This window comes from Bidens hawaiensis, unplaced genomic scaffold (assembly GCF_021521415.1).
Source record: "Bidens hawaiensis isolate Kalapana, Puna unplaced genomic scaffold, B.hawaiensis_p1.1 tig00045510_1, whole genome shotgun sequence".
Lineage (NCBI taxonomy): Eukaryota > Viridiplantae > Streptophyta > Magnoliopsida > Asterales > Asteraceae > Bidens > Bidens hawaiensis.
Window position 1 is genome coordinate 7,691 of NW_027498110.1, and position 72,089 is coordinate 79,779.

Sequence of the window (72,089 nt, forward strand, 5' to 3'; positions counted from 1 at the left end):
TTGTAAAGACGATTAACGACGAAAAAAGTCAATAATGATGTTCGAGTTTTAATAAGGTTTATATAAAACAATATATGCATATATATATATGATTAGTATCATTACAGAACTCTTAAATTATTTAAGAACTTGAAGAAACTCTTGAAATTAACGTTTTCGATAAATTTTTTTGTATTTTAGTGTTATTTAAGTGTAGTTATATCACTTTTTATATCAATAATTATGATTACAATTATGAAAATTAGTTTTTAAATATATCTAAACTTTTTTATGCATATATGTAAATTTGCTATTACATAAATTTTACACATATGTAAACTTGTAATTTATATATGTAATAACAAATTTATATATAAAATATAGTAAAACTAGTCTCAAACTATGTTAATATATGAAAAAAATTAAAAAAATGTTTGTTTCTTATGAGTTCCTAGAAGTTCTTAACTTTTTTGGGGTTCTCAAATGATACTAACCCTATATATATATATATGTATATATCAAAAAAATCTATAATGAGATTATTTGTCAAAAACGTAAAACTTAATGGTGTCGGTTAAATATAATATTGTTTATTTATTAATAATATTATTTATTATTATTTAAACTAATAAAAACAACTAGAAAATATATATTTTAAAAAAAGGAGCCGGCCGGGACTCGAACCTGCGTGGTCGGCCGGTTCATAAGATTTAAACACAAACACACATCCAACTGTGCTACCAAGCCAGTGGTTTTAAAATTAGAAACTATATATTAAATATTAAACCTATTTACCCTAACATTCAAGAACAAACCCTAGATATTGAAATTGACCCGATTTGTTCACAGTTTGGTTAAATTGAGTTGGGGTTTCTGCTAATCGCATAAAAACAAACATAAAGCAATGTTTAATTACCGTGATTGATGATGAATTGAGTGATAACGGCCGTTTAGGGCTACAGCTCAAAGTTGAATGCGAAATCAAACGTAACATCAACGAAAGGGTTAATTGGCTTAGGGGTTTAGGTTGCAACGTAGTGAGGATGTGTGTGCAGGTTTAATTGAAAAATGGTGACGTATTTATAGTGGTTTATGGACACTTTTGGTCGCGGTTCGTGTTCGTTAGGTTAGTTGTCAATAGTTTACCAAGTTTAGGGTGTCGGTAGGATCGGATTAAGGTAAGGAATTGACTGGGCATGATCAATTACGCGTAAATCAGTCCAAAATTGAAGGGGGGGGGGGTATGGCTGCCGACGGGAGAGGGAGAAGAGGAGGGAAAGAAAGTTGAAAACAGTTTTGCAATCTGGTCCTTGATGTTTGAGTGTGGAGACAGAAGAGGCAAAAACAAATGTTATGGGTAGTTTTCGTACTAATCAAACAGTTATAAAGACTTAATTAATAAACATAATCAAAACCGAGTGTCGGGTAATAATTAATTATCAAAATGATTAATAAATTAATTACGAACAACGATAGTCCGGATAATAATAATATTGCATAAATAAATAAATAATTTAAAGCGAGTCGGGTTTTTGGGTCTGAAAATTGACGAATGTTACACTGACCCTCTCGTCACTCGTGAGGAGAGGGCCGGCGCCGGTGTTTGCCAAGCCATCACGTGTGATGGCTGGCTATCTAGCTCCATTCCGTCCCCTCTAATAAAGTATTTGATTATTGGTGAAAACCAATATATATAGTTTAATGATGAATTCGGATCAACCAGGAAAGAAATTGAGAATTTGGTCAAACTCTATTATGGTGTCAAGGTAATCAGCAATTCACCATGAGCGGTACTCATCAACTTCGAGAAATGGCTAAAAGAATGGGACATGTTATGAGTTAATTTTATTTGATTATCTTTTTGTTATTACACGTGTTTTGTTTTCCTCTTATACTCAATACTCACGTTTACGTAGGTAGATCATTCGTTATGGGGAGCCTTTATGGGGGGGGGGGGGGGGGGGTTTGACGCGCGGTGGGCGGCAAACACCGTAGAGGGGCGTTGTCTGCCCGATTGTTGCAACGGCCGGCGCGGTGGGGGAAATTATGTGGGCCCTCTCTCTCTATCTCTCACACACACTTACATACATATGTATATATATAATGGGTGCTCTTGGGGCATTAAATCATAGCGGGGCATCTTTGAGGTGGGGTTTCGATGCCTTTAATGCTTACATGGCGCTGACGTGACACGATAGAGGGATTTCGAAGCCCCCCACCATAGAGGATGGTCTTATTACATAAAATAGATAGTGAATAATTACATATTTACATCTCTAATTTTGTTTATCATCAATAAATGTTTGTTCGTTTATTAGTTGTTGATGATTTAGACTACAAGTCTCCAATCTCTATGATAGGATGTTAATGTGTTTGTTCAATCCATATCTGGTTCTAGAGGAGTAATTAGACTTATCAGTTGATACATACTGACGTATTATATTGGTTTTTCCCAGTATAAAAAAATTCTTTAATCACCGACTCTGTTATTGTTAGTACGTGTGTTACATGTCTTTTTAATGTGTTTTGTGTGTCTTAGTGTGTCATGAGTTTGCCGTGTGCGCTTGTGTGTCTTAGTGTGTTATGTATATATATTGTGATGCGTGTATGTTTATATGTGTATGTGACAAGCTCGCATAAAGATGAATTACACTAAATCTGTCGACATCATGCTTGTGTAACAACTTTATATATCCAATACACCCCATTTCTAAATACTATAAATTAATCATTTTGCATTCCAAAACATCATGTCATATTTAGCTTGCTTGTTATGGATACTACTCCCTTAGCCAGTGATTGCATAGTAGGCAAACACTTGTACTTGGGAAATTTCATTGTCATACCAACAAGTTCGTAGTTCGTACCACTAGTTATGGATAAACTACATTATATCTACACAGGGGCGGAATCAGAGGGGTCAGGAGGGTCATTTGACCCTCCGACGAGACAAATTTCTTCTGTTACGGACCTATAACTTCGTCGCCTTTATTTACTTTGACCCTCTCAAGTTATTGTCAGCAGAGACGAAACACTTGAGATGAGAAAGAAAGAGTGGAAAACACAACCAATTTTTTTCGATCACCTGTTCCACCCGCATGCTGGTGGTAACTAGTTTACAGTAAAAGTGGAGAAGATGTCTGGATGGTTAAGATAAGGGGGCTGGGCCTTTTTTTTTAAATCAACACATGGCCCAAGATTTAGCCAATTCTTTTAGTGAGTCTAAACAAAAATGAAAATCTGCATTTTACCACATATGCGTAAATTTAATATATTTTACTATCAAACTTAAAGAAGTACTTTGAAACTAACCGGTTATTTCTTTCTTAATTTATTTAACTTAATAAAAAATTTTATATTTTCTTCTTGTTTTGTTTTATGTTTAATCAATAATTTTCTTTTATTTAATTCATTATTAGATTGTAATAAGATTTTTGGCTTGTTTTTTTTTATTAAACTGTGGTTTTCGTCCCTATGGTTTGTATAAATCTGTGGTTTTAGTCTAATAGTTTCAAATTTGTGACTTTCATCTTTGTAGTTTCATTTTACTTGCAATTAAACCCGGCTCACTAACCCCGTTAAGTTTGGTCATTAAGCCCATCATCGTGCCCTCACGTTATGGGCAGTTTTGTCATTTTTTTCATATACACCTCAACCCCTCATGTGAGGGGCATGCAAATTAGGAATGTGGATTATTTGGGGAGAAAAAAGACAAAATTGTCTCTCACGTGAGGGGCACGCTGATGGGTTTAACGACAATACTTAACTGGATTAGTGTAGTCGGGTTAATTGCAAGTGAAATGATACCACAGAGACGAAATCACAAATTTGAAACTATTACACTAAAACCGTATATTTAGACAAACCATAGGGACGAAAACCACCGTTTACTCCTTTTCTTTTAATCATACTAACATTTTTTTTACCGTATAGACATATCTTTATTTTTAAACATTATGAAACTCTATAATTTTATTTATCAAATTCTTTAACTTATATTAGCCAACAAGTTTTGATTTTTTAAAGATAGCCATTCATTATGTATTAAAAGGAAAAAAAGGATTCAAAGTACAATAAAAAGGCTTGTAAACAAACAAGTTGTGTTGTAACCTATTTTGATTGACAAAACCGCATAGTCGACACACAGTCGGTTACATATATAAAGCAAATTTAGTTTGGACCCTTCATTTAAATATTTCTGGTTCCGCGACTGTATCTACAGATATTACAAATTATGACGGGAAATTTTAGTAACTACAATACAAAAATGTGTGTGCCTGCGAGTGCACAAAGAAGGAACTATTATTGACAAAGAGGGCAGCCGCACTCCATAAAGAACTTTTTTAAGTATTGTATATCTGCTAAAATCTCGATCTCCCAATTAAATTTTATGTTCACCGCCCAAGAACTTTCGAAACCGAATCCATGAAACTTCAAAACTGACCCTTATAAAAACCAATTTACAAGTCTGTACATATTCAAATATAAATCTAATGTAAAGCTATTTTAATAAAATATTAATATAATCTTCCCAATCATTGGGGAAACGCCATAATCTTATAAAACATTAGTGAGGCTCAAAGTTTTTATTGTTTCACCAGTTAAGTCCATGTTTAAAAATTAGGCCTAATTCTCAAATGTTTAATTGTTTAACTCAGGGCCATTTTTTTAAAATTTAAACCTTCATAGCAAACAAAAAAACTAACAAGCGTCAGACCAAGGAATTGCAATCGGCACAACTCACAACTACACAAGCCTTGCTCGCTGACGTCACACACTTCTGACTACGCATGCAGCACATTTGTTGCCCTTCGCTTGAGGCAAATTCTGATTCCTGGTCACCTGATTCATGATTTGTGACTCCCCACTCTGATTTCCGAATCAGAAATTCCTATCGCCCCTTTCTGACTCATGAGTCATGACTCACCACTTTGCATTTGTAATTGAAGAGGTAGGTTCCCGCAAAGCCCAGTTGGACCCGCAAGACACACCTTGAAGAGGTACGTCTGCGCATAGACTAACTGGTCCCGCATGACCCACCATGCTCAGAGAGATGAAGACCTTACACGCAGTAAGCCAGCTGTTCCCGCAGGAAAGCCTCCCTTGGTACAGTACCCTGCATGTTCCCGCAGCTATGGGTACAAGCCAGGAAGGAAGGCTACCCGCACTAACAGTAAGGCTACACGCATAAGGCACTAGCTCTTACACTTCAGCAATGTCACCTGAGGAAGGAATGAGCAAGGCGGGAATATTCCCGCCCAAATGAGCCAGTCCGTACGCTTCTGGAAGATCTTTTGTACTATACCTGCCAAGGTATGGACAAAATAGACAAGATCTGACCAAAGCAGCCCATTAATCAATCACAGGGTGACAGCTCACCGACAATAGTACGAGGAGGAGCACGCTCCAGTACAAAATGTCACTATCAGCCGCTGCCTACCCACCAACCCCCATCGTGGCACGTACATAGCCTGTAGTTGGTGGAAAAGGAATATTATACAGTTGGCCGTACCTGCTTGGAAACCTACCTTCGGCTATAAATACTCCAACACCTTGGAACGGTATCATCATCTCATATAATCTTATCTTTAGCTATTTCTCTCTATATACACTTTTATTCAGAGCAATCTAGTCTGATTCTCACGCCGGAGGGTGGTCACAAGGAGGAACCCCCCCTTCTCAGTGACGAGCTCACGGTGTCTGTTTTGCAGGTCAAGAAGAATAACCATCTTTGCCGGACCTAACCCTCGTGGGAAACATCTACTTAACCCTAAGATTATCCATAATCTGCCGGGGTCACTTAGTGTTTCTTCATTGGCGCCATCCGTGCATAAAGCTAGAACTAATTCAGTTTTTTCAAAACCTCTGGAAAGATGGTTAAGGTTACTCCAATGCCAAGGCCAACGAGTGACCAAGAAACTCCGGTAACCACAACCCCAGCTACTGGGGGGAACACCGGCGAGTACACGATTTTTACGAACACTACCCCGGTTACTCAAGCCGGGGCAAGTGCAGTAAACAATCCTCCCCTGGGATTCATTGATACCCAGTTGGAGAAACAACAGACGAGGCTCCCCCGCCAAACACTTGATCAAGTTAAAGCTTGGGCGGAAGCACGTTAAAAAGAATTCCAAGCTGAGTTGGATGAACGTTTACGTTCACTCCAACAGGCTAATGACGAACTCGGAAGCACTCAACAGCTCAACATGAGCAATGATTGCGAGTATTCGGATGATGAGTGGGAAGAATCTGACAGTGACGCAAACCCTCGTCATAAGACGAAAGGGAAGCGTAAAGAAACGGACCTCCAGCCGAGAAGAAATTTTGGAGAAACCTTCAAACCAAGGAACGCGGGGGGAAACCCACGTGACTTCTCCAAAACTTTCAGACCAACTATTGCAAATGCAGGAACGTCCAAGTTTGCAAAGGACATTGCGGAAGCAATCGCCCCCAAGAGTGCCAAACAGATGTCCAACATCGGCACTTATGATGGCATATCCGACCCAGACGATCACTTGAACAGATTCATAGCGGGGGCAACCGTCAGCAACTGGACGAACCCACGTGGTGTTATATGTTCCAGATGACGCTGGTCGGAGCGGCCAGGGCGTGGTTTGATCGTCTACCGGTCCACCACATCTATGATTGGGCGGACTTCCAGCACAAGTTCAGCCAGCACTTCAGTCAACAGAGAAAATATACTGAAGAGCAGTGGACGATCCTCAAATGCGTTAGAGAGGAGGATGAATCTTTGCTAGACTTCATCACTCGCTTCAACTCAAAGAAGCTGAGTCTGGGCACCATAAGTGAAGATCTCGTTCGCGCCGCTTTCATCCAGGGCGCCGAATACCCAGAGCTTATCCGCACATTGACGTGTAAAGATGGCATGCCATCCACATGGGATGCCATCATGACGGCAGCTAAACGCTTTGCCGAAACGGAGAAGCAACTGGGTAGAAATCTTCCCCAGAGTACAAACCTCTACACGCAAAGGACCAGAGAGAATAATGTCCGCACCGCCCGGCAAAACAAGAAGAGGAAGCTAGGTATTTGGCAGTCAAGGGTAAACTTTGACACCTCATCCAGCTCTCGCCCTCTATTAGGCGGAAGGGATAACACGCACCCACCAAACCGAAACCCCCGATGGACGCCACTCACCAAAAGCGTCACGGAGATATTTGCCATCGAGAAACTCCCATGGCCAAAAGCTCCAATGATCCGGCAGCGTCATAACGCGGATCAGAGCAAATCCTGTGACTTCAACGGGACAAAGGGCCACACCACCGAGGAGTGTACATCTTTGAAGGATGTTGTCGAAACATTCGTCAAAGATGGAAAACTTACACACCTTGTGGCATCAATCAAGAATGGAGGGAGGAACGATAATCGGTACAAGGGCAACGGATGAAAGCCTGTTGACATCAGCATCCACATGGTTCATGGTAACGTCAGAGGAAGAAAACGACGAACGACAGAACCATGTGCGTGGAAGGAAGCTGAAGTGTGCTTCCCGCGAGTGCCAGGAGGGCCTAACAAAGAAGGCCCTATAGTCATCAAAAGCCAGCTGGGGCACTACATCACTTCCCGCACTCTTGCTGATAACGGCGCTTCGTCAACGGTCATGTACAGGCAGTTCTTCGACAAGCTAGACGACGAAGACAAAGAACGCCTGGAAACGGTTTACGCCTCGATGGAAGGGTTCGATGGCAGCACAAACACCCCCTGGGTATCCTATCTTTCCCCGTCACTCTCACGGACGGGAAACACTCCCGCACAGAAGACGTGGACTTCGTCGTAATGAGGAAGCCACACCACACATACGACATTCTCTTCGGGAGAGACGGAATGGCAAGATTCAATGCCATGGTGTCTTCAGTCCACGGCATGAAGGGGTGGCCAACAGCTGAGGGTGTAGCGATGATCACCGGTATTCCCCAGGTATGCATCGCATCTGTTTCATCTAAACCCAAACCAAAGATGGCTAAACCATCCATCACTGAACCAGAAGAATGGGCCTTCAATGGCAAATACCCTGACCAGGCTGTTACCATTGGCCCAACAATTACCGATCCTACACGCACCTTACTCAAACGCTTACTGCAGAAAAACGCTGACATCTTCGCATGGACACCAGCTAACATGACTGGTGTACCTCGAGGTAAGGCAGAGCATAAGCTCAAGTGTGACCCGGCTTTTACGCCAGTCATACAAAAGCGTCGAGTAATGGGGGCGGAACAGGCTAACGCGTGTAGAACCCAAGTCAAGGAACTCCTTGACGCGGGCATCGTACGCGTTAACAGATATCAAACATGGGTTGCAAATCCCGTCATGGTACCGAAATCTAACAAACAATGGCGCGTGTGCATAGATTTCAAAGACCTAAACAAAACGTGCCCCAAAGATTGTTACCCGGTACCCGAAATTGACCTTAAGGTAGATTCGTTAGCACCGTTTCGCCTTAAATGCTTCCTTGATGCGTATAAGGGATACCATCAAATCCACATGGCCGTCGATGATCAGGACAAAACCGCATTTCGGACGCCCGATGGCACATTTTGTTATCAAATGATGCCATTCGGACTTAAGAATGCCGGGTCCACATACCAACGCCTGATGGACAAAGAGTTTCATGCCCAAATTGGGAGGAACTTGGAAGTTTACATGGATGACTTGGTCATCAAAAGCCTTGAGCCAGAAGCGATGTTGAAAGACATTGAAGAAACTTTCAACACGCTCAGAAAAATAAACATGAAGCTCAATCCGAGCAAGTGTTCTTTTGGGATGGAAGAAGGGAAGTTCTTAGGAGTTATCGTTACCAAAGATGGCTTCAGAGCGAACCCTGAAAAGGTCGAAGCCATTATCAAAATGGAATCACCTACTACCATCAAACAAGCTCAGACACTGAATGGACGACTAGTCGCACTTAACCACTTTTTGACGAATCATGCGGATAGATCGTTCCCATTCGTGTCAACATTGAGAAATTTTTTGAAGAGAACGCACTTCCGCTGGACACCAGAGGCGGAAGCAGCTTTTCAAGAGATTCGGTCACGCTTGATCGAACTTCCAACGCTCACAGCACCAGAAGCGGGGGAGGAATTAATCCTATACCTCTCCGCCACAGACAGAGCAACCGGGGCAGTCCTACTAGTAGAACGGAAAGGCATTCAGATGCCAATCTACTATGTTAGCGGCGTCTTAACAAACGTAGAAACCCGGTACTCTACCCTGGAAAAATTAGTCTTAGCGCTTGTACAGGCTTCACGCAGGCTAAGACGATATTTCCAAGGTCACCCAATCACCATTCTCACCAATTTCAAACTTGTAAACGTCCTAGGCAAACCCGAGTTGTCAGGACGTCTAGCCAAATGGGCAATAGAATTGGGAGAATACGCAATAAAGTACAAGCCAAGACCATCCATAAAAGGCCAGGTCTTGGCCGACTTTATTACAGAAGTCCCCGCTTCGCAGGAGAAAGAGTGCCAGGAGGAGGCTCAACCCTCTCCAGCACAGGACATCGATGATGTCTGGCGACTCTACACTGATGGAGCAGCCAACAACGAGGGTTCAGGCGCAGGGTTGAAACTAACCAACCCAGCAGGCCAAGAATACACTTACGCTATTCGACTGGATTTTCCAAGTACGAATAATGAAGCGGAGTATGAAGCATTCTTGGCCGGGTTGAGAATTGCGCGTAAGATGGGAGTGAAAAACTTGGAAGCCCGCGTGGATTCCATGTTAGTAGCCAACCAAATAAACGGGACGTACACGGCCGTGAACGACACAATGGCCCTGTACCTCGCACAAGCAAAAACCCTTATGCGCGATTTTAACGATTGTAAAGTCATACACGTCAAGCGTAGCGAAAACAAATCTGCGGATGCGTTAAGCAAGCTTGCATCGTTAGCCTTCACCCACTTGGGAAAGGATATTCGCATTGAACTCCTTGGAGCACCATCAGTCCCGCACAAGGAAATTTGTGTCATCCAAACCGGCACGGAAACGTGAATGACACCAATCATAAATTACCTTGCGGCGGGTATACTACCAGAGTCAAAAACACAGGCAAGAAAGATACCCTGTAAAGCACTGAACTATCAACTCGTTGGTGACATCCTTTACAGACGTAATTTTCTTGGCCCACTCCTAAGATGCGTGGACAACCAAGATGCTGATTACCTCCTAAGGGAAGTACACGAAGGCATCTGCGGAATACACGCAGGTCCACGCGCTGTTGTGGCCAAGCTAAACAACGCGGGATACTTTTGGCCGGGGATGCATACGGATGCGCTGGCATACGTTAGAAAATGTAGGTCTTGCCAACTCTACGCACCCAACACGCATCGCCCGAAGAATGAACTTATTCCAGTCACCTCCTCGTGGCCATTTCAGAAATGGGCCATCGATGTGACAGGCCCATTTCCCACGGCAGCAGGAAACGTTCATTTTCTAGTGGTAGCCATCGACTACTTTACCAAGTGGATAGAAGCAAAACCCTTGGCCCAAACAACCGCAAAACATATCAAAAAATTTATTTGGGAATTTATTATTTGTCGTTTTGGACTTCCACAGAATTTGGTGAGCGATAACGGCACCAACTTTACTGACAAGAAGCTACAAAAGTGGCTGGAAGAACTTCAAATCACCCACACCTTTACCTCAGTGGCGCACTCGCAGGGTAACGGTGAGGTGGAAAGAGCAAATAAGAGCATCGTCGATGGCATAAAGAAAAGACTCTTGGAACATAGATCTGGCTGGGTGGATGAAGTTCCACATGTCCTTTGGGCGAACAGAACGCTAAAAAAGGCAAGTACGGGAGAAACCCCGTTCAGCCTCACCTATGGTACTGAAGCCATGGTCCCGGTCGAAATTGGTTTACCCTCACCAAGGGTCTTGACTCAACCAGAAGACAATGATGCGGAAAGACGATTAGACCTTATGCTGACCGAAGAACGCAGAAACTTAGCCGCAGCGCGTGAAGAAAATTATAAGCGACAAATGCAAAAGTACTACAACACGCGGGTAAAACTCTGCAACTTCAATGTCGGAGACTACATACTGCGTAACAACGAGGCTTCGAACCAAGAGCGCCCAGGAAAGCTGGCCCCGGTCTAGGAAGGGCCATACACTATTAAAGAAGTTTTGGGAAAGGGCGCATACCGGCTCCAAAGGCTCGATGGCGCCCCCATCCCAAGAACATGGAATGGAGCTTAATTACGCAAATGTTACATGTAGATCAATTCCAAACTTGTAAAGAAAAGGCCTAGAGCCACTTCTAATGGAAATGATTCTCCTTTATCACATTGTGTTGATAGCCTTACCTTTATACTATGAACTTTCCACACTGATATGCCGGTATTCACCGCATAAATAAGTGGGGAAAGAAGTAAGTCGTTGCGTGTGGAAGGCGGCAAAACCCGCATAAACATAAAAACGGTAAAAATTTCTAAGGAAAAGATGAGGAAAACCTTCACGCAGGTCAGTTATAGGTAAAGTTTGGCCATCCTACTAAGTGAAGGTGACGGTCTTACCCGCACAATCATGATAGAGGAAGCAAAACTTGAACTTATTATCTACCATGTTGACAGGTTAACTTATCCAAAACACTTAGAAAGTTGCTAAGTTAAACTAAAATATGCATGAGCAAAACATATAAGGTTTACAAGGCAAGGCATTAACAAAACATTTATATTCCATAAAAATTCAAACATTACAAGAATGGCTGGGCATCTACCCGCCTACAAAAATGTAAATCTATCCTAGCAGGTGGAAGGGATCTCAGGGTTCAAGCTTCAGGACCACTCCTTCCAAACCCAGTTGAACCCGCACCATCAGTTGACTGTGGCGGGTCAAGGAAAGCCTTGAGAATAGTTAGCCCATCATCAGCAGCAGCAATCTCGTTCACCTTCTCCACCACCGGATGCGGGAAGACAGCATACTGATTCACTGCTTGGTCATAAGCAGCTCCAGTGTCCACGTCATAAAGAGGGAAGTTGGAAGGCGGGATGCCTTGCTCAACAAACCCTAGACCATGCAGGAACCCAGCCTTTTCCCCATCCTCATGAGAAGCGTTGAGGGCTGCGCACATAGCATCGTCATAGGATGTGTTCGTGAAGATCCGATGCACAATCTACAAAATAGAAATATATCAAAAACTTTTCTAAGTATAAAGAAAAGCGTAAAGAAACTACGGAACTACGCATACCTGCGACAACGCTTCTCGTAGAAGCCATTCTTTGGTGACCAGAGCTTCCTGGAGGACAGCTTGAGCTTGATCACGGGCGCATTCGGCTTCATTTTTGTTAAGGTTGGCGAGCAACACATCCTTAGCAGCAGCCTCTTCAACGCCCTTCAGCTTACGCTCAGCACGGTCAAGCATACCCCTCTGGTCCAGTAGCTCCTGGAGCTTCTTGGCATCTTCCAAAGCCAAAGCATCATGAGCCTGCCGGAGCTCTTTTAATTCGACTTTAAGCTCTTCGTTCTCTGTGCGCAAAGGCTCAGCAACGGCTTCAGCTTTGGTGGCCCTCTCGGTTGCGTTCCGTGTAGTTTCCTTAGCCAACCTAAGCTGTTCGTTAACAGCTTGGGTAGCCTTGGAACGGGCCTCGTGCCGGACATGAACCTCAACCTCGAGGTCCTTGAAGGCCTTCTCCTTTTCCGCGGCGATGGCGGCAAGTCTCTTATTCTCCTCCCGGATAGCTCGCGCCTGAGCCACTTCCAGGCTACGCGCCGTCTTTAACTTGTCGTTTTCACGACAGAGCAACTCGACGCGCGGCTGCATCCGGGCAAGAAGGATTCGGAGCTCGTTGGTTAGCCTACCCTCCTGGTAGCTAGCCATGGCCTCCCCCAGCGCACCGCTTGGGGCGGCGTGGCGCGCCCATTCGACGCAGTCCACATCCGTTCAAAGGGTTGTTCCCCGGCGGATGTTCCACCGTGGAACATACACCTCATTGGAATCTGAAACTGCAAAAACAAGAAACAGTTAGGAAAAAATGATAAAAAAAAAAAAGATAATAGGCCAAAATAACCCTACGCACCTGTAGGGTCGACAACAGGCCGGTAGCCGCCAAACCCATCACCCGAACCTAAGGGATATCCATCCAAGAGGTCGGGGAGATGGGAAGGAGGCAGAGATTGGCTAGAAGCCCCAACCCTGGACATACCTGAGGAACCGGCCATAGACGAGGTAGTCGCCGGTGCCGGAGGAGGCACGGTAGAAGCCGCCGCGGTAGAAACCATCGGAGTTGAACTCACTTGAGGTGAACTCACAACCGTGGCCGCCGCTGCGGAGGAACCCGCAGAAAAAACCACCGCCGGCTCAGTGAAGGAGGCAGTGAAGATGGCACTGACAGCCGGCGGAGATGTCACAATTGGAACAGTTGGCTCAACGGGATGAGCAACTGAACCAATACTTGAATTAGGCGCGGCCGCCTGGGTCATCGCCTCGGGTAGGTTGACCAAACCTACCGTCGTGGGTCCAGAACTGCTTCTTCCCACAACACTCTGGAATGCGGTTGCATCCACGCCTGCATGAAGACAAGATATTAAATATAATGGCGGAAAGAAATGCGGTTAAGACAAATGAAATTTATACTTACGGGTTTTCTTGATCTTGAAGGTTCTGACAGGTGGGGACGAACCCGATGGAGCCGGCCTCTTCATGCCGGTCACCGTCGTCGTACTGGGCTGCTCGGAGGTAACAGCTGTCTCAACCTCCGAGACAGCGGTCTCACCATCACCAGGTTCCCCGCCGCCTCCTCGCTTTCGGTCTCCGAATCAGACCGATTCCCTTGATCGGCGGAGGTAACCTTCGCCTTGCCCTTCACGCCGGCAGCCTTCTTCCTCGCGAAGAAAGGACCATCTGCGGATTCCTCATAAGAAGATGACAAAATTAGAGGAATTCCAGCAGAGGTTTGAGCATGAAGAGGGCGGGGGTTAAAGAATCCCTTACCTGGCCGCGTGGCGCTCAGAATCTCGTGGCCCGGCGGGTAGACCTCCACGAACCGATCCGCCGTCTACTCCAGGATGGGCAACTCGTTCTCATCAAGATCACGAGTACCCAGCCGAGCGGGACCACCGCTCTCCCGCGGTTGCAGAAGCGACTGCAAGTTGTTTCCCTCTGAAAATTAAAAGAGAAATGGTTAGAAAAAAAAAACCCTAAATTGGCAAATAAGACGGAGCATACCGTAAGAGATAGAGTTCAAACCGTATTCGAGGACGATGGGTATCTGCGGTGTCTCTGCCCCGGCATCCTTCCATACCCGGCTCATCCCGAGCATCACCATCCCAGACTCCGCAAAGCGGTAAACCGGAGTCTGGATCCGGGAGATCTTGGTAAACCATTCCGCCTCCTGGTAGTTGGAGGCGTGAAGGTTGGGGAGTGCTCTCCCGTTCTTAAATGTCATCGCGATAGGGACGACACGGACAGAGATATAGAAGAACTCTCGTTTCCAAGATCGAAGACTGCGCTCGGTAGCACAGATCTTCCAACCCTTGATCCGAGTGACCAAGGTGTACCAGCCTTGGATACACCTCCAAGAGTAGAAGGTCATCAGGTGGTCGACGCGGGGCTCAACACCCAGAATGTGGCACACCCATTCAAAGTGGCGGATCTTAGCGATCGCCATTGGGTGTACCTCCGTCAAGTGTACACCGTGTTTCTCCAAAACACGATATACAAACTTCGTCAATGGGAATCTGAGATTCCCATATATGAAGAATGCAGCATATACCCCTATCTTGCCCTTGGGGGCATCATACACCGTTTGGTGGGGCTCTGGAAACTCAGGCTCGAAGGGCTCGAGCATTAATTTCTTCACGATGTAGTGATACAGGTCGACGGAAAGAGCACACTGGCACTCGCCAGCAGTACTCTTATCGTCCTTGTCAGACGTGGACGTCGGGTTCTCGGAATACACGTCGGACTCTTCAGCAGTAACTTCAGGATCATGAATGGAAGACATGTTTTAGATATAAAGGAACGATTTCAGGAGAATGCTCGACAAAAATTAAGAGTATTCGCCGGAAATCGCTTAGAAGAAGAAGGAAGTGAAAGTGTGAGTTAAGATGCATCCTCTCCCCCCTTTATATACTCATCGCAATGAATGCGATGAATTTAATGCGGGGGAGAGAGAAGAGCGCAGGCGCAATGAGATGACGACATGTGGAAAGCAAGCTGGCAACAGCTGTTGACAGGACGCGTGCCGTAAAATTCGCGCCCACGCGCCCGAAAACTTGCGCCCACGTGCCTGAAAAAGCGTCTGGAATGACCATATACTGTCACGTCGCCATAACTTCCTGCACATCCTGAACTACCAGAAGAAACCGTCGGAAGACGCTAACGTCCCTTCAACAGTTTGGACTGTTCTTATCCTTTCACCAACTCTTCAAATTTCAAAAAGATTCAAAAATAAGAGGGAATATACCCCCTCACCTTGGGAAGCAAAAAACCATAAGACAAGTGCGGGTACAGTGTCAAGGCGAAACCCTTCACATACTTAGCACTTGCAGGGAATTGAAGCCAAGAAGGATCTTGTGGGCCATGCTTGCGGAAAGGGAAATAACACCTATGCATGGCGGGAACGTTGACAACTAGATTGTTTGAAACTTCAAGGTGGAATTGGTAGTTTAACATAACTGATCACTATGTCCAAAACTACCAAAACCTCGTGAAGAGTATACAAGTGAAATTCAACGCTCCCGACTTGCGAAGAGGTTAAACACCTACCCGCATCATAACCAAAGATCAGGCAGAAAAGTCGGGAATTTCTGCAAGTGACATTAGGAAAACCGTGGGAAGAATCCCCACGGAAAACCATAAAAACAAAAACCTCTTTAAAAACCCTTGCTTAAAGTCCAAAAGTTCACCTCATTAACAATTCATGAGAAGAACAATGGACTGGGGGGACTTGAAGAGGTAGGTCCCCGCAAAGCCCAGTTGGACCCGCAAGACACACCTTGAAGAGGTACGTCTGCGCAAAGACTAACTGGTCCCGCAGGACCCACCATGCTCAGAGAGATGAAGACCTTACACGCAGTAAGCCAGCTGTTCCCGCAGGAAAGCCTCCCTTGGTACAGTACCTTGCCTGTTCCCGCAGCTATGTGTACAAGCCAGGAAGGAAGGCTACCCGCACTAACAGTAAGGCTACACGCATAAGGCACTAGCTCTTACACTTCAGCAATGTCACCTGAGGAAGGAATGAGCAAGGCGGGAATATTCCCGCCCAAATGAGCCAGTCCGTACGCTTCTGGAAGATCTTTTGTACTATACCTGCCAAGGTATGGACAAAATAGACAAGATCTGACCAAAGCAGCCCATTAATCAATCACAGGGTGACAGCTCACCGACAATAGTACGAGGAGGAGCACGCTCCAGTACAAAATGTCACTATCAGCCGCTGCCTACCCACCAACCCCCATCGTGGCACGTACATAGCCCGTAGTTGGTGGAAAAGGAATATTATACAGCTGGCCGTACCTGCTTGGAAACCTACCTTCGGCTATAAATACTCCAACACCTTGGAACGGTATCATCATCACATATAATCTTATCTTTAGCTATTTCTCTCTATATACACTTATATTCAGAGCAATCTAGTCTGATTCTCACGCCGGAGGGTGGTCACAAGGAGGAACCCCCCCCTTCTCAGTGACGAGCTCACGGTGTCTGTTTTGCAGGTCAAGAAGAATAACCATCTTTGCCGGACCTAACCCTCGTGGGAAACATCTACTTAACCCTAAGATTATCCATAATCTGCCGAGGTCACTTAGTGTTTCTTCAGTAATGAAATTCACATACTTTTGATTGATTATATGAAATCTAGTTTGATTATATATTTTATATGACTCGGGCATCCCACCAATGTTCTCACGTTATCTCTATATTTTGTACCCTTGAACTCTGATGCCGGGGTCACTTAACCCTCGTGGGAAACATCTACTTAACCCTAAGATTATCCATAATCTGCCGGGGTCACTTAGTGTTTCTTCAGTAATGAAATTCACATACTTTTGATTGATTATATGAAATCTAGTTTGATTATATATTTTATATGACTCGGGCATCCCACCAATGTTCTCACGTTATCTCTATATTTTGTACCCTTGAACTCTGATGCGTTGAAGTGCCAAATAGGGGCTGACTTCACGTTCCAAAGTCATCAATTTCAACCAATTCGAAATCCCATTATACCAAAGACATATATAATAAATTTGAAGCAAATAGATACATACACATATTTGATAGTCGAGAACATTTATTGCTAAACCCGAGTATAATTAACTCGAACTAACTCAATTTTTCATACAACAGATAGTTACAAATATATGTCAATAGAATATGCATATTGACATACAATTACTACTTTTTAAATAAATATATTAGAGTAAATTGCGGTTTTTGTCCATGTGGTTTGTACAAATCTATGGTTTTTAATCTCTATAATTTAGGTAATTAGTTATTTGATTAAATAATGGATTGATATGATTTGATTACCCTGACATAAATAAGTTTTCATTAAATATAAGAAGATAATTTGAGCGAGAAATTTTTGCTAAGAATGAATCTTCAAATAACATGTGTCCTCAGTTATTTTACTTTATTATTAGAACTAGAGTATATACCCGCGTAACACGCGGGTGGAATAACATGCCACTAAACATAATAAATTTATATAACAAATCAAGCACACAAAACTTCTTCAACTTTCGGATCAAAACGTTAATAATTTACAATGTCTAGATATTATAAGTTTAAGGTTACAATAAGTTAGTGTACATCAAACCACAAAAAAAACATCAACAAAAGGATCTAAACATGTTCTTTCATATTAAATCACCATCAACTTCTTCAAATATTCTAACAAAAGAAACTCATTTTGCTTCACCACCTGAAAATTTATAAAAACAATATTATCCAAATTAAATATATCATTAAAATATTAACATGTTTATTAATGAAAGCTCGTGTTACACACGGATGGAAGTTATAATAAAAGTAAAAAAAATATATATATAACCTGTAATACGTAAATTGAGTTATATTATATAATGATTTTTATTTATGACTTTTATAATAAGATTTTGATATATTTATACACTATTAATTATAAACTATTATTTGCAAACCAAACATTGGTTTTTGATTTATTTTAAAACAAAACATTCATACCGATATCATTATACATTTTATGTTTATAAAAATAACTTTTAGAACAAAATGTTGTCACATATTAAAAAATGTATTTTTATAACGTTGGAAGAATTGGAGACGAAGACTCAAACAATGATGTAAAATTTCAATATCTTTCAATGGTTAGTAACATGTGTATCATACGCATGAAAATAATAATAATAATAATAATAATAATAATAATAAATTGATAGTGTAATATTTATAAGACTACTCCCAATGGTGAACCTAATGTAGTTTGTGCCACTGTTGAGAAAAAAAAAAGAAATTAAAAAGCCCTAAAAGTGGTCGAACCTTTTGTTGTGGCAAACTAGTTTGCCTTTTAATCTTCATCTATTTCAATGCCACATGTCATGATACATGTGGTTCTCTTTTTAATTTATTTTTCTTTTTTATTTCACACTAATTAGTTTAAAGTATAATATTGTTTTTCTCTAATAACTTTTAATAATTAAGGTTTTTAAAAAATCTAAAAATACAATGTTGTTTAGTTTTTTTTCGTGAACACACTGGTATAAATCATAATAGAAATAAAGTTTATAAAAAATATATATATCTTTTAATATAAAATAACTATTAATCGTTATCGATTTATATTATCCGACACTTATCAACTTTCTATTAGTTCATAGGATTTTTTCGTTAAAGAAATTATTTTTTCTATTTCTAGTCACTTTTAATAAAAATACAACAATTATAAATTATATTTATTTAATAAAAAGTAATGAAGTTTGGTTTGCTAAAGAGTGTGGAAAGTTTGTTTTGGTTTGATTGGGTACGTGGAAGAGAGAGAAATCCACTATGATGACCATTTATCACAACCGGTTACAAGGTGGCATAAAATGTCAAAAAAGTATTTTAATTAAATAATTGGAAATTCTTTTTTGTCCACAACCGATTGCAACCTAGGTTGTTCTAGCAACCCAAGTTTGCAACCAAACTTTTATATCTAACTTGGTTTTTCCATGAAAATCACAACTTTTAACCTTTTTTTTAAAAAATGTAACAACATGCTTTCATTTATAAAAAAATATTGAACATTTTGATATAAATTTGATAAAAAATGAAACATATTTTTTTAATAAAATATTGATTTGGGTTGGTGTGATAGTGAGTGAAATATTAGATTGGGTTGTGTTGTATAAGTTGAAGAGAGATAAATTAGTTTTTTAATAAATAATTGGGTTGGTTTGGGTTGTGATAGTGGATAAGCAGTGGCGAAGCTTGGGCTTAGTCACGGGGGTGACCGAAGTCACGGACTCAAAAAATTTCAGGCCGACGATTCGGATCGTGCCGGTGATTCGGGTAGGGTCGGATCAAACAATAGAATATCTATATATCTAATTTTTCTTCATTTATTCAAACAATTATTCTTACAATAAAAAAACAAAATAATTTGACCAACAAAAACTTAAAATATTCATGATAATGTGTGAGGAAGGGTGAGTAGGGATAAGCAAATTCAATTGGTGCCGGTACCGAAATCGGTGCAAATTTGGTACCGTCTGTACCGAATAGGTTTTTAGTTTCGACGCCGGTATATCTCAAATCTTACCTTCAATAGGTATCGGTATCGGTATGGTATGGTACCAATCTCATCCCTATGGGTGAATACCTAGAAGAAGAATTGCAAAGACCTAAAATAATTATAAAACAAACATTTCACTATTCGACTACTATTTTTTAACTTTTGTTTATGAATAATGCGAGATTTTAGAAAAAATAACCAAACGATGTGGTATTATATTTATAAATCAGTGGTGACCGGTAGCATTTTGGAAAAATACATCGGGGGTGACCGCGCTTAATACCTATAAAAATTTTCAAGAAAAATCGCGAAATTTACCCTACCAACGGAGAAAAAGGCAGTGGCCGGGGCCACCCCCGGTCCCCATTGAACTTTGTCACACCCCAACCTACAGCGGAAATGTCGGGGCGTGAGCTGATTGCCACAGCTCGCAAGGTACTATCATGCAATTGTAAAGCGACAATATCTAATTAATTTATTAATTGTCAACGAACATTTAAGTACAACAAAAATAGAGAAAATTACAATACAAAACCAACTATTCTTGTTTATGTTTAACATCCTAAGGTCATCTCTACGTGAGCTTCAGTTCGATAAGCAATCCAGTCTATAACCTGCAAATGCGTACAATATATATATATTGTATATATATATATATATATATATATGTCAACAACACATGTTGAGTGAGTAGATTCACTAGTTTTGACACAAACAAAATGATAATATATAATGTTATAAATAATAGAGTAAAAATAAGCAAAACTGTTATCTATGAGTATAAACAATGAAAGTGTTAAGCAAGTAATGAGTGTCGGTGAAACCATTGCCAATGCGGTCGGGCTCCGGCCACTACGACGGTCTTATGATCATACTATAATGAGATTATGTTGGACCTCTCCGAATGCGATTCAAGTAAGCAAGTAAGCAAATAGCAGGTAACAAACAGTCATTCAATTGACACAAAGATCACAGTTTGCGTTTGAGAAATAATAAGATAAATAATTTGATAAATGGTACGCAAGTGTCCCCAAAACATTTGAAAACAAGTAAAATAGGGGAGTGATTACTCACCTCGATGATTAAGCAAGAGATAATAAACAGGTAAGAAAGCAGTAAACGAAGCTCTTCGGGAAAGATACCGATGAGAAGTCCTAAGTAACAATAATTGAGGAAAGATAAATATAGATTGAATAACGAGGTCAAAACTAAATAAAGGTTCGGGATTTGAGGATCAGGTGTTCTTACAAAAGTAGTTATTTATTATTATTTTTTATTATCAAAGTTTTACCATAAATAACATGACTTAATTATAAAATACATAAATACTTAAATAAATAACTATAACAATCTTATAGTTTGAGAAAGAGATTTCTTTTAATTAGTTCTTTTAAATTAAAAAAAAAATACATTTAATATATTTTATATACATTTATGTTTGTTAAAAATCTTTACTTAGTCTAATATATATATATATATATATATGTATATATATATACGTATATAGTTTTACGAAAAGACTGAAAACGACAACTAACGACGTCGGTTTAGTAAAACGAAGTTTATTTATCACCATGTCAATAATGTTATTTAATTAATTAAACGAACCCAAAACCTTAAAAATCCTTATTAAACAGCTAACAATTTTTAAATCACAAAAATACATACATATATATATATATATGGTTTTAACTTAGGATACGAAAAGTGATCGGTTATTATGCCAGTTTTATAAAAATATAAACCAGTTATTAAATAAATTGATATATATTATATACTAAATTAATACTAGAAGGATAATAATAATAAAATAAAAATGAAAATGCTGCTAGAGGGACTCGAACCCGAGCCCTCCAGCCCACAACTCAAAGCTACGCACACCAGCCAACTGATCTAGATGATCAGTTGGTAATAACATCATAAACGCGTTACATAACTAGACAGACCAGAAATCCGAATTATACTATAAACCCTAATAAATCAAATCAATCGAATCTGATGTATTTGACTTAATTAACGATAGGGTTCTTGAACAGCAATGAAAAACGAACCCAACCATATAAAATATTACCTTAGACGATGATCGAAAGTGGGTTTAATCGAACTCGACAGTGGCGGCTAAACTTTGAGATGAACGGACGAGAAAACGACTATGATAATCTAATTGGATTGAGGGGTTTAAATGACGAGGGTTGGCGCTGCTAATCATAGATTTAATTGAATTATAATTATCGATTACATGTATATTAGGAATGAGGTGATGTCGACCAATAAATCAAGAATTACGAATCAAAGTTTGACCAATTAACATAATTGTTGGTGTCGGCAGGCCGCATTAGGTAAGTGTAATCAAGATGTGATTTAATTTCCAAGTTTTTACGAAGATTATGGTCAAGGAACGTAAACGGGTCTCGGGTTTACTATATGGGTCGAGTTGATGGGTTTGGTAATGTGTTAATAGGTTGGGAATTTAGGTTTTGCAAAATGGTCCCTGAAGTATGTAGAGGGATACAAAAGAAGGTAAAACTTTAGATTAGGGTTAAAAAGTGTTTATTTTTCAAAGTTAATTTATATTTAACAAATAAATAAAATAAGCAATGGAAATAATTTAATAATTACTGGATAAACACGTTAAAATTTTCGAACATCGAAATAGATAGGATTTATAATTAAAATAAAATTTTGAAATTTCTGAGTTGTTACAAACTTCGCCCCTAGGTCTAAGAACAAATAATTTTACATTCATTATAAGGTATTACATTGTTGTTTTTATTAAAATAAAATAACATACAACAACAAATAACATAAAATGCCAACTTAAAATATCTTTCTAACTTAATCCATGAAGCCAAAAAGATATATGCTTAAAAAACCACATCATGATATATGAAGTCATAAAGTCTTGTTTATTAAGCAATCATCGAAATAGAAATAAATGTGTTGTAATTTTTTATACTTTCAAAGAAGAAAACTAAAATCACTACAAAATCAATTCAATGCATTGTTAATAAGAGAAATAAAGGTACAAATACAATTCACAAACTTATAAAAAAATCATAAATCTCTATGTACATTTTTGGAATGAAAGAATGAATTTTATGATAAGAATTTTATAGAGATAGTCATCATATTATCATTTTACTACTATTATGCTCATAACTATGCATAAATTAAGGATCCGAGAGTTTTATTTTAAGCAACATTTTTGATATAATTAAAATATTTTAATATAATATTGAATTATTCAAAACACGTTAACCTATAAAGTATTTTGAGATTTAAAAACTTTTAATGCGAGTTTTATTTTAAGCATCCATTTTGACATAATTAAAAGGTCTTCATCTTACAACTATTATATCCAAAATTATGCATAAATTAAGGAACAAATGGTTTTATTTTAATCAATAGTTTTGACATAATTAACATATTATTATAATATAATATTTAATTCAAATTCAATTAAATTCGTGTAACCATTAATTGATATTTTAATGGAATTTAAAAAAATGTTGATAGTATTTTGATACTGGAATAGTTTTAATGACGGATTTTTAACTTCAAATAACATTATGTAACCATTAATTTGTATTATAATGGATGTTTAACCTTAAACTGAAAATTATTTTAGGCTAATGTATATATTATAAATTTAGTAAAATGCAAATGTCATATTTATATAAAAGTGAATAATTTTACACTACCTGAAGTTTCGGATTCGGATTCGGATATCTGGTTTCGGATATCCGGTTTTGAACAGCCCTAATGTGGACATTTTGGAAACGAATTATTGTAATTATAAATGATTCAAACATTTAACAAAAAAAAGTTTATAAACACAATCAAGACTCTAATTTGATCAAACTTGAAATTCCAAAGTATGACCATAATTATATATTTAATATTGAAGTAATAAATGTAATATTAACATTCAGTAATATTATAGCAACATAACCTTCATCATCAATGTCTTTTGAAAAATAATTTTATGTACATGTATCACTATCAAATATTGTTTTCTTTAAATTACCATAAGTTTGAACTTTTAGAATTTATGGTTTTGATATTATTGTTATTACTTATAAATACCAATATTTAAGAATGGTCAAACTTTCGAATTTCATCGTTGATAAATTAGAAATAAATTAATAAGTTGGGAAACAAAAACAAATATATCATACAAAAGTTAGATTAGTTGTAGATAAATTGTGAAAATATAGATGATTTGAACACTTTGAAGAATGCATGGCTGATATGTCGCTTATATATTCATTAAATATTATAATGTTATTTTTGTTAACTTTCGTTTCAATAAAAATGGGTATAAATGCTAACTAATTTTAAGATCAATTTTATTTTATTTTGAGCTTAAATTAAGGAAGAGTTAAATGCACTATAATGGAAAATATTTTGTGTTTAAATATGTGTTTGAAATCGTATTTTGATATAAATTTGTAGGTAAATAATGTAACATAATTGAAATCTTAAATTTAAATTAAATCTTATAAAACTTATTAAATAACAATAACATATTTAATAAAGAAAACATTGTATTTATAATTATAATTTTTTAAATGTTATCAACCAAAGTATAAATAATAACTTTTTACAAACATTAACAAAATATAAACATATTAAATAAATAGAAACATACAAAGATTATATGAAATAAAAACACCAGCATAAAGATATTGATTTTGAGTTATAAATTTGTGAGTAAATTCTGAACATAATTGAAATCTTAAATATTATTAAAATTATTAAATTTTGTCTAAGACTTTTTACATATATAATTATAATTAAAATTATGTAGTAACAAAAATTATATGTTGTTGAATAAATTGTGTAAATTAATATTATTATTTACAAAAAAAATGCATCATATCATGGATTTTAATTTGAATGGAATATTTTATTTCAATTTTGGCAGATATTTTGGGTTTGAAAACTTAGTATGACTAAATTTTTAGTACAATATTGTATGGTATAATCAGAGAATTTAAAGATAAAAAGTCAAAAATATTACATGGTAAAATCTTTTATGTCACTTTTTTAGGATTCATTCCACATATATACTCTAAAGATTAAATATGAAAGTTGTAATAATGTTAATTAAATTTGTGTAATAAAAAATAATGTATTTTTTTACTGTGTTGATTTAGTTAAATTGTTAGAAATTATGATTATTAAAATGAAACTCTATAAGTTATGAACTCATATTATTTTGAGAATCAGAATTTGATATTCGGTTAGATATATATATATATATATTATTTTTCACACCTAGGAATAAATATATTAATGAATTTAGTTGAAAGTGATATTAAAATGATAATAACTTGAAATATATAGAAATGGTTATTAAAAATTATTTTTTTAATTAAGGCATGAATGTTGAAAAATTATAAAATGGTCAATTATTCATTAAAATTCAGTTATTTATAAACTGGTGAAAGTCAAATTATATAACATATTTTTGTAAACTTTATATAATGGTGAGAATCCGAATTTGAATGGTTAAAATTGGTTTCTAAAATGTCATATTAAATGTGTATTATTTTATAATGTAAAGTACGATAATATTAGAAAGTATAATAATGTTTTAAATTGCGTTGACATTGGTGATTTAATTGGCAATGATATTAAATTTCAAATGAATCAAAATGATTAAAATATAATAATAATAAATGAACTTTGACCCACCGATACAAGATTGATTATATAAATATCAAATAAATTACATGAATTGTGAAAAATACATGAATAATAACAAAAATGTACATCAATATTAAACAAAAAAATAAGAAATTGTATCAACAAATCCTCAATCCATGAAATTAACTATATCAAGTTGGAGACATAACCTGAAATGAGAAAATTAAATATTAATATTTATATCACATAATAAATAAATTACCAATTATGGAATATCTAAATTATGTAAACAAATGTTCTAATTGATAACCGGAATATTTAAATCGCATTACCGGAAAAACGGATTAGGGAAAATCTCCATTGTATCTTCGATTTTGATATAAAACCTAAAGAGATTATAAGAAAATCATATAATAGTTAATATTAATATAAACAAAAACGAAAATAGATATAAAATCTTATCGGAAAAAGATATTCAATCTTACCGGAAAACCGTAATAACTTCAAAATAGAATTCAATCTTGGATTTTGATATACAACCTAAGAGACTATAACAAAATCATATAATAATTAAAATATATAAAAAATATTACCGGAAAAAGATATAATCTTACCGGAGCCCTAACTTTTATGGTTTGTGCATGCTTTGTTTCACATACGGGGTTAAAAATTAAAAAATTTAACAAAGTGAGATATTTAAAATAAAGCATGCGAAACAAACCATGGAAATTTTTTGTGGTTGAAGGAGTTCCCTGCCAAAAACAAATAAAGACTCATCTTAGTGAATACAAGATAATAAAGCAAGTCTCAATTCATAATTTTAAAAACTGTTAAAATACTCTTTTAACAATGGTCGTCTTTTTTTTCCGAGTAAAATAAGCTCAGCTTGGAATGAGTTTGATCCGAATCGGGTTGATCTGAATGAGTATTGACGATGAGGCCGATGACGAAGAAGATGGCCGATTAAAACAATAACTGTTGTTGCTGCTTGATTACGAAGGAGAAGAGGTCGATTGGAACGCTTCTTGAAACGACGAAGAGATGAGGCCCGGATGATTATGATTTTTGGATATTTAATATTTCAGATCTACTTTTTGAAATGGAGAGAAACGATGAAAGATATGATTTTGAATGGAGAGAGACGATGAAGTATAGGGAGACTGAAACTTCCAGAGGAAGATTTCTATAAAGCTTCCCGTGAAAGCTTTGTAAAATAAAAAAAGGAAGAAATATATAAATGAAAACTTGGTGACTTGGTTGAAAATGTGGACAGCCTAGTTGAGTGACATGTGGCAAATAGATGTGGACAGCATAGTTGAGTGACATGATATATATTGTTTTAATAGTATTTAAAGATAGGTATGTGGATGTTTCTTATGCATTTGACCTGAATTCATGGGCATGTGTCTCATCGAACCAAAGTAATCCTTAAACGGGTTATAACATCTCATAAAATTAAAAATTAATCTCACCTAGTATGTGATATGAAAATATTATAAAATAGAGATATACTGAAAACTAATATCTTTTTTTTTAAATTATTTAAAATTAAGAAACAATTTTGTAGTAAAAAATAAGCGCGGGTCATGGGTCTCACAAAACTCATATATCTTTTAAACCGGGTTATAATATCTCATTAATTTATAAACCATTTTATCATCCAACCCTAAGTATATTATTAAATTTCTTACAATAAATGAAAAAAATTCAAAAAAATATATAAATATAAGAAACGCAAAATGTAAAATAACTCCGTAATACGGGGATGAAAACTAGTTATTTGATATTTGAAGGTCTCCTATATATGTATTTGATAAACAAATGAAAGTTTAAGGGCTGAACATGCTACTTTACTACTACTTATCAGACCCATTAATATCATAATGAACACAAGATGCAGTGTGAAACTTGTTAAACATGAAAAATGAAAAAAACATCGCTGTTGCCGGGGATCGAACCCGGGTCACTCGCGTGACAGGCAGGAATACTTGCCACTATACTACAACGACATCAGACTTATCGCTATAAATCCTTTAAAATAACCGAGACGCCGTTAAACAGAAAAGGTAGTTTATCAAGTACATCGCACTCGATCAAAGCCGTTTCAACTCCATAATTGTAATTGTGTCTTTTGTTGGATCTCCGTCAAATCAAATACCCAATTCCACCTCCTCCTAATTTCTCTCCTCAAATTCCTAATTGATCCCAAAATCTAGCAATGGATCACCGTAAGCGGACCGAGAGTCCGGTCTACGCACGCCAATGGAGCGGCGGTTCAAGCAGCACCGGCTCATCCTCACCGGCTCATCCTCAGTCAAGGCTTGGTCAACCTTCCGGATACTCCACCATTAAGCGCACTCAGAACGTTGCTGCCAAGGCTGCCGCCCAGCGCCTGGCCAAAGTCATGGCGTCACAGAACGCTACTGACGATGATGAAGATGATGACCTAGGCTTCCGCTTTGCCGCTCCGAAGACGTCGTTTGGGAATAATAATAGTAACGGTACCGGTAATGCCTTGTCTGGTGTTTCCTTTGCTAGACCTAATAGATCGCCTTCGCCCGCGGTAAGTCAACGCTGCTTTTGACCGCCTTGTTTTACTTTGTTGAGACTTTAGATCGATAATAATTGCTGTTTAGATTGTTAATTATAGCCGCCTTATAGGAATTTCAATATATCTCAGGAACTTTGTTGATTTACTCTGAAATAAATTGCTTCATTATTCGAGTATCTAGATTTCACTTCTGCCATCTCCGAGAATTTAAATACCTCAGTCCGTAGGCCATATCGAAATTTATAAGCTAATTTCTTTAAACGACATTCACATTATAACTAAAAATTGTGCTTGAAGATCGATCTTAAATTGAAATTATTCTAATCCTAAATTCGAAAAACTAAGAATTGTGCTTGAAGAATTAAACCAATTCCAACAAACACTGCGGTCTGGAATTTTTAAGTCGTGCGATTGTAGAAGGGAATTGCAAAAGGGTTCCATCTTCTTCGCTCTACGAGCAAGTTATTAAAGCCGAAGATTGGGGCTGTGTGGAACAAAGAAGGCGACAGAAACCCAAGGAGTGCGATTGAAACTTAGATCTAGGAGAGGTCAAAGGAATTACATTGGACATTTTGTTGTTCAAGTTTAGTAATTACATTTTAATCTCGACTATTTTAGAACTTTTGGTACTAATTTGATGATATTAAATGTTATATAATAGTTTTTTATTATGTTTTTTGAAGAATGGTATCATTTGTCTTATACATAATATATTTTTCTTTTTCTTATATAAGCACGCATTTTTATTCTGCAACTCTCGCTTTTTTGCGTCCTGCACCTAGGCCCTAGGCGAGGCCTATGCGCCTAGCACATTTGATAACTATGCCAATTACTTCTCATTTACTCTAAATTTTTAAATATTATACAAAATTGGGGATTACATATATATTGAGGTTGCTTTTGTTGCTTGAAGAACCTTGATCTTGATAGGTATAACTAATACTACAGTTTGATTTTGAATATTACATAATTAAGTAACTAACTTTATTAATTACACTATAAGTTTTTTTTTTGGTTTGTGTTGATATTCCAACTACTTTGTTATGATGTTATGTAGTTAGGTCGGAACTTTATGGAGCACACACCGCCTAACCGTTCAACATCAGCAGGCAGACCATCAGTATCTGTTAGAACAGGACAAACCGTGCCACCTAGCAGACCATCTTTGAGACACCCAGGCTCCATTCCACCCCCTATTGACCCCCCTGCCGCTCTTCAGCGCCGGGAAAGAAGGTAATAAATGTGTTTCCTGTTTATTTCTGGATGTTTGATTAATGAATGAATGCCATGTAAGGTTGTTTGTATAAATGATTAGGAACTTAAGGGATGGTTAGTTTGTACTTGCTAAAGGGTTTGAGGGAAGTATTTATTTATTGATTGCAAATTGTAGATTTACACTGGACGCTGGACGTGGCAAAGATATGGGAGATCAGCATGAGGCATCTGCACTTCGCGATGAAGTATGAATGTGTTATTAAAATTTAAAATTTACTTGTGTATGATACACAAAATGAAAATTTGTATATTGTTATGATACATAATGGACTTATTGACCAGGATGTAATCGATAAGCTTACATTCACATGAATTTTACATGTCTTAACTGATGTAAATTGACACTTATTGCAGCTTGATATGCTACAAGAAGAGCATGACATTGTTATAGATAAGGCGAGTATATCTGTCTGACTCATTTATATATTTATTTTAATCATATATATATATATATGTAATTGTATAACAAATTTGTTATTATATTTCTATTTCAGCTTCGTCATGTTGAAGAAAAACGTCAAGAAGCAGAGGCCCGGGCCCGGGAACTAGAGAAACAGGTATACACTTAACGTTATTCACAAATAATCTTTATGTTGGTACTTAATAATTTTAATCATACATATTATTACATTAATCTGTAAAACATGCATCATAAAGGTGGCTTCTCTAGGAGAAGGCGTATCTTTGGAGGCCAAATTGCTGAGCAGGTAAAAAAAATTTATTTATGGAGCATCTCATATCATTTTTTATGCATAACGTACAGAAACTGATACATTATATGTTTGCACAGGAAAGAAGCAGCAATACGTCAAAGAGAGGTAAGTTAAACACAAATTTGGCAGTTAATTACAAATTACAGAGAACATATAGATAGGCCACCTAAAACAACTTTTGAGGCCAACCAAGTATTAATTTTTATCCCGGCAAGAATTTGTTGGAAAATTGTAATATACAAAATGGTCTAAATTTTCTTGAATTGTAAAATGAAAAAAAATACCCCAAATCTTATCAAATTATGCTCTGAAAATCTGTCATGAGTTGATTCATCTGAGTAGTTTGAGGGGTATTATTGTCATTTTACACCTCCAAATGTGACGGAAGCTTTTAATTTAGTGTCGTTTTGCAGTTTTTAGGCAAGTTTGTTTGGTCTGAATGGGATAAATGAAACCATGTTGAATAGTGGGTGGCCTTTAAAACTCTTTTCGTAATAAAAATTTGTGAACAATAACTATCCCTACGAATTGTATTATAAGATCTTTTTTCAAGTTGAGAATTTGTTCTAAATTATTTTTTGTTTCAGGCTGCTCTAAAAGCTGTACAACAGACAAAAGACGGAAGAGATGTAGAAGTTTCTAACCTTCGTGCAGAACTTGAGGTAAATTCATGGTAGATACCTCTTCACTGAGTTTTTTTCTTAGATATTACTTGTTTTTTTTTGGTGCTGACAGTTTGTTTTTCTTGTTGTCTCTTTTTGAATTAGAAAACAAAAGAAGAGACCTTGGGTGCCATAGAGCAGCTCAAGGAAGCTGAATCTGAAGCAAAAGCTCTTCGCACAATGACACAGAGAATGGTTTTAACTCATGAAGAGATGGTATGCTTGATTTTTCCATGGATTGGTTAACCGGTCAAATGGGTTTGGTTGAAATGATTCATTTTTTAGTAAGGGTCAAAACAGGTTGTGCTGGGTTTTGCCAACAACATTTTCTGTCCAAATTGATGCATTATATGGTCGAAATTTCCATTTCTAGTATTTTCTGAGGCTGCCTTTTTATTATTATTATTTATTTTATTGTATATCTTATTGTATTTTCTTTGTTTTTGAATTCATTCAGGAAGAGGTAGTTCTAAAGAGGTGTTGGCTTTCTCGTTATTGGGGTTTAGCTGTACAATATGGTAATCTTTATGCCACATGTCATACCATAACTGGAAATTGAATTGCATGTTATGATACCTTGGATTCCTTTGGTTTTTAAGGTATATGTGCTGACATAGCGGGGTCAAAGCATGAACATTGGTCATCATTTGCACCCTTGCCATTTGAAGTTGTCATTTCGGCTGGTCAAAAGGTGAAAGAGGAGTCTTGGCATGGTGGTAAGTTTGCTAATTCAACATTTATCAACTCAATGCTTTCAGTTAATATAAACGGGTCAAAACATGGCCAGATTGAAAATGGGTCATCTTAAAAACGGTTTGGGTTGGCTTACACACTTTTTTTTTCATGTTTTAAAAAATAGTTACCCATGTTTTAAAAAATGTTTATGCCTGTTATGGAAAAAACCTTGTTGAAAATTTAAAATGACAAAATGCTCCAAAATCTAAAGCTTATCACATATAGAGTTATAAACTTATAAATTATTAAAATGGTAAAATTAGCCTTGAATATACTCAAATATTCTCGCCCGTCCATCTAGAGTTGTTTGAGTACATTCAGGGGCACTTTTATGATTAATATTATTTCCCAGCACGACTTTTGAATACTTGGGTCATCCACGCTTGTCTAATCCCAAATAATTATGGCCTTAAATTGTGATTGCAAAAATAATATTGTTACGATGATAATATCAGTTCTTTAATAAAACAATTTTGAAAGTTGCATACCATTCTCAAAATATGTAATTTTACTTTTTGAGATAATAAACAAACCAGTTCAATCCATTTTTAAGTAAATGGGTCTAATTCTGCCACCTCAAATTTATTGGCTGCAATTCCTTTCAACATGTTAACATACATGCGAGCAGGTGACGATGATTCTGACAGGAGAAAACTTGTTCGTGATATTAATGACTTAACGGGGAAGGAAATATTGAGAGTATGCTTTCAGTTGAGATGGGTTTGAGGGAAATGGCATCCTTGAAGGTTTATACAAAACCTTAATTTTTGGACTGATGATTGTTGGTTAAATATTTGTTTAAGTCATAAAATCTGTTTTATATTTGAATTTGAAGGTAGAAGATGCTGTTGTACTGGCAATGGCCCAACAACGCCGTCCTAATTTAGTTCGCCAATCTATCCCTGGTATTGCTCACTATTTATCTCATCAATAAATTACTCAAAAGGTTAAGTGGTGTGAAATGACCAGAATATCCGTAGGTCTATATATTATAGTTTAAATTATTATGTATATTTATTAGTTTTAGGTTTTATATTTTCTAATTTTTTATAGTAAAGGGGTATTTTGGTCATTTCACATCTATTTAACAGGAAAAGGTAACCTCATTCAAGTCCTCACTGGACTAAAGGTGTAATTTTAAAAACTTGTATCAAATTCATTGTATGGGTAAACCACTGGGACCTTAGTTCTAATTTTTATATTCTATTTTTTTTAAATACCTGTTCTCTGTTGAACATATGTCTTTTTCCTATTATTATTCTTTAAAGGAAAAAGGTGGATGAAGTCTTCAAAATAGAGTGAAAACGACATCTAAGCAAGTAATTTTAGTTTTCCATAAAATTTTCATTTTTTTATGAAACTGACAGTTCAATAAACATCACTTAACCAATACACTAGACACTAATAATTCTGACATGAAATAGCACTAATCATACAATCAATTTTATAATGCGACCATATGATCATAATCACACCTTACCATCTTCTATTTTTTTGCAGATCCAAAATCCCCGGGAGATACAAAGTTTGTGGAGGGATTTGGTAATGATTTTGTTTGCTTTGACAGTTTTAGTATGATCTTGGTTTTTATATAGTTTCTACGTGTTTGTATAGTTCTCAACTGCATAATACACGTGCTATGCAATTTTATAAATAATTTAGTTTATGTTTTGACCAACCCAACTGTATTGCAGAGTTGAGTCTTGAGGAGGCTGAAGATGTTTCCTTCAAAGAGGTTTGCTTCTTCTTTATCATCTATTTCTAATACCCCTCCACCCAATCAATAACAATAACACAATAACAATAACAATAAATGGAAAATTGGAGTGGCCAGACAATTATTACGACCGATGTCAATCAGGGATAGTGGGAGATTTTCTGTAAAGGTTTTGCTCCTCAAAACAGGTCAAAGTCACGCAAAATGCGTTTGATTACATGCAACCTCTTAAATATGTTTATGCCAAGCAACTATGTTATTAATGTAAATTATAGCTTTTTGAATCATATATAATACATTTATAACTCAAATGGGGCAAATCAAAATTTTAGCTAAAATGGAAACGGGTTGACATATGCCTAAAAGGTATGTTTAACGCTTACAGCATCCTAAATTGTTTTAGTTTCAAAATTAAAATTATTATTGTAAAAAAGTAGTATTTGTATTCAGATTTTACGCATTAACTATTTATCAAATATTGGCAAGAAAATGTTTGCAGGCGAACCCAAACAGTCCCATTTCAGCCTGTGTCGACCAAATATTCAATTCTCCCGGTTAGGCTAATACGTGTATTGTATGCAGGCTTGGCTTACATATTTTTGGAGAAGAGCGAAAGTTCATGGTGTAGAAGAGGATATTGCTGAAGATCGACTTCACTTTTGGATAAGCCGTAGTGCGACGTCTCCCACTTCTCATGATGCAGTTGACGGTATATTTATTTATCTAACTTTCCATAAAATAGTGAAGACACCAAAAAGAGAATTAGATATGATTATTCCTTTTTTACTATTATTTAAGAATAGAATGAACAGTATTAACTAGAATTGACCATATAGGTAGAGGTTTGATAATTGCTCAAAAACGGGTTCGGGTTGAAACATACAATTTTTGGTGCTGGTGTAAATGGGCTGGGTTGGGTAGGGTTGGACCACAAACACAGTATTTATTCCTTTGTTTTACAGATTTTATAATAATTGTTAGTTTTGAATAAAAATAGGGTTCACAACAATAATCTGGATTGCTGTATGATATGATGTAGGAGATTGTATGCATTCAAAATTGACTTAGGGTCAAATTCAACCCATTTGACGCATGGTTGTAACAATATAGTTTTTATATTCATTTTTAACGGAATGACTCTCTATAGGAAAAATGAACAAAATGTTTGCGAGTCCACCAATCCAACCTGGAGCTGTTTCAACATTTTTCTTGTTTTCCAATATTATATACTTTTTCTTTTTTATGTTTTGTGCAGTTGAACGAGGGTTAACAGAATTGAGGAAGTTAGGGATAGAACAGCAGCTATGGGAAGCATCCCGCAAGGAAACCGATCAATCGGCTTCATTACCAGTTGAAAATACCAAAGATTCCGCAGAGGACGACGCCTTGTTGTAATTTCATTTTATTTTGTTATATTTTTTCCAAAAATTGAAAAGAAAATAGAAAAAGAAAATTTTGCTGTTTGATGTCGATATATATGGAGTATAAATTTGTTGATTGTTTAAACAAAATATATTTATTCAATAAGTAATTAAGGGGTTTGTTCATTATTGTAATATACAAATTTTATTTACAATTATTTCATATAATGTGATAAATACAACTAGCAAAGAAATGCACCCGTAAATTTACCCGTGCGTTGTGACAGGCAGTGAATTTTTTAAAACACAAAACTAATCATGCCTGAGTAGAATCCAATAACACCTTGCAACATTGCCAAACATACTAAATAGAAACCAACAATGTCTGGATCATATAAACGGTGTAATAAATTCTATTTAAATCCAATTACATGGTTATTAAATTTTGATATCAAGTGATCACCTTCAGGCTTCGGCTGCTAAAATAATGGGTGGTGAGTGTGAGTTGAATCCGACACAGACCCAAAAATTGTGTCACGTACGTGAACTTGAAAATGACGATTATATTCGCGTGTTTAATCAAACACGTGTTATAAAAAAGGGTATTTGATTTTTTTCCCATGTTAGTACATTTAAAATTTAAATATACACATATTTTTTAGTTTAATAACCAGTTTTGTTTAAAGTATGTGTATTTATTGTTAAATTTTTGAATTTTATAGTTTTGGTATAATATATGCCCAAATAGGTATATAATATATACATACATATATTTTGGTAAAATAATAGAAGAAAAAAAAACGTGATCATGCATCACACTAGTTTCTCTTAGGTGAGCTCTATGCAACTTGAGCTTTACGTAATACGAATTTGTATGATGATACACCCGAACCTCGTGAATTTAGTAGGTCACAGAAATCACATTAACAAAAACTAGTCCCAACAACTTTAAAATAAAAACTTTATAAATCTCAGTGAATAAAAACAAAAAGTTTGTTACAACGTACAGTGAAACAATCTTGTAACTCTGTAACGTATTCAAATTTATTATAAGCTCCGGCTAATATATAATTATAATATATCACAGTGATCAGCCATTGTCTTTAAATCTTAATTAACTCTCAACATGAATAACAATGGAGAAAATGAAAACGCAATGAACAATATGAATCTGTCTAACTTCATGCTTGAGTTTGAAGACAATCTGTTTGCAAATCAACTCGACGACCATCTCCCGTTCGCTTCATTTTCATCTATGTTTGACAACAGTCTAGACTTTAATCATGCATCAGAATTAAAAACCGGGTTTGATCAGTCCGGACAATCACTGAATTTCCCTCTCGCGCAACCAAATTGGTTTCCGATAATGGAAGATTCGGTTATGGTGAATGTCGGTGGAGGAAATTCGAATGTTCCTCATGAATTTGATACTTCTGCTTTGATATCTTATGGGATGGAACAAAGAAATCGCCATTGAAATCGATAATGATGCTCCCTCCACGGGGAAAAAAATCATGGGCCCGCCACTGGTCATAGAAGGTGGCTCAAGTGGTGGTAGGAATAAAAAGGGAAAGGATATTATGTCAAAGAATTTCCTAGCAGAAAACGCCATTGATTTCAGTGATGGTGCTCCCTCTGTCTGGACAGAAATCCTGGATCTCAGAAGGTAGCTCCCGGAATAAAAAAGGAGAGGAGATTCCGTCAAAGAATTTGTTAGCGGAAAACGTCATTGAAATCAATATGGTGCTCCTTCCATCCGGAAAAATATACCGGATTCGCCACTGGTCACAATAGGTAGCTCTAGCATTGGCCGAAATAAAAAAGGAAGGGGGGGGGGGGGCGTCGAGTAATTTGTCAGCAGAAAGGAAACGCCGAGCAAAGGTGAACGCACGACTATTATCCCTTCGGTCTGTGGTTCCGAAAATAACTAAGGTAAGAAATAATTATTGATATTTTATGGGATCATGATCCTCATGGTATACATTTCTCTTCATGTTATTATTTTGTGATTCTAATTATATAATGTTCAACAGTTGGATCGGGCATCCACTCTTGGGGATGCGATCGACTATATTAAAGATCTATCGGATAAAATAAATAAACTTAAGCTCGAACTTGAGTCACCCCCTTTACTTGAGTCAGCTCCTTTGCTGACGCCAGTCGTCGCCCCTATCTGCCGCCCCAGAAGAGGTTTCTCAACATCCAACTAGGGTATGTTTACTAATTCTACTTAGTTGTTTATAAGAGGAGAAATGATACATTAACCAAAAAATCTATAAAAATAATTTTGTTGTGGTGACATAAAATCTTATTGTGCGTAGATCGAGGTGAGAAAACAAGAAGGCGGGATAGTGATTATACACATGTGTTGCGGTTGGAGACCAGGCCTGTTGCATTCAATCGCAAAGACTCTTAATAATCTTGATATAGATACCCAAAATGTTGTGTATAATAACTGTTTCGATGGCTTCACTCTTGATCTATACCGCGGTCAGGTACATTTATAACTTTAAAACCTTAATATGAAGTAAGTTTTTTTGTGACAAAATAAGCATGTCCATAGTGGCTTTATTAGTTAATGTTTGGTTTTAATGTTTTGTTTCTTATGGTTTTTGCAGCAAAGCAGTGACGTGCCCGAGGATCAGATAAAGGCGATGTTGTTAGAGACGATCAGAAACCATGGTGCGGCGTAGCTTGCGAGTAGTTAAGCTGGTTGGGACTAGTTATAAAAGAGAGTTTTTCTGAATTTGAACTATTTTCTATGTTTTTGTCCATCAGACTTGTGTTTTCTTAGTGAAATGAAATGAATGTTTTTTCTTTCATATGTAAATGGTGGTCTTGTTGAATGCTTGAGAATCATTCATGGTTACACAAAATTCACGTTATGTTGGTGATCCTTGTGTGGCTGGTGGTTTGTGTAGAAGTTTATGCTTGAACACATGTAGCCCCACCAGACTAGATACATGATTTTTGAGTTATGGACCTTGAATAAATATAGAGATTACCCGTATAAAAATGCACTTTTTGTATGGCTTTAACGAATATAGGTAATAAATAATCTAAATTGTAAAAACTAGGGTTGAGCAATAACCGAATAGCTAATCGTAACCGAACCGCAAACCAACGAAACCGAACCGATATAAACGAACCGAACTCTTCATGTTTTTTATATTTTCAAGCCTTTTTCCTTCTATTTCATGTATTATATGCATTAATAGTTTAATACTATCATTTTTATGCATTTATATCTTCATTTCATGTATTAATATCTCAATTTCATATATTTAAACCTTCATTTCATGTAGTTATGCATTCATTTCATGTATTTTCAAGCAAAATTTTAGCCCAAGTTTGATATTAGTTATTTATCGAACCGAACCGAACTGTGCACATCCTTAGTAAAAACATATATAACTAATAATAATAATGAAAATTTAATTGCTACTTTGCTTTTTCGTACGGATTTGATTAATACAAAATATGAATTATAAAATAAATAATATATTTTTAATTGAAAATTTTTATTGAAAAAAATAAAATAAACTGAGGATACTGTCAATAGCTGAATCATTTACAAATTCCAAAACCCCATTTTTGGAACCTATAGTGATGAATATGGTGATAATCGAGCACGAGAGATACATGTGAAAAATCTTGGCGATCCTAGCTATTTTAATCTTAAAAATGTGTTAAAACTTGCCGTTACTCGTTAGTATTGTAACTTGTGAAATTTGTGATAATTAGAGAATATTCTATATGTGGAAATAAATACGATTATAACAGTTGTTGCTTGGATCAGCGCCATAACCCAGAAAAACCCAATTTTAGATGTTGTTTTGATTGACTAACCTAATGATGAATTCACCACTAATAGATCACATGCAGTGTATGTTGAAACAAAGTTAATTATAACAAAAGCGACGGATCCGCTAATAGATCACACGTGATATATTTCGAAATAAATTTAATTTTAATGAATTTATAAAAATTTAAGTCAATCTTGCTGCTACAATAAGTGAGGAACCCTAAAAACACTTTAGGAGCGTCTTTAAATTGAGTACTAGCGGTTTAACCTCTTATCCTACTCATAAGGTTAGAAAATCTATACACATTGATATAAGTATTAACTTTTATGAATATGGTGATAATATAACACGAGTGACACGTGTAAAAAAGATACAATTTTAACGAATGTGTGAAATACCTAAGGCTACCTCGTTCCATAAACTGGTGAAGAATCCTAAAAACTCGGCTTTTAAAACTATGTTAGAACGTGCCATTAATGGTTTAACCTTAAAAGAAGTAAGGGGGTGTTTGGTACAGAGAATGGAAATGGAGAGAAAATAGAAATGGAAATGGAATTGTAGAGAAAGAGAATTGGTATGGAGAATGAGAATCATTTCTCTTGTTTGGTACACGAGAAAATAAACAGAGAACTCTACCATACCCAACCCCACCTCCACCCAACCTGACACCACTCACCACCGCAGCCCCACCACCACAGCCCCACCACCACCAGCACCACCACCACAGCACCACCACCACCGCCCCACCACCACAGCCCCACACCACCAGCACCACCACCACAGCCCTTTCTTCAACCACAGCCCACCACCACCGGCTGCCGCCACCAAACCCCCTTCTTCAACCACAGTACACAAGAAATTAAAAAGATTCAAATTTTTGGAACATAAGATATAGAAAAAGGAGGCTCAGATCTGTCATCACTGCCTCTTTGGAGATTTTGTAGTGGTGGTTGTGGTGGCGATGATGATGATGATAATCAGAAGCCACCTGCAACCACCGCCGATTTCCACCACCACTGTCACCCACCTGCGACCACAATCAACCGGTTACCATCTCTGTGTTCACCACTGCGAACGGCGGAGACGGGGTGGTGGTTGCAGACTTGGAGACGAGGTGGCGGATGCAGACTTGGAGACGAGGTGGCGGCCGGAGACGGGGTGGTGGCCGGAGACGGGGTGGTGGCATGCTATGAGGAGGCTGCTGAGAAATGGATTTCTCTTTGTTTTAAAGAGAAATGGAATTCTCTAGTTTTAGAGAAATAGAAAGAGAAATAGAAATGAAAAGTGGAAAACAAACAAAAGAAATATTTCTAATTCCATTTTCCCCAATCAAATCCCTCTACCAAACACCCCCTAAAGGTAATAGAGTGAGAGCAATACGTATGTAAAAGATATTTAGAATCCTAAGTCAACCTTGTTAATTGTATCCAGATCCTGAAAAAAAAAAACTATTTTTAGAAAAGGTGCTTAGATTTAGTCATAACATTTTGATTTGACTATATAGTGATGAATCTACCACTAATAGAGTACACATGATATATTTTATGGGCAAATTCTAAGAATTATGGAATTAAAAATCAACTTTAGGATCATTGCAGCATATCAGGATTTCAGACGGAAGATAATTGTTATGGGTAAAGATCCTGACAGACAAAATTCTCGTAAGACTATCCCCATCAACAATCTCATAATCTCAATCTTACATTATAAAATTAATTTCTCTCTTCAATCTATAAAATTTAACCCACTTTAATCTTTTACTCACATTAACAACCCAATCTCATCCTTTTTTTATTAAATAAATTCAATTTATAATTAGTTTTGATTAACTATATAAATATAATTAAGTAATTATATTTTTTTTAAATATAAAAAACTTTAAATAATTCAATAATGGGAAAAAATAAACTTTTATATAAAAAATACGATTTTTTAAACAAACTCTATTTTTAACGAAATTTATACCGGAATGTTCACAAAAAAAACTAAGTAAGACTGTGTTTTTAGTTTTTTTTAAAAAGTCAAAAATAATAAGTTATAAAACAAAAACCAAAAAGTATATATAATTAATTGGTGAGAATTAAAAAGAAAAAATAAAATAAAAATACATCCACTAATATGTTGACAAGTGTCCATGATTGAGAAAAATAGGGATTGCAATCCCAATCACAAAATCGATCGGATTGCCCCCTTTAATGCCATTTTTCTTTTTTTTTTCTTTTTTTCTAAGATTGCAATCCAAGATCATGAATGAGAGTAGTCTAAGGATCCTCCCATTGAGTCAGGATCACAGGCAGATGACATTATCCTCAGTAAGTAAATGTTGTATATTTTTAGATGTGACTATTTGACTTGGTCTTGCAGGCGACAACTAGCAATTAATTCTCCACTAAATATTCGGTCAAACCATTAAGTATTAGGGATGTTGGAGGTTGTTACAACGTGTTAATGCTAGTAACTGTCTCAGGATCTTCGTAGGGCGTTTATTGCTAGTTATTGTTAGTTGGAATCATATAACTATAGACTCATGAAGCTGCTTTGATCGCATAAGACACGAACACACACTTATACTACACACTCTTGTACTAATAGTACGTAGCGATCGAACACTTCCAACACTTGTAATCACCGATTTTGCTTAATATAATCGAGACAGTGTGATAGTTTTCCCCTCCCAGGGTTTTTTGTTGGATATCCTCGATCAAGGGTTTTTCCTCGCTACATCGTTGTGTCACTCGTACCATTTACTTATTATTTCGTTTACAATAACAAGCATCATGCCTTACAATCAAAGTTTGTTACTTGATTATCCTCATGTAATTTTTACCAAAACAGTATATATCACAATAAAGTTTAACTTTTAAAGAATTTATAAAAACTTAAATCAATTTTGTTGCTACAATAAGTGAAGAACCCTATAAACACTTTGAGGGCGTATGTAGATCGAGTAATAGTTGTTTGACCAATTATTCTACTTATGAAGTTAGAACATCTTAAGATGAGTTTAATTAACTCTAATGAATCCTTAAAATGCAGATATGCCAATTTGCTAGACCCGATGGCATATCCCGAAACTCTACTTTCGGAAATGTGAATAGCATTGGCGGTACCATTTTTAGACCGTTTAACCTAGTGATGAATATGTCGATAATAGATACTATGTAATATATGTGGAAATAGATGCATATTAACGAATGTTTGAAACCCTAAGCCAACCTTGTTTCTTAAAATAGAAACATGCATATGTTGGGTAATGATAGTTTGATCTTTTAACCTAAGAACTTAAAGCAAACAGAGTGAGAGTGACTTACATGGAGGCTAACTGTAACATGTTTCGAATAGTCATCTGTATGTTGTCAAAAAGTGTCAACGGTGTTGATTGAGTTGGTGATATTCTTGAAAACCCAACCTAACTTTGAAACATTTATAAATTTGGTAATAATGAATTGACCTTTTAGCCTACTATGAGCATGGAGAGAATAAGTGTGGGTAATCTACATGAAAAAAAATTAATCGAAATGAATTTGGTTTACACTAATCAAACCTTGTTTCTTGAATAAATAACTAATGCACAAAATCTCATTCTTAATAAGAATTTGACACGTACAGGAGCTTCCGGGAATGGATCCATGATATCAATAACCCACTTCTAAAATGGCCATGCGGGCGTTACCGGTACTAATTAATTCTTTGGTATGAGGGTATTGGGAGCATGGCGCTAACATGAGTCACATTTTCTAATTTCTTTTACTGCGTCCATATGCATTCCCGGCCAATAATACTCCACATTCATGAGTTTGGCCACTACCATCCTTTGACCCGCATGAAGGCCACAAATGCCTTCATGATTTTCTCTTATTAAGTAATTCGCATCCTCGGCGTCCACACATCTCAAGAGGGAACCGAGGAAGGATCTGCGGTAAAGAACTCCATCTTGGACTTGGTAGTTCAAAGCTTTAAGTTGGACTTTTCGAGCCACTTCTTTTTCTTCTGGGAGCACTCCTGATGTTAAGTATGCCAAAATTGGTGTCATCTAGGATTCAACGCCTTTTTATATGACCAACACCTAATGTTACGGGATAGAGGGATGATCGAGAATTTCAATGCGGATATCTTTTGCGAAATGTTCAAAATTCGTTGAAGCTAATTTGCTAAGAGCATCCGCCAACTTGTTTTCGCTTTGCTTGATGTGGATGACTTTGCAAGATGAAAATTGAAGAATCAATTCTTTTGCTTGCGATAGGTATGAAGCCATCACATCGTTTTTTTGCCTCGCACGTCCCGTTGATCTGTCCAGCAATCAACATTGAGTCTACCCGTGCTTCTAAATGCTTAACTCCAAGTTTTTTAGCTATCCGCATGCCAGCTAAGAAAGCTTCATACTCCGCTTCATTGTTGGTACTTTTGAAGTCCAACTTTATGGCATAAGTGAATTCATGACCTTCCGGATTAACCAATCTGAGGCCTGCGCCTGACCCTTCGCCACTTGAAGCTCCGTCCGTGAACAATGACCAAATCTGGTCTCGTTCCGGGGGTAATGGGATTTGTTGTTCAATCAGGCACTCTTTTTCTTTGTCCCGCGGAACTTCTGTGACGAAGTCCGCTAGTACTAGACCTTTGACCGCGGGTCTAGGTCTGTACTCAATCGCATGCTCTCCCAATTCTATGGCCCACTTTACTAACCTTCCGGATACTTCTGGTTTACTTAGCACATTTTTTAGTTTATACCCCGTCAACACGTTGATTGGGTGCCCCTGAAAGTATCTGCGGAGACGCCTGGCAGCATAGAACAGTGTCAACACTAGTTTTTCAAGCATTGAATATCTAGTTTCTGGGTCCGTAAATGTTCTGCTGACATAATAAATCGGTGTTTGACGATTTTTTCTATCTGTCAGTAGTACGACACCGATGACGATATCAGATGCTGATAAGAACAACGTCAATGGTTCTCCTGCTTACGATGCTGTTAGAGTTGGCAACTCCATTAAGCACTTTTTTACCTCCAGAAACGCTTGTTCCGCTTCTGCGGTCCATTTGAAATGTGCTTACTTTAAACAATTCCTCAAAGTTGACACAAAGGGAAATGACTTGGCCGAGTGATTGGCTAAAAACCTATTCAAGGCCACCAGCCTACCATTCAGTGTTTGTACCTCCTTGAGGTAAGAAGGTGAAGGCATGCAGGCGACAGCTAGGATCTTGTCTAAACCCGCGCTTGTAACAATCACCCCCGAAGAATTTTCCTTCTTCCATCCCAAAGGAACATTAGCTGGGGTTGAGCTTCATATTGATCTTCCTCAAAGTATCAAATGTTTCCTCTATGTCTCGTAACATCTTATCTTCCTTTTTGCTTTTGATCACTAAATCATCCATATATACTTCCAGATTTCGTCCAATTTGATTTTTGAAGGCCTCATCCATCAAACGTTGATACGTGGCACCCGCGTTTTTTTAATCCAAAGGGCATCATTTTGTAACAAAATGTGCCTTGGTCAGTGCAAAATGATGTTTCATCCTTATCACCTGCCGCCATGCGGATCTGGTGATAGCCTTTATATGCGTCAAGGAATCATTTGAACTTGAACGGAGCTACGGAGTCAACTTTCAAGTCAATTCAGGCAATGAATAACAGTCCTCTGGGCATGCTTTGTTTAGGCATTTGAAATCAATACACATCCGCCATGTTCCGTTGCTCTTAGGAAAAATGACTGGATTTGCAACCCATGTTTGATACTGAATTTCATGAATGATTCAAGCTTTTAACAGATCTTGGACTTGCTCATTCATGGCTCTAGTTTGCTCATGACCCATTTTTCGTTCTTTCTGGACGATTGGTGTAAAGGCTGGGTTCACCCGCAATTTGTGTTCTGCAATCTGCCTCGGAACACCCGTCATATCTGCAGGTTGCCAGGCAAAAACGTCCATATTTTTGTTAACAATTGTTTCAAGAATGTCCTCACTATCTTGGAAATAGTAGGTCCAATCGTAACCGTATGATATGGAAATTTCTTGTTCAACACCCACTTCTCTAGTTCAGTTCTTTCTGCTTGCTTAGGACTTTTACTTGGATTTGAACTCTCCGTTGTGAAACAATGCCTGTTGATGCAGATTATTGCTATTCCAGTGCGGGTTGGAACCTCCATCGCACCGTGAGCTGTTGAAGGATGAGCATTAAAGTCACCGATCGCTTCACGTCCTAAAATAACATCATGTTTTGATTTCGCAGGTAACGCCATGAATTCAACATCCTCGGTACGTGAGTGTACTCATCACTAAGTGTGACTAAAAAGAAATTACCCCACGCGGGTGCATTACTTCATATCCAAAGCTAGACACATGCATGTGAATTCGTTTCAGCCTCGCCTTGTCCTCCTCGTCCAATTGTTCAAAGCGCTGCTCATACATTATATATGACGTACTTCCAGTATCAAAGAAGACGTACTGTGAGCAGTAGTGACCTATCAGAGTAATGATTATCAGCGGATTCTTGTTGCATGGACCTCCTTTAACCCACGGGAAAATTACGGGTTCATTATTCCATTCTTCCTCACCCGCCTCATGTCTTTTGTGCCCACTCATTCGTCCTCCTTGAATCATATGAACATTCAAATCCCTGGCCTGCTTTTTAGGCGGGCCCTGATTATCTGGTGCGGAAGTCTTGTTAGACCCTTGTCTTACATTCTTGACCAAGTGCTCTAATTTTCCCGACTTGATTGCCGCTTCAATCTCGTTCGACAAGGTTACGCATTCATCTGTGTTATGACCGATATCATCATGGAACGTACAATGTTTTTTGGGATTGAAGAACGTTCTCTTCATTATCGGTTGAGCTTTTTTAAATTTCACATTTTTAGTGGTTAAAATTTATGAGGGAGTTTTTGTCAACGGGGTCCAGCTATTGGTATTCTGCGTTGAAACAAATGCTTTATTTTTGTTACCAATCAACGTTCTTGCATCAAATTGCTTCGAAGTGTCCGCAGCATGTTGAAGTCTTGACCAGATTGTTCCCTTGGCTTGTCTGTTCGGCCGCAAGTGCTGAAATTCTACCTTTGGCGTCTGTTTAGGACTTTCAGACCCTAAGGTTTTTTCAGTTCTTGCAAACAGTTTTTAGGCGGACATTATCTCATCCCATGCTTTCAGCATTCCGTCCTTGCCAGTTAAGCAGCGAATCAAGGCGTTACTCCGCACGTTCTTGTGGAAGGCTCCTCTCAACATGTCTTCACTAATCCCTCCATATTTAAACTTTCATCATTGAATCGGGAAATGAAGTCTTCAATAGGCTCAGGGTCCCGCCTAACAACATCTAGAATTTCGGATGGATCACGAGTGTGCTTCTTTTGTTGGCTGAAGTATTGAGAAAATTTAGCCACCAGGTCATCCCAGCTCTTGATCTGTCCGTATGGTAACTTTTCAAACCATTCCTGCGCCGCTCCAGTCAACGTTAACGCGAACATATGGCACCAATAAGGGAGAGTCCAACCACTGACTCCTCCCACTACCACAAAGTTCATTAAGTGATCACTGGGATCTGACATTCCATTGTATTTTCCTAAAGTAGTGGGAATTTTCACGTTAATTGAGAATGGGCCGTTGCAATGCGCGGTATGAACTTTGACTTCTCAGCAAATGCTGCGGGGCGATAGGGTTTTGTGAAATCTTCTTCTGCGTCACTGTGGTATTCCATATGGCGAACTATCGCACGCGGGCGACTAGTTCCCTCCCTTCCATGGATTTTGTTATTGCCGCTGAAATAACTAACTTCACTTGGACGATACGTTGATCATAACTTTCATATTCAACCCTGCAAGAAGGCTCACGCGTGACTGTGCGGGGTCGGTCACGTCTCCTTCTTTCAAAATCGTCTCAGAGAATATCTTAGTTTGAATACTATCACGCATCTGACTCCGTCGAAGTGTTGAAGGGAGAGATGAGGATTCCGGCGGGCTATCGTCATAAACCAAGTTCGAGCACGAATTCGTTCTTCACGAATTATGCATTCGTACTCAGCTAGAGCATTCTCTTATTGCAGGCGCAACCATTCCTCAGGGGATTGAATTCCTTTGGATATGAGATTGTGACGGAGAAACCTCGCCGGAGCGGAATTACCAGATCTGTCTTCCAGATCTGGTTCCGTACGAGTTAGACATATCTCCGTCATCACATGTCCCAAGTCACCTGGAGTAGGACCTCCATGTGCTCCAACAGCGGTGGAACGTCTGACTGTTGCCGGAGTTTTCGTTGGCCCTTGAAGAGATTGACTAATATCGTTCGTAACAACAAAAACTTTTAGAGTTCTAGCACAACACGGATGGCGCCAATAAAGAAACACGGATCTAATCCTTTCAGAGTTAGATCAATGAGTCCACAGGGTAAGGGTCAAACAACTACCAAACTAACGATACGAGTCCGATCTCCCAAGTCCAATGACGAAAACCTGCAAAACAACCACCGTGAGGTTGTTACGGGAAGGACAAGAGGGGGGGGGGGTCTTCCCATAACCACCCTCCGTCGTGAGAATAAGTACAGTTCCGATGGATAAGTATTTTGAGTAAATAGTGGGGAGTGAATGAATACCTCATAGAGATGACATATGGTATTTATAGCCGAATGGTAAGGGAGTGTGATTGGTCCAGCTGTCCCTTTCCAGAAGATGCTTTCGTAACTGCCTGGACACGTGTCTGTATATGATAGGGCGATCTATATCGGCCATATGCATGGTTGCAACAACCTGGACACGTGTCCGCATACGACAGGACGAGCTAATTTGGCCATGTGCATGGTTGTAACAACCTCGCCAACTGTCCTTCTTCTATTGGTTGTTACGTGATATATATATATATTTATACATATCGAATCCCTTGTAAAGTTTTGTATATCTAATGTTTTGAGTTCAGTTTAGTTCGTGTTTCGTTTATCTTTTATTAATTAGGTTTTGAGTCAAGTATTATATGTTTATCGTGTTTTATATCTTTTGGTGTCTTGAATGTTAAATCTAATTCTTTCTATAATTTCATAAGAAGTTTAAGTTCGTTTTGCTTGTTAATGGTTACATGATTATTCCACTTAGTGTTTTGATTTGTTTGCATGTAGATGGTGGCTTGAAAGTTAAGGGAAAGAAGGTCTAGAAGATTCTTATTGTTACTTGGAGTTCAAGGAGTGTATTACACAATATTTAACAAAGATTTTGCAAAAATTAACAAGAAAAATTCGTAGCCCCTCCTAACACAAGCCGCGCCGCGCGACAGGGAAGCCAAAGGAGGGCCATGCGGCGCCTAGGCCTACTGGTTACCCAATTTTTGCAAGCCCAAGCCCGGTTCTCGTTTATATAAACATCTCTTATTAAACCTAGACGAAGGAAGAACTTTGGGCAGCCGATTTTGAGAAGAAAACCAAGGGTTTGGAGGAGTTTTTAAGCTAGGAATCAAAGAGGATCATCAAGCTTTCATACGGGTGTTCAAGGGTCGATTAAGACGGGTTCTTTCGTTCTTTTTCATTGTTCTTGTTCATCAACTTCCATGATTTTAATCTTTGCTTTTTGTTCTAGTTATATTTCTTTGATTATGACTATGCTAGGCTAGACTTCATGTCTACCTAGGTTTGATGAACATGTATTGACTTATTCTTGCTTTGGATAATGTTTTGATTATGGTTTCATTTTATTAATAGTAAAAGACTTGATTTTGTTTTCATGATGCATATGAGTGTTTATTATCTTGGTTGATTATTAACTATTGCTTCACTTGGATTTTGTTTTCTATTGATTGTGTTCTTTAGATATTAGGGTTCATGTTTAGTCATTACTTGGTGTTTTGATTATTATGGTTGAATAGGCCTATTAGTATAGAAGCTTGTTAATCGTTGACTAGGATTTTAAATGTTTTGCTAAATTCCAAAAGCTGTAAGGTGAGGAGTTGTTCATGTATCTTGGTCAATCGCATGCTAGGATAGATTAGTGATAATATTCTTGCTTATTGTGTTGATCCTTGTTCATGATGTCGTGTTTAGTTTATCAAGTTATCTAGGGTTTAGTGTTTCGTGAGATTGCTTGCCCATGATACTATTAATTAACCCTATTTGATAACTGTGAGGAAATCAATTTAACTGATTGCTTAATAATCTAATTATTGTTCTTTGGGATTTCGTTTGATTTGGTCATGGGTGTCCTTTAGGGTTTGTTCGATGAATATGTTTAGAAATCAGTTTCCATATCATGTTATTTGTCCATTTCTTGATGATTATTGATGCATGGGATTCTTACCTAGGTAGATTCCTTCTCTTATTGGTTTCGATCTTGTGTTTGATTGCTTGTTTCTAGTTTACTTGTTTATTTAATTTCCTAGTTTAATATTAGTTTATGATGTTGATCCTTGTTCATGATGTCGTGTTTAGTTTATCAAGTTATCTAGGGTTTAGTGTTTCGTGAGATTGCTTGCCCATGATACTATTAATTAACCCTATTTGATAACTGTGAGGAAATCAATTTAACTGATTGCTTAATAATCTAATTATTGTTCTTTGGAATTTCGTTTGATTTGGTCATGGGTCCTTTAGGGTTTGTTAGATGAATATGTTTAGAAATCAGTTTCCATATCATGTTATTTGTCCATTTCTTGATGATTATTGATGCATGGGATTCTTACCTAGGTAGATTCCTTCTCTTATTGGTTTCGATCTTGTGTTTGATTGCTTGTTTCTAGTTTACTTGTTTATTTAATTTCCTAGTTTAATATTAGTTTAAAATCCCCTTTAAAACATTAATAATAAATAGTCGTGTCGTAAGTCGAGCCTAATTAGTTAATTTACGTAATTTATAGAGTCATGTGGGTTCGATATTCCGGACTTACTTAGCTTTAGTACAATTGATCGGTTCACTTGCCAGTGTTTTGTATAGTTGAGTCTTAGGTCTAGTTTTTCTTACTTGTTTAATTTAGTTAATTTTTAATTGACTGTTTTCACCACATCAAGTTTTTGGCACCGTTGCCGGGGACTCTTAGCAATTGCGTTATTAGCCTTACTTGGACTTATCTGCTACATACGTGCTATTTTTTTATTTTTGTTTGAGTCGTAGGAGTCTAATTTAAGTTTTAGTTTATTTTTAAGTATTCGAGTCTACTCACTTGGTCTGTTGCGTTTTTCAGGTTGATGCCACATCTTCGTTCGCAAGGACCATCGCTGGAGAATCTGGAATTTTCCCCGTTGAAGACCGAGGCTAGTTCGTCAGCAGAAAACAACCATCACAACCCGCTTTCACACCAAATTCTTCACCACCCAGTTCACCACCAGAAAGTCCGAAAAGTCAACCAGACGTCCCAATGGCCGACAATAGGACGATTGTGCTCAAGCCTTCGATGGCTTAACTGGAAACCAATCATGCATCGCGTTCCCGAGATCGACAATCCCAAATCATCGCAGATTCCGTCATACGTCATGAACAACATCGTCCAAACTAATCAGTTTCATGGGCGTGATGACGAGGATTCACAGGCTCACATTAACCGACTTTACCGCGTTCTTAAAACTTTTAATTTACAAGGCGCTACCGAAGATGTTATTTTCTTACATCTGTTTCCGTTTTCACTTGCAGGTAAAGTAACTACTTGGCTTGACACGCAGCCACCTGGCACGTTCACCCCTTGGGAAGCACTACGTTCTGCATTTATCAAGAGATACTTCCCACTGGCTAAAGCGGCTATTCTTCACGATCAAATTCACTCGTTTCACATGGAGCCGGGGGAGAAATATTGTCATGCTTGGGAGAGTTTTCATAACATGCTAGCTCGATGCTCACAGAATGGTCTCACACCATGAGCTCTCGTGGAGAAATTTTACAATGGGCTGAACTACGAAACCCAAGTTCGGTTCGACACGGCCACGGGAGGAAGTTTACTGGCGAGGAAAAATGTCACCAAGTGTAACGAGATGTCTGAGAGCTTCGATCAATCGGACCTTGTCAACGTGCCACATCGCGGGAATTCCACTCCCGTTAGCAGTACATCCTCATCCGCTCGAGGTGTACACCAGGTTAATCTGGATACTAGTGTGGCAGCTGCTTTGGAATCATTAACTTGAGAGGTTAAGGAGCTGAAGGCCAAGGTGGACCGGTGTGAGTTTTGTAGGAGTGGACATGGTACATTGGAGTGCCAAGTGATGAATCAACAGGTCGATTTTGTTGCTGGTCAGAATAGGTTTCCCAACAATTACATCAACAATAATCAGAGTTGGAACACCTACAAGAACCCGAATCAGAATAATTCTAATTGGCGTCCGTTAGGCGCACCACCCGGCTTTCAAAATTCTTATGCTCCAGGACAAGGTCAGTATTTTAATGATAATAATACCAATGGTACTAATGTTCAAAATAACGTGCAGGATTCGAACGGTGGAATTGGGCGTTTGGAAGAAATGATGAAGCAAATCCTGGAGAGAGACCAAGCTACACATAAGAAGTTCTCCGAGCATGACGTACTTTTTAAGAATCAACAATCTGCTATTCTTGATATTCAAAGGACTGTTGGTGATATTGCTCGTCATTTAGAAGAGAGGCCTCCAGGTCAGTTTTCGGGTATTCCTCAAACTAATCCGGCTGCTCAATTGAAAGAAATCTCCACTAATAGTGGTAGGGTTTTTGGTCTGGAGAGAGTTAGTAGAGAAATTGGGAAAGATGGGGACGATGAGTTGGTAGATGAGGAGATAGAGGTAGAGGCTCCGGGTAAGTTACAAGGTACAACACCAATTATTGAGCCACAAGTTAAGAAGAAGCCGGTTGGAGTCCGGCCACCACCACACATCATTGACCCTGCCTATGTCCCGTATCCCGCCTTTCTAAAGCGTCAACAGTATACGAAAGATTACGGAAATTTTCTCAATATAGTTAGCCAATTGAATGTCAACCTCCCGTTCGTCGAAGTCCTCCAGCATATGCCTAAATATGACAAGTTTTTGAAAGATCTTCTTAAAAGAAAGGATAAGTTGGAGGAGCTATCGACTGTACCGCTAAATGGAGAGTGTTCTGCGGTGGTTCTTAATAAAGTACCGGAGAAATTACCCGACCCCGGCGTTTTTACCATTCCATGTCTTTTCGGAAGTGACACGACGTGTCAAGCATTGACCGATCTTGGAGCTGGCATAAACCTCATGCCGTATTCTTTATATGAAAAGTTTGGTCTAGAGTGCTCACCCCTACTCGTATGACGTTGTCTTTAGCCGATCATTCCGTTAAGTATCCGAGGGGTGTCGTGGAAAATTTGCTCGTTAAGGTAGTGAATTTGGTTTTTCCCGCATATTTTGTTGTTTTAGATATGGAGGCCGACGAGAGAGTTCCTATCATTTTGGGTCATCCGTTTTTACGTACTGCTAGGGCAATTATTGATGTGTTTGAAGGCAAGATCACTCTTAGAGCTGGCGATGAAAGTGCCACTTATTTGGCGAAGTCCATGAGACATCCGAGTGGTCAAGACGGTATCATTGATCCATGTCACCCAGTTTCCTCGATAGAATCATTTATCTTGGGCATGGGTCTTAGTCTTGACGATTCTCGTTCAATGAGTTTTAGTGTGAAAAAGGGGCGAGAGGTTTCTAGTTCTCGAGAAATGGTAAAATGTGTTAGAGATATTGGTGGTGGTAAGCGAAAGATCGAGAAGGTTCGTGGTGTTAGAAAGAAGAAGACCAAGATTGATGAATGGTCAGATCGTGATTCGGAATCCTTGAGGGCATTGGAGTTCTACCGAGGTGGAGGAAGCTCCACTCGGTCCGCCACATGATTCGCATAACATGGGTTCTTGAGTGAAAACTCAAGTGTAGAGTTTGTATAGTTTCTTTCATTTTATTATTTTTATTTTTATTTTCTTTGAGTCCCTAACGTAGTTTTTGTAGTTCGACTTTCTTTTGTGTTCGTTGAGTTTTGCTAGTGTGAAGATTGAGTGAGCTAGAGAAACAATCCTCAAGGAAGAGTATATTGAAAAAGATAAGTGTGGGGATGGAGCAGCCGAGCCGTATACTTTATATTTATTATTTACTGCTAATTATTCATGTTTTATATATTTTTGGGTTGTTGACGCACTTTAATTGCATAATATCTATCAGCTTGATAAGATACATTTTTAGATATGTTTGTTTCGTTTGGCTGTGTACGTTCGTGTGTGAGGGAAGGGGTTACTATTTGCTGAGCACGTTCGTAGTTGGAGGGCATCCATGGAAAAAGACCTTGGCATCATATTTCATGCGCATATTACCAGCTAAGTCTTTTCCATTATCTAGCTTGTTAACTTTTTATTTTGCTTTTGTTTTTTATTTTTAGGTTTTTAGTTTTTTGTAGTCCGACTTTATTTTTAATTTTTTTTATTTTAAGTCGTCCTTATCCTTGCATTGAGGAAAATGCAAAATTTAGGTGTGGGGATATGATATTTGAGTTGTATTTTAAATTGAGTTTATAAAAAATAAAATAAAAAAAAATGCTTTAAAAATGTCCCTTGAATCTAGTTTTTTGCGTTAAAGTGGGAGATGATGATATTTGTCGAAAATTGGTTTTTCAAACTACTAATAATATGAGATAAATAAAAGAAAGCGCACTTAACTTGGGATGTGTCGGTAGGCTCAACCTTGAAAATGATAGGGCAATTTGATAAAATGGGTCGGAAATCTCTTGTGGGTAAAGCGTTTTGTCCGTGTAAGATAAGTAATGAAAGGTCGGGCCATACTCAAGCCTTAATTCTTTGTATGAAAAGTGAAAATATTACAAAGTTTGAAAAGTTTAAAAATTTGAATACGTTATCATATGATGCTTGGGTTGGTTTAACGTTAGAGTATGCCGTGTAGCCTGTGATATAAATCTTAAACTGCTTAGTTTTAGTGTTTTACACATCATTGGCGTATGGTTTTATAACCTTAAATCTTGTATTGATGGGATGCCCAGGGTCCGGAGACTATGGGTATGTATGCCGACTATTCATCAGGGTATTTACAATTCCAAATGGGGTTGTGAATATTTAAAATTAAGCTAAAAAAGAGAAAACCCGCAGATTTCTCTTTAAACATGATCACAAAAAGTACAAAGTACAAATACATTACAGACTTGATCATCCACGTTGTTAGCCATGTGGGATCCCCTTGCTCGCGTCTCATTACCATTAAGAAACAGACCACAAGGGACACGCCACATGTAATCCCTACAGATGAAATTTTGTATACTCACCTATGGGGATAGTTCGGTGTATTGTTTGATAACGGGGGTATGTCATGTTGTGGGGAAAACTAGCTATTAATTAATTGTACCTTAATCATATCTAATGGTTTCTTGGTAGACTTTGATGCTTAAGCTTAGGTGGATAAACAATACCCTTGATCGTCTTAACTATTCATAAGAAATAGAGCAACAAAAGTTTTAAATCTGCTAATCTTGAGGTTTAAGTCAAGTTGGGGTGGTCTGGTCCGGTAAAAGCTGAAAATAAGTGGGTCTTAATTGTGTAAACCACTGAGTAATATAATTGTCGGATCTTAATTGTCCAGGTAAAGATTAAGGAATGCTTTTAAGTGGACAACAATATCGGTGATCGCAGTTTTTGCGTTTATCTAAGCTTTAAATTAACCTATATCTTTTGGTGTCTTGAATGTTAAATCTAATTCTTTCTATCATTTCATAAGAAGTTTAAGTTCGTTTTGCTCGTTAATGATTACATGATTATTCTACTTAGTTTTTTGATTTGTTTGCATGTAGATGGTGGCTTGAAAGTTAAGGGAAAGAAGTTCTAGAAGATTCTTATTGTTACTTGGAGTTCAAAGAGTGAATTACACAATATTTAACAAAGATTTAGCAACAATTAACAAGAAAAATTAGTAGCCCCTCCTAACACAAGCCGCGCCGCGTGACGGGGAAGCCGAAGGAGGGCCGCGCGGCGCCTAGGCCTACTGGTCACCCGATTTTTGCAAGCCCAAGCCCGGTCTCGTTTATATAAACATCTCTTATTAAACCTAGACGAAGGAAGAACTTTGGGCAACCGATTTTGAGAAGAAAACCAAGGGTTTGGAGGAGTTTTGAAGGTAGGAATCAAAGAGGATCATCAAGCTTTCATACGGGTGTTCAAGGGTCGATTAAGACGAGTTCTTTCGTTCTTTTTCATTGTTCTTGTTCATCACCTTCCATGATTTTACTCTTTGCTTTTTGTTCTAGTTATATGTCTTTGATTATGAGTATGCTAGGCTAGACTTCATGTCTACCTAGGTTTGATGAACATGTATTGACTTGATTCTTGCTTTGGATAATTTTTTGATTATGGTTTCGTTTTATTAATAGTAAATGACTTGATTTTGTTTTCATGATGCATATGAGTGTTTATTATCTTGGTTATTATTAACTATTGCTTCACTTGGATTTTGTTTTCTATTGATTGTGTTCTTTAGATATTAGGGTTCATGTTTAGTCATTACTTGGTGTTTTGATTATTATGGTTGAATAGGCCTATTAGATCATAGAAGCTTGTTAATCGTTGATTAGGATTTTAAATGTTTTGCTAAATTCCAAAAGCTGTAAGGTGAGGAGTTGTTCATGTATCTTGGTCAATCGCATGCTAGGATAGATTAGTGACAATATTCTTGCTTATTTTGTTGATCCTTGTTCATGATGTCGTTCTTAGTTTATCAAGTTATCTAGGGTTTTGTGTTTCGTGAGATTTCTTGCCCATGATACTATTACTTAACCCTATTTGATAACTGTGAGGAAATCAATTTAACTGATTGCTTAATAATCTAAAAATTGTTCTTTGGGATTTTTTTTGATTTGGTCAAGGGTCCTTTAGGGTTTGCTAGACGAATATGTTTAGAAATCAGTTTCCATATCATGTTATTTGTCCATTGCTTGATTATTGTTGATGCATGGGATTCTTACCTAGGTAGATTCCTTCTCCTATTGGTTTCGATCTTGTGTTTGATTGCTTGTTTCTAGTTTACTTGTTATTTAATTTCTTAGTTTAATTTTAGTTTAAAATCCCCCTTAAAACATTAATAATAAATAGCCATGTCGTAAGTCGAGTCTAATTAGTTAATTTACGTAATTTATAGAGTCCTGTGGGTTCGATATTCTGGGCTTACTTAGATTTAGTACAATTGATCGGTTCACTTTCCGGTGTTTTGTGTAGTTGAGTCTTAGGTCTAGTTTTTATTACTTGTTTAATTTAGTTAATATTTAATTGACTGTTTTCACCACATCATTACCTCTCGTGTTTACCAAGGAAGAATCTTGGTAAATCTTCTAGAAGTAAGATAGTTAATTACAGTTGTCCCTCTGACGTTACCTTCTGGTCATCTTTGCGGGTGAGGATAAAACCATGCGGATGACTTCTGAGGATGTCTTGATCCTCCCGCATATAGTCTCTAGAACTTGTTATTGTTCTTCCTCTATCTTGAGTGATGCGGGTGGTTTATATGCTCTGCGGGTGACTTCTGAGGGAGTCCCCTTTCACATGCGGGTGGTCCTTAAGGGTATTTGTGTCTTTTTGGTACCCTAACTCTCTAAGCCCCCCAGTCCATTATTTCTTCTGCGTGAAGTTTTATGCGGGTGAAATTTTGGACTTAAGATATTTTTTGGGTCTTTGTGACTTGTTTTTGCGTCTGGTGCAGATATTTTAATTTTTTAGGGATAACTATGAAAAAGGATGACGTGAAAACTTGCAGGCACTGAATAGTTGATGTGACGTCAATGACGGCAGTCACCTGTACCTGAGTGTTCACCTTTTTCGCTTTTTTGGTTTTCCCGCGTAACGTGGCACACTCTGAGTGGACCATCTATTTTTCTCTCCGCTGTCGAAATTCCCGTCGCATTAATTGCGATGGGTATAAATAAGGGCGGTTATCTTCTTTTTGAACTTTCATCGCCTTTGATTATTCAACTTCTCCTTGATTCTCTCTTGAATATCCGATCAAACCTCTTCAATTATTCACGATTTCCCGCTGCTTTCTCTTGACTATGTTGGAATTACGTATGCCCGAGACACATAATTATACTAATGTGGCTAACTGTGTTTGATCCAAGTCGGGTCATACCCAATAACAAGCAAGACAACACCAAACGTATTCTTTTAATGATTTGATCATTTAAACGAATACCGAACACTACGTGTTTGGAAATTGGTTTTCTAAACAAACACACTTGAGGATTTAAATAAATTATCTGGATAATTTGTTTATATAAATTAATTATTTAATTAGTTAAATAATTATATAAATGTATGTACATTTTATAAAAATGAGTTTTATAAAATGAATGGAGATGTTTTAAATGGTTAAAACAAAAAAAAAAAAAAAATAAAAAATAAAAAATAAAATAACCGTCCACCCCATGTGGGTGGAGAGTTTGGTCCAATCCTAGGCTTTGTCTTCTTGTGATGACCACTTTATCTACCTCCATTCACAACACATGCATTTGGGTCTTGTCTTTTGAATCTTTTCAAGTGTTTTTCAAGCTTCAAAATCTCTCTCTCCCTCTCTAAAACTCACGGCAGCAGCAGCAAATTTTGGGAGAGCTTTGTGAGCTTGTTTTGTGTTCATAAATCCTAGCAAAACAACTTGGTGTTGTCACAAATAGCTTGGGGTATCACACTCTTGAGGTCTTCTTCTTTGGAGGCTTGTCATTCATCCACCATCCCCTTCAACAACCCACTTGTTCTTCTAAAGGTAGAAGAAGGTACAATTTACATTTTGTGAGCATCTTGTTCTTGTAATTTTGATCCTTGGCTTCGGGTTTTTTAGTTTTAACATAATGGTATGTTCATTAACAAGTTTTAAAACACTAGCTTCCGTTGCGTTTTCTAGTTAAATATGGTTAACTTAGACTTTGATAAACTCTCTAAAACCCAACAATGGCATCAAGAGCCGGTTACAAGGACTTATGCTTCTTTTGTGTTCATACATTTCGGATTTTTCATGGGTGAAAAGGGAGGTCCGAAAATTTGGTGGATTTTACCCCTCATGGTTTTGTAAGATCTTGACATGCATGGAAAGATCTTAGGAAACCATTTAACATTTGGATGATGAAATATCAAAATTGTAAAAATTTTGGGGGGGGTGGCCGTAGCCTCATGGGGGGGGGGGGGGGCGTTTTTTTTTTTTGGTGAAATTTGGGCATTGGTTGCTTAGGTTGCATGCTTAGAACATTTGGTATGTTTGGATGTGTCATAACCGAAACCTAGACCTTGGATGTGTTGATTGTTGTTATGTGTATTTTGATTATGTTTATTATTCAATATGGTTGTAATAATTCATAATCTTAGGCTTGTGTAATTTATTTATTCATAAGTTGGTATGTAATAAGTAGATTAGTTGCATTTTCTTTTTTTTAGAAAAATATGTATTAGGATACATTTTGTAAAAATTAGAAGATGCAAGATTTGGTGAAATTGGTTGGGCCGAAATTTTGGGCTTGTTGGGCCTCACCGGCCCATCATGGGATTCAAGCCCATTAGGCCCATAAATTTCACTCTTGGGTCCAAGAAGACTTTTGGAAGTTTGGAGCCCATTAACAAGCCCAAAAGAACACAACAACTTGGAGAGGATACTTGAAGCATTTGGATGCAAGGTCAAGTGGGAGTCAACATTCCATCCTTGTGTCATGTTTTGTCCCTTAGGTGTGACTTATGACCTACACTTGTTTCGGCTAACAAGTATGGTCAAATTTAGTGGTTTTCGGTTATGACTATATTTTGCATGTGTATGCTTGGTTGTTTGTTTTACTTAATGTAATGTGTGGTTGATAGATATTAGGATATCCAAACCGTCACATAGGAACGACAACAAGCATAAAACGGGTTCTAATATATATTTGGTAATATCGCGTCAATTAGTTTAATTAAATGGGTTTATTAAAACTAAGCGATCTCTCACATATAATAAAATTGGTTTTATTATAACTAGAACCTTGAAAATTGGTTTTCAAAATCGCCATATTACTAAATGCATGTTAGGATATGGCATAATGTTTTTCAACTAGAATATTTGAAAATTTAAAAATCCCTTTTTCATATTACCAAGGAAACAAGTCTAACACCATCCTTTTGTATGACACTTAACGTATTAGGGAACTTTTAATGGGATAAAGGTCACCTAACCATTTTGAGCAAACTAATATACTTAGGGTAATATTAACATATTTGTGGGATAAAGGTCACCTAACCACTTGTATGTTAATCTTACATGTTTATACAAGTAGGACGACTTGAATTGGAAACCATGTGATAAAGGTCACCTAAGCATGAGATCCAATGGTGTTGATGGGATAAACATGCCAACACGAAATAAGGATTTCGAATGGTCCCATACCTCTAGAAGTTGCAAAGGGTTGCAATTGTCAAGGTTGACTACCTTGTTAAATCAAATAACGGGATAAAGGTCACCTAACCGAAATTTGATTTATCGTTGGATTCTAGAATTTAATTATTATTTTAAAATCTGGAATAAAAGGGTATTAATAATTAAATTGTTTATAATACTAAAATAAAACTTTGTTAAATTTTGTAGATGGCCACTAACAATGCAAACACCTCTACCCATAACACCCGTAACCTATCCTTAAGAACCATCCTTGAAAAGGATCGTCTAAACCATAATAACTTTATGGATTGGTATCGCAACTTGAGAATAGTTCTCAAGCAAGAAGAGATATCATATGTCTTAGACGATCCCATTCCCGACGAGCCTGACGTGGAAAATGAGGAGGCTTATAACGATTGGGTCAAGTACACCAAAGATTCGGTGCAAGCCTCTTGCCTCATGTTAGGGACTATGATTCCCGAAATCCAAAAGGATTTCGAGCATCATGGGGCATACGACATGATAACTCAATTGAAGGAAATGTTCCTTCAACAAGCTAGAGCGGAACGTTTCGAAACGGTTCGAGCGTTTCATGCATGTCGTATGGAGGAAACCCAAACCGTCTCATCTTATGTCCTAAAGATGAAAAGCTACATCGAAAAGCTTCGTAGGTTGAATTGTCCCGTGTCTAATGAGTTGGCTACGGATTTGATCCTCAACTCTTTGACCAAAAGGTTTGAAACCTTTGTCATGAATTATAACATGAATGGGTGGGACAAAAGCATTGGTGAGCTTCACGCAATGCTAAGAACGGCCGAAGCGGGAATGGGTAAAAAGGCTTTACCCGTTCTAACAATCGATGAAGGAAAAAGGGGACATAACTCCAACCCCAAAGCAAGTGTTGCTAAGGGCAAGGGCCACGTCCGAGGAAAGGGAAAGAGGAAAGCCATCACGCCCACCAAACCGAAGGAAAAGAAGCAAAAGGTTGCGGCGCAAGATCCATGCTTTGAGTGTGGAGAGATAGGTCATTGGAAAAGGAATTGTCCGACCTATCTCAAAGCGTTAAAAGATAAGAGGGATGCGGGGCATACCTCAGGTATTATCTTTACTATACATATTGAACTAAATGTTATTTCTTCAAATACATGGGTACTTGATACCGGATGTGGAACTCACATTTGCAATTTGTTGCAGGGGTTCAAAAGAAGTAAACAACTCAACAAAGGGGACATTAGTCTCTTTATGGGCAATGGAGCAAGAGTTGAAGTCCAAGCCCAAGGAGACTACATGTTAAAGCTTCCAAGTGGTTTGGAAGTAATTTTGAAGAATGTTTTGTATGCTCCTAAGTTAAGAAGAAACATTATTTCCGTGTCCCTTTTAAAACAATGTGGCTTTGATCTTAAATTTATAGATTATGATATTCATGTTTTGATGAATGGCATATTTTATTTTAAAGCTATACCCATGAATGGTATATATGAAATAGATCAAATTGGTGCGTCACATAGTAGTTCAATGTACAATGTCAACACCAAGAAACTCAAGAAGGACTTGGGTGATTCCTATCTTTGGCATTGTCGCCTTGGACATATAAGCAAGAATCGCATGCAAACTCTTCGCAAGAATGGTATTCTAGAAACAAATGAGTATGATTCATTTGATGTATGTGAATCTTGTTTACAAGGCAAAATGACAAAGCAACCCTTTAATAAAACTTTTGAAAGGTCAAAAGAATTATTGGGTATCATACATTCGGATGTATGTGGTCCTTTTAGACCAATGACTAGGAATGGTGAAAGATACTTCATTACCTTTATTGACGATTATAGTCGATATGGTTATGTGTACTTAATGAAACACAAAGATGAAGCTTTTGAAATGTTCAAAGACTTCAAAACTGAAGTAGAAAGACAACTCAAGACCACAATCAAAGTACTTCGTAGTGATAGAGGAGGTGAATACCTAAGTGGTGTTTTTCAAGATCATCTTAAGAGTTGTGGAATTATTTCACAACTTACTCCACCTGGAACACCACAACATAATGGTGTGTCTGAAAGGAGAAATCGTACCCTATTAGATATGGTTCGATCGATGATGGCTAGAAGCACTTTACCTCTATCATTTTGGGGCTATGCTTTACTTTCCGCTGTTCGCATATTGAATATGGCTCCAACCAAGAAAGTGGAGAAGACACCTTTTGAAATATGGCATGGAAGGGTTCCATCGCTATCATTCTTAAAAGTTTGGGGTTGTGAAGCTTATGTAAAGCAATACACCCCAAACAAATTAGAAGTCCGATCCACTAAGTGTATCTTTATAGGTTATCCTAAAGATGATTTAGGATATTACTTTTACGACCCTAGTGAGCAAAAGGTTATTATTGCTCGAAAGGGTAAGTTCTTGGAAACTAAGTTCCTTAAGGAAGGAACTAATAATAGAACAATGAAATTTGATGAGGATCAAGAACCACAAGATGATACAGAATTGGTTGATACTAGCACTCAACAAGAGGTTGTTGAAAGTGATCAAGTGGTTGATCAAAACACACAAAACGTTCGCAGATCAGGTAGAGTTAGCAATCCACCTGAAAGATATGGATTTTTTGTAGAAGGTTGCTACGTGGTAGATTCGGATGAACCAACCACATACCGTGATGCAATGTCCAAGAATGATTGTGACAAATGTCTTGAAGCCATGAACGTTGAGATGCAATCCATGTATGACAACCAAGTTTGGGAATTGGTTGAACCACCACTCAACTCCAAAGCTGTTGGAAGTAAGTGGGTTTTCAAAAGAAAAACTGATATGCATGGAAACTTGGATACTTATAAAGCAAGACTTGTAGCTAAGGGTTTCACTCAAACTCAAGGGGTTGATTATGAAGAAACTTTTTCGCCTGTAGCAATGCTAAAGTCTATTAGGATATTATTTGCCATAGCTGCACATTATGATTATGAAATTTGGCAAATGGATGTCAAGACCGCTTTCCTAAATGGATATCTTGAGGAAGATGTCTATATGGTTCAGCCTGAAGGTTTTGTCGATCCGAAACATCCTAATAAAGTATGCAAGTTAAAGAAATCAATCTATGGATTGAAACAAGCATCTAGAACTTGGAATCATCGTTTTGATGAAGAAATCAAAAATTTTGGATTCATCAAGAACGCTGATGAGGCTTGTGTGTATAAGAAAGCTAGTGGGAGTATAATAACCTTCTTAGTATTGTATGTCGATGACATTCTACTATTTGGAAATGACGTTCCAACCATGGAAAGCGTTAAGGCTTGGCTTGGAAGTAGATTTTCCATCAAGGATCTTGGTGAAGCTGCCTATATTTTGGGAATAAAGATCTATAGGGATAGGTCAAGGCGCTTGATAGGTTTGAACCAAAGTACATACATTGATAAAATCTTGAAAAGGTTCAAGATGGAAAACTCCAAGAAAGGTTTGGTACCTATTCAAAGAGGGACTATATTGAGTTCAGCTCAATGTCCAAGCTCAAAGGGTGAGCAAGAGATAATGAAACAAATCCCATATGCTTCTGCTATAGGATCCATCATGTATGCGATGATATGTACTAGACCGGATGTGTCATGCGCTTTGAGCATGACAAGCAGATACCAACAGAATCCAGGAAACAGTCATTGGATGGCTGTTAAGAACATATTGAAATACCTTAGGAGAACTAAGGATATGTTTCTGATATATGGATCTGGTGAGGAGGAACTCGCTATAAAAGGTTACACGGATGCGAGCTTTCAAACTGATCGAGATGATTCTCGATCACAATCTGGGTATGTGTTCACTCTTAATGGAGGAGCTGTCTCTTGGAAGAGCTCAAAACAGGAAGTGGTAGCATTATCCACTACAGAATCAGAATACATCGCCGCTTCATTGGCAGCTCAGGAAGCTGCATGGTTGAAGAAATTCATTACTGATCTAGGGGTGGTCTCTACCATTCAAGACCCCCTAGAAATCTTTTGTGACAACGAGGGTGCGATTGCTCAAATCAAGGAACCTCGTTCGCACCAAAAGACAAGGCACATAGAGCGGAGATTCAACTACATAAGGGATGAAGTTGAAAAAGGAAAGATATGTATTCGCAAAGTTGGAACTGATCAAAATCTTGCGGATCCATTCACGAAGCTCCTAGAAAGACCGAAACATGAGCGTCATGCGAGTGGCTTAGGACTTCGATATTCTAGTAATTGGATTTGATCTATTTTGTATTTATGTTTAAAAGACTTTTGTAATTTAACTCTTTTATATGATTATGGAATCTTGAGTTAAATTCTAATTTTGCATGTTTAATCCATGAATAAGTAATCTTATTCTAAAAGTCCGTAGTCGATCACATTTGTGGGAACAAATATGAAGCAAGACTATTATGAACTAGAATTGGTGGATATTCATAAGGAATGAATATGGAGCATAGGTTTGCTGCCAAGGTTCATAGATATTTGTGGGATACAAATATTGGACTGACCCGCTCTCAATATTACTACATGGAGTCGATGGACCTGATCATTAGTAATTTTGAGTAAAGGAGAATTTCATATTATCCTTAGACCTGAGATGTATACTGGGTCTTGATTTTCACCAAGTATTACACTTTGACTCTCCCCTTCGCTATTCGTAAAAGATGGTACATAAGGATGAGCTCGGGTGGAGTATAAAGTGATAGTGAGAGGCGTATACAGTCAAGATGGAATTTGTTCTTCTTATGTGTTGAGAGTTTAGATGTCTAAGGCCTGATAAAGTTGAATTGTAAAGAGAATGATCGCCTATGTCTCTTAGATCCAACATGACATCTAGTAACAAAGGGATATAATGATAGATTCACCTAAATCATATCAAGTAAGGGACTTGAAGGGATGATGTTATTGAATGGCACTTCGTCAAACACATTAGGGGTGGTGAACTGTTGTTAGGCGGTATTCACCACTTGCATTAATTTTCTATGTATCTCGTGCAAGTGGGAGATTGTTGGAATTACGTATGCCCGAGACACATAATTATACTAATGTGGCTAACTGTGTTTGATCCAAGTCGGGTCATACCCAATAACAAGCAAGACAACACCAAACGTATTCTTTTAATGATTTGATCATTTAAACGAATACCGAACACTACGTGTTTGGAAATTGGTTTTCTAAACAAACACACTTGAGGATTTAAATAAATTATCTGGATAATTTGTTTATATAAATTAATTATTTAATTAGTTAAATAATTATATAAATGTATGTACATTTTATAAAAATGAGTTTTATAAAATGAATGGAGATGTTTTAAATGGTTAAAACAAAACAAAAAAAAAAAAAAAAAAAAAAAAAAAAAAAAAAAAAATAACCGTCCACCCCATGTGGGTGGAGAGTTTGGTCCAATCCTAGGCTTTGTCTTCTTGTGATGACCACTTTATCTACCTCCATTCACAACACATGCATTTGGGTCTTGTCTTTTGAATCTTTTCAAGTGTTTTTCAAGCTTCAAAATCTCTCTCTCCCTCTCTAAAACTCACGGCAGCAGCAGCAAATTTTGGGAGAGCTTTGTGAGCTTGTTTTGTGTTCATAAATCCTAGCAAAACAACTTGGTGTTGTCACAAATAGCTTGGGGTATCACACTCTTGAGGTCTTCTTCTTTGGAGGCTTGTCATTCATCCACCATCCCCTTCAACAACCCACTTGTTCTTCTAAAGGTAGAAGAAGGTACAATTTACATTTTGTGAGCATCTTGTTCTTGTAATTTTGATCCTTGGCTTCGGGTTTTTTAGTTTTAACATAATGGTATGTTCATTAACAAGTTTTAAAACACTAGCTTCCGTTGCGTTTTCTAGTTAAATATGGTTAACTTAGACTTTGATAAACTCTCTAAAACCCAACAGACTACATAAATAATGGCCGGTGATAAGAAGACATCATCTTCTTCTCCCAACATAGATACCGTCAAAGTCAGTTGGAAACAACCTAACTTCGACAAACTTAGTATGGCCTATGGGATTCCGCCGGAATGGGGACCGGAGTTCCCCGCCGCCGGGTCTGTTTCCATCAAGCCTCCGGCTAGCAAGATGGCCGTCTACATTGAGTTTTTCTCCCATGGGAATATTAGGTTTCCGATAACCAAATTCCTGGAAAATATATTAACCGGCCACGGGCTACACCAATCATAGGTGCATCCTTTGGTCTCATGCAAATTCGTCATTTCGAGTTCGTATGTCGGGCTAACAACATTGTGCCTACTGTAGTTCTCTGCTTTCTACAAGATGCACGGACGAGGGGGTGGTACAAGTGTACTACCGTGTCGAAGAGGGTCATTGGTACCGAATCTCCTCAAAGTGCTTGCGAATGGAGGACCAAGTTTTTCTGGTTGCGGGAGGATGTGATCCCCATAACCATGGTTTGTCGTCCGACCAATGAAAAGCTACCGGAGATGAAAATTGCTCCCACCGAGGGGTAGGAATGGTTCCACACTCTGATGAAGAAGCCTACACCAATGCGGGCCATTCATGAGGAGGCCCTGGTGTGGGCATGTATGAGCCGCCTATAGCCGTATCCGGATCTGGAACCCTTCTTCCAGAACGTGGACGAAAGTAAGTGTTCACTCTTATTTTCATATTTTACTTTTGAATTCCTAACTTATACTTTCTTCATTCCTTTTCAGGTGAGGGGTCAGTGATTGACTCCCTAGTGGACGGCATGGGGTGTCCGCAAAAACGCATCTGCGATGCGAAGGCATTGCCCATTTTGGACAAGACCCGAGATCACTTTCTCTTTCCCACCAAGGTGCGCGCCGAGCCTGTGGCGTAAGAGGAAATTTTTCAGATAGGTGCGTATATTTTGAATCCTCGTCCATTAAATGTTTTAACTTCCGATGGGGTGATCGTGCTCTTGTCTTCAAGCGACGAGTCGTCATCCCGCGAAGAATACAATTCTGATGATGCTCCTGAAACTTCGTCTGTCATGCGTGCTTTGACAGAATTAGAACGGAAGAGGAAGTGACGGTCCTCTAAGGCAAGTGACGCGGGAGTCGGTTACGCGGATGCCGAAGAGGAGCCGGCCAAGAAGAAGCATTGGGCTCATGGCCCTAAGAAACAAAAGATCAACCTTGTGGATCGCTTGAAGGAGTTTGTCAGTAAGTTTATGCAAAAAATTTTCACTTCATTTTTGTGCTTCTTTGTATTTGACCTTTTGATTCTGTACTTTGTAGAAAAGATTGACACTTCTGATGAAGGCGTATCTTCGCAGAAACCTCCATCTCCTCCTCCTACTATTATCACTCCCGATGACGCGGCTGGTTCCAAAAGAAAGGAACCGGTTGCAGACGTTGAGGGACCGAAGGCGCAAGAGACGCCGTGTCAATCTCCACCATCTCCTTCCAAGTCTCCTCCTCATTTCTCAATTTCTTCACCACCGCGTCCAGCGGGTGAAGGAGAGGTTTCCATTCCCAACACTCAACTTTTGATTATTATGGGATGGCGAATCCGGTGGAGGATGACCACCTGTTTATACCGCGTTGGACTATAGCTAAGGGGTCCCGTTTTACAGACCAAGACGTCTGTGCTGAGTTCATCAGCCGGAGTGTGCCTCCCGCTGAGCGCGCTTTCCAGCATGATCACGCTCGCCATGATCTTGCCTAGAGCTTCAACCTTGTCTTGGCTAACACAGTATCCAACGGACAAGTAATATTGTGAGAGTGGCAGTCCATGGGGGAGAAGTTGGGTGAGATGACCCGGGCCACACAAGAGGCCAAGAAGACGACCGAGGAGCAACGTCTGAAAGCTAACACTGCCGAGTGGAAGCTGAAGGATGCGGGGATTTCCCTCTAGGCCGAAAAGGATAGGCAATCCGTTGTCGCACGCCAATGGGAGGAGGCGTGTAAGAAGCAAAATTCTGTGCTCAAGGCTGCCCGGGACGAGACGCAACGGAAAGAGGCCGACCTGGCTAAAGCCCTTGAAGCCAATACCGCATTGGAAAGTCAGATTACCAAATAGGGTAATCTGATCCAGGCTTATGAGGAGGAAGCTAGGCTGTGGAAGGAGTAGGCCGAGGAGATGGAGAAGAGGGTTGTGGAGCTGAATGTTGCCCATGATGCCCTCTTGAAGGTTCATGAGGAGGTGGAGACCCGTGTGGCTAAATATTACGAGGATAACTTGAAAACGGCCGACGAGTACTGGGAATTGAAGGAGAAAGCCAAGCGGACCGAGGAAGAACGACAATGGTTACTGGATGAGGGTCTCGCACTGGTATGTTTTTGTCCCTTCATTTATATCTTCCCCTTTGCCTTGTCCATCTTGTTGGTATTTACATATCAAGGAAGGACCTGAGTTGACGAATAGTCTCGCTATCTTGCTCAACACCTCATCCCAAGCCGGTCGCTTGGTTGGCTTTAAGGAAGGATTGGAGTATTCGAAGGCCAATCGATCGGTTGAGGAGCATCCGCTGCACGGACTTGATGTTGAAAGGGAATATAACATGCGCATGGAAGAGTACGATAATATGTCATTTCCTCTTTTGGCCATGCTCCCTGAATTTGCTACAGCGGGGGATGGCGTTCACCGTTTGAAGGAATACTTACAGGAAACATCTGAAGGAACGCCATCCACCCATCCGAATTCTCCAAAACCAGACAGTACATCCTCACAGGTCCAAGGCCTGGAAGACGCAACTGCTCAAGCTCTGTAGATTAGATGTAATGATGTTTTGTAATTTGTCACCCTTGTAATCCCTTTTGATTTAATATAAAAAATTTTATCTGTTACACTTTGTCTTATAATAATATAAGTGTTAGATTTAGGATCTTCTTATTTGTCAATAAGGGATTACTTGAAGTTATTAGTTAGGTTTAAGGACACACAGGTCCTCTCTGGCACGCATGCCAGGCGTTTATTATAAGGCCACACGGATCCTCTCTGGCACGCAGGCCATGAATTTTTTATAAGGCCACGCTGGTCCTCTCTAGCACGCAGGCCAAGAATTTGTTTTAAGGACACGAGGGTATTCTCTGCCACGCATGCCATGAGTTTATTATAAGGCCACGTGAATCCTCTCTGGCACGCAGGCCAGGAGTTTATTATAAGGCCACGCGGATCCTCTCTGGCACGCAGGCCAGGAATAGGTTTGAACATGAACATATGTCACACCCTCAAAATCCACTAACGGAGTTTTACCGTCAGAGGGTGTGAACTAACAGGATCGGAATCATTAGTTATAATCAAACCATAGATAAAGTTTCCAAACCATGAAAACGTTTAAGTGTAAATAAATGCGGAAGCGTAAAACCATAAACCAAGTGTTGCGTCACGCGGACGACTTAAAACCCAATTAATAATAATAGTTTAAAGATGAGTTTGCATAAACAATAGGGTTCAAAGTAATGCATGATCCTATACCGCGCGCCCGCCTCGGCTACCTGAGAATAACATACTAAAAGTGCCAACACGGGGTTGGTGAGTTACAAGTTTATATCAATAAAGCGTTTACGTTTGCGTTTTTGCGTTTTGCGTTTTTCGTTACCAGATAGTGTTAAATCAATTATATATCTATAGGTAGCTAGCCTATAAAGAAAGTATTACTAAGTGTTCGACACCGAAGCTGACTGTTTATCATGTGCCTTGCCACCAGGTCTATCCCGACCATGGTAATTTGTTAGCCAAAATTACACCCACTCGACCTCCAGTCGAGTTTAGCGTTGGGTGGGGTTTGTCAAACCCAGTAGTACTACTCAACAGTGACTCGCTATTATCCAATACTAAACGGTTCGATGTGTGAAGGACTTCAGTTATTTCGTTTGCCACTTAGCCTTTACAAGTGATATATAATAAATAACAAAATCTAAAGCGTTTCGGAGTATGTATTCTCCCCCAGGAAAAACGTTTTAAAAGAGTTAAAAGGGGAACGTGAAACTCACTGTTTGCGAAGAATTCCAAAAACAAGTCACCCAAGTGATGCGTGTCACAGAAAACCCTCACTAGCGTTCTAAAACAACAAGGAGATTTTCTAAGTGTTGGAACTATTATCGAGTCTCTAGACTCGGCACATAATATCTATGCACAAAATACGTTTCGTGTTTCGTTTGTGAATTGTGTGTGTCTCAACAAACACAATTGTGATACGTTACATGTGTGAACAACTACTTACGTGTCAAGTATTAATAGTGTACATTTCTAGCAATTATTCCCCGCAAGGGCAATTTGGTCAAAACATAACAATTATCTAGCAATTAGCACGTTTTATGTATTTTCACAAAGTTCAGCAGCTAGTTTCATCAAGACAGAATTCTACTTGAAAGATTACTCTATTCAACAGATCATAGCATCTCAATTAATTCACCAAAAATTGTCACAAAAGCATACACGAGTTAGGTTTCCAGAAAATATTTTATTGTATTTTTATTCCACATAGATTTCTCACAATGATCAAAACATTACAGCAAACTCACAGCAGTCAAAATCATGCGCAACAGAATGTTATTTGTTATTTCCGTTAAATGGAAAATCCAACTAATGCAAGACCAATTGGGTTAGGTTCTTAACTCAACATGTTAACTTCCAGAAGTGGAAACAACCCATTTGGTCTTGTAGTTCATGAGATATGTTAATTACAAAACAACCTAACAGCAGGTCTCACAATTCAGAATTGCACTTCAGTTTTGTAAAATAATAAAAGTTAACTTTTACTCGTCCAAAAATTACAAACTTGGACTTTATAGAAACTAGACTCAACATAGTACCCTGTAGTGTTAACAACCCCGACCAATTTCCATATTAACATTTAGTTACAGTTTTCTAAACGTAACTTACAATCTGTCCAGTACCAGTTTTGACCTTTGATCACATTTAAATCGTTTGAGCAACCAAAACACCTCCAAATTAGGCGTGGTTGGGTTTTCTGAAAACTAGACTCAGAGTACTACCTCTTAGACTCATAAATAGCTCAGTTTGGTTTTATATTTAACAAGTTACATGTCGTTCAAGTTTAACTATCTCTGCTGTCAAAACTCAGCAAGCACAAACAATCGTCTAACATGCATCCGAAGCGTACGACATAACTCCAACATGAAATAAACATCATTAACCATAAAAATCAGTAGTAACCCTCTAGGGTTTTCAAATAATCAATGATTTAACATTCTTTCACCGTTCAAAATCACATATGATCATCAAAATCAATAACCAACGCATAATCAATCATCCTCTAATCAAAATCAAGCACATAAACGCTTAATACATAATTTACAAAGTTTGGGTTTCATGTTTATACCTTAAAAACGCAGAAACAACTAAGCGAAACGTGAGAGATGCTTAGAAACGAGTGTGGGATGCTCCGATTATGAAGAACAAGATCAAACGAAGGTGATATGGTGGTGGGTGTTAGCTGCCGTCGCAAAGAAAGGGGAGGGGGGGGGCTGCCGATCGGGTTAGAGAGAGGGATAGAGGAGTTAGGGTTTTGTTATTATTAAATAATAACATGTTACATCAAGACCCCTCAACTTCTAATTATTTCTTTTCTAGCATAAAATAACTTGTTTGCAACTTGAGTTAGTGTTCTAAATGATATTATCAAATAACACATAAGCCTAACACATAATTATCACATAATTATTGTTTGGGTGTTTTTCGTTTATTCACCAATGGTTTGCGTCAACTCGTTTGCGTTTCGGTGCAATCCCGAAAGACTACACATGTAGTAATTGTCAGGCGTTATTTAAAACTCTATTTTAAATGAAATGAGATGTGCGTTATAGATCAAGTGATCTTAAGTTTGAATTGAAAGGGTTTGGATTAACGGAATTAACCTGAAATTGACGAGTGTCACATCATTCCCAAGTTAAAGAATTTTCGTCCCGAAAATTTGAGTCAAGTCGCGATGAGTGTCTGAAAAAGCAAGAAAAAAATTCTCAGTTTGTCATATCATCCCCTAGTAGAAAGAAATTTCGTCTGGTGATTTCTGACGATTTGACGGGTTTCGCGGTTTTCTGTGTTTGGTCAACCCTTCAAAAAGGTGAGGATACTTTTTCATCATTTGGTCCTCGCGTTCCCACTTGAATTCCGGTCCACGTCTCGAGTTCCAACGAACCTTAACGATTGGAATCTTGCTGTGCTTGAGTGTTTTGGTTTCCCAATCCAAAACTTCGACTGGTTCTTCAATGAAGCGTAGTTGTTCATCAACTTGCAATTCGTCCAAAGGGACTGCTTGGGTTTCATCGGATATGCATTTCTTCAAGTTGGATACATGTAATACATTGTGTACGCCACTGAGTTCTGTTGGTAAATCCAGTCGGTATGCCACCGGACCAATGCGCCCAGTTATCCGGTAGGGACCAACGTATCATGGGTTGAGTTTGTTTCGCTTCCCGAAGCGAACCACACCTTTCCAAGGTGAGACTTTGAGTAATACTTGGTCGTTCACTTGAAATTCAAGAGGCTTTCGACGCTTGTCGACGTAACTCTTTTGGCGATCTCGTGCTGCTGCCATACGGTTGCGGATTTGAACAATCTTTTCAGAGGTTTCGAGTACTAGTTCCGGACCAGTGATTTGGCTATCACCCACCTCTGCCCAGCAGAGAGGTGATCGACACTTCCGTCCGTACAACGCTTCAAACGGCGCTGCTTTAATGCTTGCGTGGTAGCTGTTATTATACGAAAACTCTACCAAAGGTAAGTGAGGTTCCCAACTTTTTCCGAAATCCAACACGCATGCACGCAACATGTCCTCCAAGGTCTTAATGGTGCGCTCACTTTGCCCATCCGTCTGAGGATGGTAGGCTGTGCTCATATCAAGGCGGGTGCCTAGTGCACCCTGTAGTGACTTCCAGAAGTGCGAAGTGAAACGGGAATCTCGATCAGATATGATTGAGACAGGCACTCAGTGTCTAGACACTACTTCTTTCATGTAGATGCGAGCCAGTCTTTCCATTTTGTCCGATTCTTTGATTGCTAAGAAGTGTGCAGACTTAGTCAACCGGTCAACGATCACCCAGATGGTATCGCATCCCGTCGGTGTTTTGGGTAATCCCGTGATGAAATCCATGGAAATGTGCTCCCATTTCCACGTTGGAAGTTCCGGTTGATGTAGCAGACCAGATGGTTTCTGATATTCTATTTTGACTCTTGCACAAGTCAAGCATTTGCTCACGTAGGTGGCGATGTCGGCTTTCATGTTTGGCCACCAGTAAAGTGCCTTTAAGTCATGGTACATTTTATCTGAGCCGGGGTGGATGGAATATCAGGACTTGTATGCTTCGTCCATCACTAGAGTTCTCAACTCTCCGTATCGCGGAACCCAAATCCGGTTTTTGAAATATCGGACCCCGTCCGATTTGGTTTCAAGTTGCTTGTTCATGCCCCGCATGAGTTCTGATGGAAGATTATCATCCTTCAAGGCTTCGAGTTGCTCATCGCGAATCTGATCGGGTAAGTTGGCGTGAATCGTAAGTTGTAATGCTCGCACTCGTCTAGTTTTATCGGTTTCTTTTCTACTGAGATCGTCGGCCACTACATTGGCCTTGCCAGGGTGGTACTTGATGGCACAATCATAATCCTTAAGCAGCTCGACCCAACGACGCTGTCGCATGTTCAGCTCTTTCTGATCGTAGATATGTTGGAGACTCTTGTGGTCGGTGTAAATGGTAAA

General features: G+C 38.0%; 1 pseudogene across 1 annotated transcript; it reads left to right on the forward strand.

Moving 5' to 3' along the window:
* The first annotated feature begins 27,564 nt into the window (after nt 1-27,564).
* On the forward strand, nt 27,565-34,520 carry LOC143595762 (coiled-coil domain-containing protein SCD2-like; annotated as a pseudogene). Its single transcript, XR_013146581.1, has 17 exons — nt 27,565-27,909; nt 28,955-29,130; nt 29,288-29,357; nt 29,527-29,568; nt 29,667-29,729; nt 29,830-29,879; nt 29,963-29,990; nt 30,473-30,547; nt 30,653-30,763; nt 31,005-31,065; nt 31,147-31,263; nt 31,911-32,028; nt 32,118-32,187; nt 32,783-32,824; nt 32,977-33,017; nt 33,582-33,708; nt 34,255-34,520. The product of XR_013146581.1 is annotated as a coiled-coil domain-containing protein SCD2-like (transcript).
* The last annotated feature ends 37,569 nt before the right edge of the window (nt 34,521-72,089 follow it).